Raw genomic sequence first — 72,089 nt, forward strand, 5'->3', positions numbered from 1 at the left:
CTGGTGATGCGCACGTGAGGTACTCTCTCACCTAAACAGTACTTTGTTTCAAAGAAAGAAGGAGGTGCACTCAATAATTATTTCAGGAGAGCCAGTAACGTCCAAAGGATCTTCTTTATTCAAAAACATTTTTTTATACAGATTGAATCACAGCCAATGCGTTTTGTTCCTGTCTGCCAAGGAAATTCCTCAGGGCCGAAACAATTATATAAAAACATATGTTTGTTATTGTGTAATATAAATGTTACATCTCTATTTATATTATGCTTTTATATAATTGTTTCAGCCCTGAAGAAGTTCCTTGGCAGACAGAAACTAAACACGTTGGCTGTGCTTCACTCTATATAAAAAAAATAATAAAGAAGATCCTTTGGACATTATTATTATTATTAGGAGCATATAAAGCGCACTTATACCCAAGGGCGTCCTGGCGCTGCAAACTGACTCCCTATAGCACATGAAGATCCCTTTCTGAAAGTGGTGAGCTCTGACACATTCCTGAGATGAGTCGGCAGGCTATTACCGGCCTTAGTTGCACCATATGAAAAGCTGTTTCCTCCCCAACTGGCCTTTTTAGGTCGAGCGTAGCGATGGACCTTTTGTTGGCGTGTTAGGAGGAATGTGAGACAGCGTTCAGGCACGAGCCTCTGCTGTCTCAGATTCCTCCTCGAGGGCGCGCACTGCGCTGTGCACATCCCCTGACTCGCATTAGCATCCTCTTTCAATCACACACAGTCACGCATGCGCACACACATTCCCACGCGCACACACTCACCCCCTCCCCCCGGCATACACACAGGCAGGCAGGCACGCACGCACGCACACACACACACGCATCCCCCTCCCCACCACCACTCACGGGGCTCACGCGCACACACACGCGCGCACACACACACACAGACACACATATCCCCCCTCCACTCACCGTGCTCTTTTGTCGAGTCGCCTCGCTGAGCTCCTTTTCTCCACACGCGGGGCACTTCTCTGGATCTTCACGCTACCTCGGGGCTCTACCTCCATGATGGGAGCCCCGCATCAACGCACAACACCGGCCTCTTCCGGCCGCGTCATAGGCCCCGCCCATGTCATGGGCAAGGATGCCTGACTTCCTGGTTTCGCCCCCGCCGGCAACTCTGCTTCATCAAAGCGTGCAGCAACCTACACCGGTAACTTGTTTTAAATAAGTGTCTCGTTTATGGATACCCATGTTGTAATGCCGAGTTTGTCGCCACTGCGTTCAAATGTCACTAACGTAGTGCAGTTAAAGGGCGATTACAGATTAGCAGTCACATATTTCCTAACTACCTCAGATCAATAGGCGAACAACCGGCCCATTACTCCCAGAACTAAACGGTATTAATGAAGAACGTGTCGCCTTGGAACAATTATTGTGCGACGCAGTTTACAGAAAGTGGTGGGCAAAGTTAGAATTTTGATTTTAATCTTTTCAGCCTGTTACTTAATCCTCCTCGGTTGTAGGTGTTTGGGCATTTCAGAGCGGAATTATGCCCTCTGGATTACCTATTGAGACTTTACTATTTAAACTGCGGAACGTGAATACATCTTGCTGGATATTAATTGAAGTTAAATTCGCTTGCAATAGCACTGCTTACCTACTTTAAAGTGTAGATTTGTTTCCTGAATGTGAGGTTAACGCAGAGCTGCGAACTGTAGTGGTGTGCTTTGGAAATTATATAGAAACATTACATTGATTTGGTTTTAAAAAGAATCCCAACTCAACTATTTATTCTGCGAATAAGCACATGCAGATTGGAATAGGAGTTAACAGTTGAGCAGTTTCCTGGTTCCTCATAATCAGTAAACAGTCATCTGAAGTAGAACAGCTTTTGCATTGATCGTAGTGAATCGTAAATATTTTATCTCCTTTATTCTTATTAAAGATCAGTCATTTGTGACCCTTCAAAGAAGACCATGTTTAAATACTTTGGATCCTACCTGTGGGAGTGGCATTGTTAAATCAGTTGCCTAAAACAGGTGTTTGAGATCCACCCATCGATAACTAACTCTGAAATAAAAGAAAATGGCATTTGGGATGCTGTTGCGACTTTGCTTGTTCTGTTCTATTATCTTCATCTATGTTCCATCGTTACCCAGTCTTCACAAGAAATGCAAACTTGTTGCCTTTTTTGCCTTTGTCCAGTGGGGGTGTCTGCATAATTTGAAGATAATATTGCCTATATATCTTGCAAATAAAACACCGCAGAGTCACATCTACTGATAACATGCTGCTAAAAAGGGTGGTGGTGTGGGGGGAGAGGGGGAGTGGGGGGTCCATAACTCGTGAAACTGCTCTGACTGAACGTCATTTGCCCCTTAACCAGGGGCAAGTACTTTGTGTTTCTATCTTTGGTGTTGGTGCTAGTGCTGGTTTACCTTTGGGACGAGTGCAGGAGCTCACATCACTGACACACTCAGGACAGGGACAATCGGACCTCTAGCAGTGTTTGTTATAGTGTTTAACATTAAGCTTCCTTACATTCAGAGATGGGACGCTGTGGTTTATATAAGCTTGAGATTAGGGGCTGAAACCTTTGAGTAGTTCCAAGTTTGTGCACTTTGCAAAGAGTTTAGTGTTCCTCGGTTTTCCTTATTACCCTTTTTTTACCTCTATGTAGCAAGGTAATTTTCACTCTAACACCTAACCAAATATTATCCTACTTGAATCTTTCTGCTATGCTTCCATACAATAAAATGAATGCTGCATTTTCCCCACACGTCATCCCTCGCCCCACACTCCATCCCTCGCCCCACACTCCATCCCTTGCCCTCCCTCTCTCTCTCGCCCTCCTCGCCCCACACTCCATCCCTCGCCCTCCCTCTCTCTCACCCTCCCTCTCTCTCTCGCCCTCCCTCTCTCTCTCGCCCTACTCGCCCCAAACTCCATCCCTCGCCCTCTCTCTCTCTCGCCCTCCCTCTCTCTCTCGCCCTCCCTCTCTCTCTCGCCCTCCCTCTCTCTCTCTCGCCCTCCCTCTCTCTCTCGCGCCCTCCCTCTCTCTCTCACGCCCTCCCTCTCTCTCTCTCGCGCCCTCCCTCTCTTTCTCGCGCCCTCCCTCTCTCTCTCGCGCCCTCCCTCTCTCTCTCTCTCGCCCTCCCTCTCTCTCTCGCGCCCTCCCTCTCTCTCTCGCCCTCCCTCTCTCTCTCACGCCCTCCCTCTCACTCTCGCGCCCTCCCTCTCTCTCTCTCGCCCTCCCTCTCTCGCCCTCCCTCTATCTATTGCCGTGACTATCTATCGCATCACCACAGCATCACTCAGCACCACAACATCACTATGCGCTACCAAAATGCTTATAACTACAACAGTAACTTACAATATTATTATAATATAATATTATTGCCTACATTGCTTAATATTTTTCAACAACTATCATCTTGCAAATCATCTTTATACAACAATACAGACTTTGCTAAAAATTTAATGCAACACATTGTCATATACAATGCCAATAACTCAAACTTTAATGCTGCGAGACCTATTGCATTGCAAATGCTTGTTTATTCGTGGCACCACAACTAGTCTGCCTCCCTGGCATGTACCATTTGAAACACCTACTCAAAAACTCTGGGCCACTGCCCATCAGAGCTTAAAAGACAATGCACTGCACTTTAAATTGTTGTGGTCTTATTACCGGCAGCCAATGCAAACATTACTGGCTCTACTGAAAAAATTATTGAGTGCACCTCCTTCTTACTTTGGAACTCTTTGTATTAGTGGCACCTATCTTCGGCAGGTGCTGGGAGTAGTAGCACCTAATTTTTATACATTTGGATTAAAATTGCTTAACCTTGGTTAGCCGTTGTGTTCTTTCATGTAAAACAATTCTTTGTTTGTTTACATATGCTTTTCTATTAAGGGGTATGTCTATAGAGCGGGAACTGATAAACAATTGTTTTTAAGAATGTTCCTGGTGCAGTTTTTGGTAACCAGCAGAGGGTTGGAGGATATAGAAATTGTGTATCTTCCCTGTCCGTTGTCATAAAGGAAGCTATATAGATTGTGTGCCCTTTTTAGGTCGAGCCTTGCTCGACTTTTAGTAAGTGGGATTTCAAAGTGCTACCCACCGCAGGCCTAAAGCTTGCGTTCACGCAGGCGTAAATGTGCACAGCTGCCAGATTTCAGCGTGATTACTTTAACTATTGGCGCTGCTGCGCGCACACCACTCCGGTGTTTGCCGACGCGTGTACGCATGCACTCCCCCACCCCTCCCACCTGTTTACTTTACTTCTTGCGACTTCCAACTTAACCTTAAACCAAGACTCAACCCCAGCAGTTTCCGGTACTCGCTTGCTCTCTGAACGCTCCTACCTTCAGTGCTTGATATATTGAATAAAAGTCTCCCTCTGAAGCAAGCTGACTCTCGCTTGCTCTATGAACTCTCCTCCACCCCTCCCCCGCCGTGTCTCGCAATTGACGCGCTCAAGTCACTTTCGCCGCACACCAAACAGAGCCTTCATGTCTTTAGTGACTCGCTCAGGCTTTCGACCGGCTTGGTGTGCTGCAAACAACATCTCCCAGATCTGCACTCTACCCTCATCTTTCACCATGCAATACTTTTGATTTTATGTGTTCACAGAGCCGACTCATTAAAAATATATATTCTTGCTTTTACGTGATACCTTCAGTGCTTGAGATATTGAATATAAAAGTCTCCCTCTGAAGCAAGCTGATTGCTCTTCCATTCCCACTGAAGAAGCGTTTTCAAAATTACTTTAATAATCGCCAGTGTGCTTTTCTTGAATAATTACACACAATTGCAATATGAATACCCAAAGGAGAAACACATAATTACACATTTTATAAATTACACTCACCGAAAATTATTGCAATCTAATAAATATGGATTTGTACTCATTCCCTACATGGGTCATTAATAACGTTCTGCTTCTAAAAGTGGCTGTTGGGCGTTGCTAAAAACAGGATACACACAACTTGAGACAGAGGATGAAATGCGGGGCTCTGCAGATGTATGTCTTTTTCAGTGTTTTCCTCTGTTGCCAGCTAGAGGGTGGGCACAGAAAAACTGAAAGGACTGAACCCGGGCAACGGCAACGTGAAGCTTTTTTAGATCACATATCATTGTTTGCTTTGCACCAAAATTACTAGTTTTTCCCTGGCATTTTCTGTCGACCATGGGGTTTTTTTCAACATGGCTGTCCGTTTTTTTGTTTGTTATATGCAAGACTTTGACAGCTATTACGTTCTAGTAGAACGGAACAAAGCAGACCGGCTGAGAAAGACTTATCTTTTTGTTTGCAAGCATTTCAAAATATATTTCGAGTAATGCATTTTTGTATTGTTATCATAATATGAAAGGCACAAAGGAAACCAGTAATAGAAAGATTAATTCTTTTGTGTCTGCAGCTGGGAATTTAATGGAAATAAATATCTTACAGTAATGCATTCTTGTCAGAGGCATAACAAAGGGGATTTCGGTTCAGACAGTGGACATGTTTGTTTTGCATACTTCCTTCCTCAACCTCTCTACCGCTCTACCTTTCTTTCTACTAATCTCTCTACCTCTCTCTCTGTCTCTCTACCACTCTCTACCTCTATATCTCTCTCTACCTCTACACACCTGTCTACTCCTCTCTCTCTACAACACTTCCTCTACACACACACCTCTCGCTCTCTCTCTACACACACCTCTCTCTCTCTACACACACTTCTCTATCTCTCTCTCTCTCTCTCTCCACACACCTCTCTCTCTCTCTCCCTACACACCTCTCTCTCTCTACCTCTAAGTGGCAGTTGGAGCCTAATAGCACTGCTTGTCCTTAAAAAAAGCAACAAAAATAAAGCATTGGCATAGCCAATAGGTCTCGACTTCGGGGCCTTATAAGTGTTTAACCATGCAACAGTTCAAGTTGTTGCACCAATGATATTGTGCTGCATAATTAAATACTTATAATGTCCCAAAAGCGAGACCTATTAGCTATGCCAATGCTTGTTTGTCAGGTCTTTGTGGGTATTGTACCTTGAAAGCTGGCCAGTTATAAAGAATCGGGTAATTCCTGCTATGAGAGGTATAGATCAATTTGCTGCCTCCCCACCAAGGTATGATAGTACAAACGCTACGTTTGCAGAATCTGTGCAAAAAGATTGTGGTTTACATATAAAGTGCAGCTGACGCTGACTAAGGAATATAGCAAACTTTTAACGATCACCCAGAAAACGTTCAGGCATGGATAGGGGTACTGAGGTGGACATAGTTACAGTTACCTGTACTTCTTTAGCAGGATGACTACTAGGTGGGGAGGGAACATGCTTGCACGTGTATTAAAATCAAATGATGCCTTCTCTATTTCTGGAAGTGGAATATCCCATGGTTTTCCTCTGGGTTTATATTGTATCAATTCTCTACATAATTCCTAATTTTCTGCACATAATTTGCGCATTTCTAATTGCAGTGACTGCAGCATATGAGCTACGTCTTGATTAGCTGATAAATCAGCTGCTAAAGCTGGGGCTATATCCTAAATATTAATATTTTCGAATTCATGGTCTATACCTCCAGAAGGGAAGAGTTTTTGTGGCATGGCCTTCTATCAAGAACAGTTACCTGAAAATCCAATTTTTCCATTCAGGGGATGCTAGAACCCGATACCTTCTAAAACACATTGCAGCTACAATGTTTAGGTAAAGACATTGAGCTGTGGAGTAGCACCAAGGGGAAAGGGGTTGGGATGAAAGAGAAAATAAAAAGAAACACCGGAGTGCTGGAAATCCTCGTAGCAACTAGTTCTGGGGCTGGAAATACCGTGGCATCCCTCTAACTGGACTTAGGGTGGATGACGCTAGGGTGAATGGTTTCTATAAAAAAAATGAAGGAAGTTTTCACCTTATTGTTATCATCACAATAATGTTTTATGACTTATGATGAATGATAAGGACATGCCTTTCAAAGTTTGTGCTTTTTATTTTTGAATAAGCAGGAACAAAGCAGAAGACCACATTCAATGTAGAATATTATATGAATGAATTTGTGGAATCGTTTTAAGGAAACAATAATGCGAAACTATAGCATGAATGCCATTATTAGAACTGTGGGCAATGTATAATTATTCTTATTCTAATACTAACACAACTTAAACAGAAACTTCACATTAGCTTGAATGTACTTGTACAAAAACAGACAAGGTTCAAGGTTTCTTTCAGGATCAAAAGGAAATCAGCAATGATCACAACATTTTTAAGGAGTATTCAGAGAAAATCATCAAATCAAAAGGTAACACCGCAAGGATTAATATGTTCATGTTTAACAAAGTCATCAAATGCAAGGAAGGAGATTCATCGCTCCTGTTTTTCTCAAAGTGTAGTTTTTATAAGAGTGCTCCTTTAAACATGTCCATTGTGCTCATGAACTCCAAACATATGGTGAAATAAAACACAAAAGCAAATACTTTGTCTCTCTTCTTCGAGCACTCAGGAGTGTCTTTAAGTAATAACTCAAGGTTTGTTGATTTTTTTCTTTTCATTGCTTCAAGCTCTGGATCAGGACGAAAAGCTCTGGAACTGGGAGAAGGGAAGCAGAAACTGATCGGGGCACTCTGCGAGGTAAACTGGTAGCTTGCAGTACGATGCTGGATCTCAGGTAAGTGGAGTGAAGATGAGGCCAAGCGCTGCTCTACGAGAGGACAGCTTATTTATAGTCAGCTGTAAGCTGTTCCACATGTTTGCAAAATCACAAAGAGCTATTAGTGCGGTGACAGTTGACTTGTGTTCATACCGACTTATAGCTTATTCACGAGTAATGGGTGTTTCCCTGGGAACCAGCTTGTGCATTTTACAACTGATTTTTACTTGTTGAAACAATTGCACTGAATTTTACTGTTACTTTGTACAATATAATAGAAATTGAAAAAAGAAAACAAAGAAATAACTAACTAACTGAATGTTCTTTCCTCATTCATATGTGTTGTATGATATATATGATATATTCACACCTATTCTGCATTTAGGTCACTCGGGGCTAGGAGTATAGGAGATCATAACAGAAAGGCTTCTGTGTGTGATCGCTGATGAATCCTTAATGTTGACAAGTCACTAAACCTACTTCTATATTCATTTTAATGGTATGGGTTATGCCCTGTGTGCGTCCACTGATATCTTTCTAGTTTTGATAATCAACAAAAACCATTCAAACATTCACTGCACCTGAATGTTTTTACCCATGTGTGTGTTTCTTAATGTATTTGTAGGCCTGATAAGTGACTAAAGTTCGTCACACATTCAGTGCAATTGAATGGCTTTACCCGTGTGTGTTGTTTGATGCTCTTTTAAGTTCTATTAGGTGCGCTGATTGACTAAAGCTCTTCACACATTCACTGGACTTGAATGGTTTTTCTCCTGTGTGTGTTCGCTGATGATTGCTTAATGCTGAAGAGTCACTAAAACTACTGCCATGACAATGGTAGGAATTTTGCCCAGTGTGTGTGCGCTGAAGTTTCTTTAGGGCTGATTGGTGACTAAAGCTCTTCACACATTCACTGCATCTAAATGGCTTTTCCTGTGTGTGTGTGTGTTCGCTGATGGACTTTTAGGTGTCCTAGGTAAATAAAGCTCTTCATACATTCACTGCACTTGAATGGTTTTTCCCCTGCATGTTTTCGCTGATGAATCCTTAATGATGAAAAGTCAATAAAAGGTTTGCCACATTCACTGTAATAATATGGTTTTCCCCCTGTGTGTGTTTGCTTATGTTTTTGTAGGTGTGATAACTGAATAAAGCTCTTTGCACATTCACTGCACTTAAATGGTTTTTCCCCTGTGTGTGTTTGCTGATGTCTTTGTAGGTTTGGTAAGTGACTAAAGTTCTTCATACATTCACTGCACTTAAATGGCTTCTCCCCTGTGTGTGTTCGCTGATGTTTCCTTAATGATGAAAAATCAATAAAAGCACTGCCACATTCACTGCAATGGTACGGCTTCTCCCCCGTGTGTGTTTGCTGATGTTTTTGTAGGTGTGATAACTGACTAAAACTCTTTGTACATTCACTGCACATGAATGGTTTTTCCCCTGTGTGTGTTCTCTGATGTATTTGTAGATGCGATGACCGTCTAAAGTACTTTGCACATTCAGAGCACTTGAATGGTTTTTCCCCTGTGTGTGTTCGCTGATGATTTCTTAATGTTGAGGAACAACTAAAACTACTTCCACATTCATTGCAATTGTATGGTTTTTCCCCATTATGTGTTTGATAATGTACTTGTAGGTTTCCTAATCGACTAAAGCTCTTCAAACATTCACTGCACTTAAATGGCTTTTCCCCTGTGTGTGTTCGCTGATGAATCCTTAATGATGAAGAGTCAATAAAAGCTTTGCCACATTCACTGCAATGGTAGGGCTTTTCCCCCGTGTGTGTTTGCTGATGTCTTTGTAGGTTGGATAATTGACTAAAGGTCTTTACACATTCACTGCACTTAAATGGCATTTCCCCTGTGTGTGTTCGTTGATGAATCCTTAATGATGAAGAGTAAACAAAAGCACCGCCACATTCACTGCAATGGTAGGGCTTTTCTCCGGTGTGTGTTTGCTGATGTTGTTGTAGGTGTGATAACTGACTAAAACTCTTTGTACATTCACTGCACGTGAATGGTTTTTCCCCTGTATGTGTTCGCTGATGTATTTGTAGCTGCGATAACTGTCTAAAGTACTTTGCGCATTCAGGGCACTTGAATGGTTTTTCCCCTGTGTGTGTTCGTTGATGAATCCTTAATGTTGAGGAATGACTAAAACTTCTTCCACATTCATTGCAATTGTATGGTTTTTCCCCATTATGTGTTTGATGATGTACTTGTAGGTTTCCTAATCGACTAAAGGTCTTCACACACTCACTGCACTTAAATGGCTTTTCTTCTGTGTGTGTTCGCTGATGACTTTGTAGGTTTGATGAATATCCTAAGCTACTTTCACATTCACTGCACTTGAATGGTTTTCCCCCTGTGTGGATTCGCTGAAGGCTTTGGAGCTGTGATGACTGACTAAAGAACTTTGCACATTCACTGCACTTGAATGATTTTTCTTTCTTTTCTCTGTGTGTTTGATGATGAAGCTTTAATAGTGATGACAAACTAAAGCTCTTGTTGCATGTGTGTGATTCTTCTTTCTTGGTTTCTGTCTGTGGGTAGGGTATATATTTGTCTTTATCCCAGGACTGTGTTTCCTGAACGGCCAACATGGCTGATAAAGCAATTGTGTAATTCTCAGACTCCCTGTATGTATGTGGTATTTTGTACAATTGTTTTCCGACTCAACAATAACGTGCCATAGCCACCAAATACTTACCACACTCATAATATCAATACTTTTCTTTCAGTGATTGTGCCATTAGATTGGACTATGGTTATGCACGCTTGCATGTAAAGATTTATCTTTATTCTGGCCAGTGAAAATTGGGACAGTCCGTTGTATTGTAGATAGCATAACCCCTCTTATCTGTACCCTTCAGTTGTCTGACTACACTCTGTTGTGCTTTGCTCTGGTTGCTGTGGGTTAGCCAGAAAGAGTTAACAATACAACTAGAGCACTGAATGATGATCTGTTATTGCTTTAGAAAGCAGATTACTGTGGTAACCACATCATACCAATCCCATGATCATGGCTGGTGTTGGACACCAGTTTTACAGGAGGTGGTTTGACGGTTTTCTTATCTAAATATTCTAGAGGTGATTTCTTCGTCTTGTGGTCTGGAGGTGCGCAGCTCAGACTGTTACATCCAATAAACTGCCCTTGACTGCTTTTTCATGGATCTGTCAGTTTATGTGTAGGTTCCTCTGTCGCCGACTGCATCGATGTTTTCCTGAATACTGGAGCTCATTATTTCTGCAATGTTTGCAGAGTTACAGCCTTAGCTTCATTGTTCATAATCTTTTCAAGCATTCAAGGCTTTTCTGTTGGATGTAAAGATATTCAGAATTATTAAACGTAAAGATTTTGGGATATGAATTCATAATGTTTAACTGATTGTAAAAGACATCTCTTCTTTACCCTCTTTGAAACGTAGCAAGGAATATTTCAACATACATAGATAGTTCTGTTGATCACATCACATCAACTACTGAAAAGGAGGTGCATACCAGTGTTCACAGAGAAACTTGGTTTAAAAGGGTGCTCACATAGCACCCACATGATACAGGTACAGCTTTAGGTAGATACACATGGACAAGATTTCATTTATACAAAAACTGATTGTGGAAAAAAAAGGGACCAGGATGGCCTACTGTTAATTCAGTAACTCTTCAGGAAGTATATAACAAAGGTAACTCTTCAGAAAGTATACAACAAAGGTAACTTTTCAGCAAGTATATAACGAAAGTAACTCCATTCAAACACTTTTTCTTGATGCTTTGCTGTTCCCACAGGATCAGCTCAAATGACAACTCGTGTCTTTACCTGGCTGTTCAATAAGTCATCTTTGACACTTGCAACAACTCCCCTGGTTCAAGCATTTCTGGTTTCTTCTAACCTTGAGGATTGGAGCCTTATTGTGAGTTGAGGTGGGTTTGCTTTCGCAACAACATCTGTCTATCTCCCTAAAACTAATGCAGCGTACAGAGCCTTGTTCTGGCCCTAAAATATAACTTAAAAAAGCAAGTCTAGTTCTTCATAAAGTACATAAAAGTCTGTATGATGCAGCTCCTTCTAGGGCTTTTTTGTGAAACAGAAAGATAGGTTCATTGTAATGCCCATCCATTACATACTACATGCAGATAAGGCAAACAAACATTGATTCATATCATGTAATATTCAACAATATCAGTCATTTAGTCCTTATAGAGAATCCATCACAACCACTAATTTACCCGACATATCCCTACAACAGATGTGTGTATATTAATCTTTTTTTTCCCCTTTTTCTACCTTTACATGGTATCTGACAATGTTGTCCGTTTGGGTCCCAGGATGCTACTTTGTGACTGAATGGATATTTAGTAGAGTAGGAGGAGGTGTTTGTTGTCCCCAGGTGATGCACCATTTCCACCTTGCCATATTTCTTATATGGAACTTTACCTCATTTCCTATGAGATGCCATGGTTCTCGTTCCTACAACACTTGTTGCAGACAAAGAGCCTGGTTTAGAGTTTGCTGGACAAGTTATTGCCTCAAACCAAGACAGATGTCTCGTCTGCCTTGTTACTGTCATGCCTTGAGCCTCCTACAACACTGTCCCTTTAAATTTAGCGCTATTTAGGACACCATGACCCATGGAGCGACGCTTCACGTTCTTGCGTCTAGCTCCGTCTGGTTCCGTGTCCGTCTTGTTCCGGATTGCCTGACTTCCGCTTTGTGGACTTCCTGCTTTGTTGTATCGAAGTGGGCTTCCCCGGCCCCCGCGTTCCTCTGCGGGCTCCGGGTGTCTTTCCCTTCCAACTTCTGCCAGCTCTCTGTGGGCGTTCGCTCATTGTCGCCTATTTGTGCGAGTGCTGTTCGTTTGCGGGATCTCCCGTGAACGTTAAACCCCGCCCTTGAGTCCCGCCCGGCGGCAGGGTTATTCCCCGTCATCCGGCTGGGCTCTGCCCCGTACTTCATTCTTCCTGTATTTTGCTCCGCCTGACAGCCGGGCTCGTTCTCCGCTGTCCGGCCGGGCTTCTTTCTGGCACCTCCTCCCTTGGGTTGCTCCACCCGGCAGCCGGGCTTGTTCTCCGCTGCCCGGTCGGGTTTTCCTTTTATTTCTTTAGATAGTTAGTTAGTTCTTTTGTCCCCTTCCCCTCTTGTTGCTCATCCCCTTGATTTGGATTCTTGAACGGGGATTATCGCCTCGTATTTGTTGGATAACTTGCGTGGACTAGAGTGGGTGCAGCTTCATCTACACTACGTGGAATCACGATAACAGCGCTTTTTGCGCTGCACAAACTACTATCTAAAGGGTTCTGTTATCACACATATCTGATTACATGTCTTGTTCTTTATAGAGGATCATACAGACTACAGTGGTGTTGGCAATAGATGCATTGTATTCCATTAAACAAGTGGATATTTCCTCAAGCCTTCTACAACATTCAAAGTGAGAAGTGGAACAAGTCAGAGTACATGGCACTTTATTGTAGAGAAGTAACAGTTACTCACTGATATGTTATGTCATCTTTGCCACAGCTCCAGACAAGATTCTTTACCTAAGATCCTACATATCACTTCTGCGACATTTCAGAAAACCCTTTGGTATGTAATGTTAATATGCATAAAGGAGTCAATGGGATTGTATGTTTAATATTTTCATTAGATAAGGTTGCTCACTTGCCTTTTTCTTACAGCCTACCTGTTGTCCAGTTCCCCCATTGGAGTTACCACGCATCCATTCAGAAGACCACATCAAGCCCATTTTTCCCCCAACCTTTCCTTGTTTTGTCTCCCTGTTTTCCCCTGGCGTGTCTCTCGTAATCTAGTGTTTGATAGAGTCGGAAGGCCGTAGGGGAAGGCTGTGGAATAGTCTTCGGACTTTTATTAGGGTGGTCAGGATATCTGTCACTTTTGTGACGGAATAAACCAATTCGATGAAATCTAAAATCAGTCCTATGGTGTACACTGTGTCCAGTGTGGCCTGCTGGACTTGAAAGATCTTGTGGTTTGTGGGTCTCTCATTGCTTTAAGGCCACCGCCATGAGGGACTTCTGTTTGCTGTGGCTTGTGCAAATCTCCCTTCCAGGCAGGACTTCTGTCAACTGTGCCTTGTGCAGATTTTTCTTCAAGGCACGGGCTTCTGTACTCAATGATCAGTTCAAAGGTAGGGTGAGGCAGAACTGGTCTAGGGTGTCTTCTTTGTTGGAATTCAACTGATAAAGCCACAGAGCTCAAGCTGTGAGATGAAGGGGAATCTGGATTTTCTGAGCTCTGTGGAATATTGAGACAGTACTACCACATCCACCATTTACTACAAGACTCAAGGAGTTGGTGCTAAAAGTACTGCTCCAAGGTACAATTCAACTACTGCATCTGAATAGATCCTGTGAAATGGCAACTTGAGAATAAAGGTCCTGCTTGTAACAGCACATTGCAGAAAGCTTTTCAAGAACTTCGAGGTAAATGGACTCTCTCTACCTGTCGTACCTGAGGACAGTAATCCCTGCTAACATCTATCCTCTTTGGACAAGCTGCTCCCTTTTGCAATCAGAATCCAGCCCAGATGCACACCATCATATCGTGTTGCATGATGTTGGGCAGTTCTCACATAAAAAGGTCGAGAGGAGAGATTGGGTTTGGATGGGAGTCAGGAACAAATCGCCCTCAGCGGGTACCTGGTGTGTGGGTAATCTTCACAGATGGAGTAGCTACAGTGCAAACAGGTCAGGGGAACAAACCCAGCAGAAAACAGCCCCTGCCAGAATAGAGAACGAGTTCCCTACCAAACAAATGCAAAGAGTGTCCTGTGCACACGTATATGTATAATGTCGTTCTCAAGTGAGAACTCAAAGAGTGTTTGTGGAAGTTCAAAATATGAGGTCGGAGTCCAGAATCGCAAAGTGTACAAATTTTAAAATTTCAGTGTTGATCAGTACAAACAAGAATAATTAGCCGACACGTGTTTTGTCACACTGTGTGAGGGCTGTGACTCTTCAGGGCTGTGATATAGAAGATAAGAAGCTTGGAAAGTGACGGCGCGCCAATGTAGTGTAAAACAGTCTGGCAGCGTGGATGGAAAAGCAGGCTGGTAAGCCTGTACGTAGCGGTGAATAGAGCCTCAGGACAGGTAGGTGTGCTGCACGGGTAGGTGCACGGAGCTTAGGTCCTCATCCAGATAGCAGATGGCCATCCGCCATCTGGATGAGGACCTAAGCATCGTGCACCTATCTGTGCAGCACACCTACTCGCACAGAACGCCATTACGAACACACCCGTCCTGAGGCCCCATTCACTGCTAAGTGTCGGCTAATTATTCTCGTTTGTACTGATCAACGCTGAAATATTAAAATGTGTACACTTTGCGATGCTGGACTCAGACCTCATATTTTGAACTTCCACCAACACTCTTTGAGTTCTCACTTGAGAACGACATTATACATATACGTGTGCACAGGACACTCTTTGCTCACATCAAAAGGGCCCTCTACAAATTGCTGACATTTTCTTAAACCCCTGGACAGCCGTGCCAAAATACAGACCAACTACACACCCTTCACAGATTTACCAAATTCTGTAAAATAGATTGGTATCCAACCCAGACTTCAATATTTCAAACCATCTACCAGCCTCCAAACTCAAATCTTTCAATTTCTTAAATTACCATCCTTGGAATTGCCAGTGTCTGAGATTTGTGGAAGGTCCACACTCAGTGAGCTCAACGTCACCTTGCAAAACCGCCCCAGGAGACTGGAAGAAAAGAATAATTAATGACATACACTGAACAAAACTGTATATAAATCTACCATGTTATCATTCCACGTACCATTGTCTTACTGCTGTTGTTTCAATATCGATGTTTTGCTGTTTATCACAGTAGTATCGTCATTTAAAACCGTATTCAAGTTTATTTCCATCATACCTACTTAGCTATGTATTGTTGCTCACCTTACACATCTCTGTTAGACATGTTGTGATGTCTGTTACTACATAAATAGGTAGTTATAGTTATTGGCTTATATAGCTGAATCACCCATGAGGGTATCTCGGCGCTCAGGCTGTGAAACCCTTCCTGGCTCTCCCTGTGAGAGGCGGAGCCAGGCATCCCAGCGCTGGTGGGGCCGGTGTGGAGATTAAGCAAGCTATTGCCCAGAGTTGCAGCGTGGGCCCATGATTAGAGAAGGCGCCGAAGAGAGAATTATCGAGTCAGCGGACATTGATCCTAAACCATGCCGCATCGGGAATTGAACCCTGGTCCCGGGCCTGATCTTTGCTTCAGGGTCTGCCACCTCTAACCAGTGAGCCACACTTCTCCAATAGACTACTAATGCAAGAACTGTGCAGTATCCTTGCAGTAAGATGCACATTATTAGTATTAAAGGTAGCATGTTTGTTAGAAAAACTGCACCTACTAGAATTATAGCATAATGAATGCAGAGCACACAATGCAATAACACAGGCCAGGTATTAGGAGAATCTGATGCAAACAGTGCAATAACACAGGTCAGGTAAACATACGCAAACAATGTAATATAAAGTGCAGAGGCTAGCTCTGTATATTAAAAGGTACATAATGGATTCACACTAAGTCATGGTATATTTACATAGTTTAAGACAACAAGTTTCTGCTACTCTAGACTGTTGGTCTTAAGGACTCTATTGTGATGGGTGTGATGTGAGACTGGGCATTAGTTCACTGGGCAGAAATATAATGCACAGGCAAAAAAGGATGCCATTGCTCAAGGCCCAAATGGGTTCTTTGGATACCAAACACTGAAATTCCTGATCTGAGCTCTTCTGTGCAAATATGTCTGTCACACCCTCGTCAATCGTCACCTCAGTGAAACAAGCAGGATTCTGCAATATGCTAAACCAGAAGACCTTTCTTGAATAGGTCTTTCAACCAGTCTCCAATCAGCAATGCAGTTTTTTTTGTAATAAGGAGCAGTCACAAACAAGAAAAGAGAATATTTGTGGTTCATCTCTGCCAGGTTTTCTGCTCTGATGTGGAGATAAATAGGATGGAGCAGGCTACAGGAGACATCTAGTAAACAACAACGGGGTTCCTCGGGTATGCTCCCAGGGGTTGCTTTCTGAAGCAGGCCATATATACAAGGATTCACCCTCATGTAGGGACTAATTCAATGTCCTCTTCCTCTCATGTATTTGCTAGAGAAACAAGGTTCTGGGTGACACCGATCGAAGCAATCAGCACCCATGGTTCTGTAAACCTTTGGTAGGATTATAGTGAAAGAGCCTGGTGTTATATAAGAGAAATATACAAAGGAATTTCCAGAAGCTAGGAGTTTGATTATGGGGAGATGTAGGTCTGTGTAACAGAAAGACTGGATAGTGGAACAAATCAATATCATGTTCTAACTTCTCTTCCACTGTCACAGTAAAAAGCAGTGCCAGGTGGAAAGATGACTTCTGCAAGTGCCACCTCAAACTAAAGCACAGTAAAGAGTAGTGCAGAGTAGAAAGTTTGTCTTCTGTTACCACTACTTGCACAGTAAAAAGTAGTGCCGAGTAGAAATGTTGTCTTCTCTTAGCACAACTTAGTGAGTAAAATGCAATGCAATGTGCACAGATTTTTGTTTAAATAAGACCCCTCATAGTGTCAGTAATTATTGGTGCAATTCTTAAAGGATTCCACAGTAAGTTCTCCTTGTGTTGAGGGTAAAAAGAAGTGTACAGATACTCTCTACTCTAAACACTTCTCATAGTGGGAGTAAACATCATTACTACCGGTAACAGTACAGGTAAAAGCAGTGCAGGGTTTACAGGTACTCTCTATAAAGGCACTTCATAGTTTCAGGAAACAGCAGTGCAGATTGTACAGATGTACTCTTTTTGTATACACCCCTCATGTTGTAGTAAAATAGATTTCTACCTGTAGATTTAAAAGCTGCTTAAAGTTAAGTTAAAAGTAGCTAGGTACATATTTCATCTTCTGTAAATGCCTCTTGTAATGTAGTATTCAGCAGTGCAAAGTACACAGATTAACGCTTTTCTAACCACCCCTCATTCTGCTATGAAATAGGTTTCCTCCTGTAGATGCAAACACTGCTTCTAGTGCAGTTAAAAAAATAGTGCAATGGACAGATTTAAATTTCCTGCAAACGCCCCTTGTGATGTCGAAAAAAAAATGCATATGTGAACAGAAAATCTCTTCTGAAAATACCACACATTGTCATATAGTGTAGTAAAAAGCAGTGCAGTATGGACGGATTTTTCACAGTGAAGATTAAAAAGCAGTGCATGCACAATTTCTCTTTTTTAATAACCCCACGAAGTGTAGTAAAAAGTAATTCAGGATACACACTACATATGTACTCTAAGCACCTTTGTTAGAATAGTCAAAGGTAGACGAGTCTACACAAATTTCATCTTTTATTTAAAATCCCCCTCATGATGTAGTAGAAATCAATGCAGTGTGCACACATATCCTTTCATGTCAACAGCCATCATAGATTAGGAAAAACCAATGCAATACACAGATTTCTCTGAATAACGGTTCACAGAGATTAGCAGGCTCTAGTACTTTCCAGGCTAGATTATGGCTACGGAACAGTCTGTGGGCTACCCAGCTACAAGTTGGCTCTGCTCAGGGCTTCCCTGAATTCAGCGGCAAGGCTCATCACAGATTCACATCACAGAAATAGTCACTTCACACTGGTACTGAAATCCTTAAACTGGCTGCCTTTGGAGGCTAGGATTCATCTTAAAATTGTGTGTATGACTAACAAGGCCCTTCACTTTAACACCCCATTTTACCTAGCCCAAACATTGGAGCTCTCTGGTGGGAGCCGATCTTCTAGCAGTTCCAGCACTCTGCTACTGAACCTCAAACATTCCAGAAAAAGAAAACGTATAATCGTGCGTTCTCTGGTATTGCCCCAAGAAACTGGAACTCCCTGCCTCCGCACATCAGACTGACTCCCTCTATAGCATCTTTCAAACAAGCATTTGCATAGCCAATAGGTCTCGCTTTTGGGACCTTATAAGTATTTAGTTATGCAGCGCAATATCCTTGGTGCAACAACATCAACGTTGCTTGGCTAAACACTTATAAGGTCCCAAAGGCGAGACATATTGGCTATGCCAATGCTTGTTGGCTATACTGTGTGTTTGACTGAGTTTACAGGCAGCGATTATTGCCATTAATAGACGTTTGACAGCATTTCCTCCTTCCAGTGATTGGTATAGAGATATAGCTCTTCTGGATTGTTTTTGCTCTAATGAGATTGATCTAGGTGGTTATTGTACCGCTGCCTTTGTTAAATATTGTGTAGACATACAGAGTCAAACAAACAGACAAAGTTAGACAGAGTCAGATAGACAGACAGAGTTAGACAGAGTCAGACAGGCAGACAGTGTCAGACAGACAGTGTCAGACTGGCAAAGTTAGACAGACAGTGTCAGACGGTGAGTGTCAGACAGACAGTGTCAGACAGATAGATAGAGTCAGACAGTCAGTCAGACAGTCAGTCAGACAGACAGTCAGACAGTCAGTCAGTCAGACAGACAGTCAGACAGACAGACAGGCATACAGACAGACAGAGTCAGTCAGACAGAGTGACAGGCCGAGTCAGACAGACAGAGTGACAGACAGAGTCAGCCAGACAGAGTGACAGACAGAGTCAGCCAGACAGAGAGAGTCAGCCAGACAGAGTGACAGACAGAGTCAGCCAGACAGAGTGACAGACAGAGTCAGTCAGACAGAGTGACAGACAGAGTCAGCCAGACAGAGTGACAGACAGAGTCAGTCAGACAGAGTGACAGACAGAGTCAGTCAGACAGAGTGACAGACAGAGTCAGTCAGACAGAGTGACAGAGTCAGTCACACAGAGTGATAGACAGAGTCAGTCAGACAGAGTGACAGACAGAGTCATTCAGACAGTGACAGACAGAGTCAGTCAGACAGAGTGACAGACAGAGTCAGTCAGACAGAGTGACAGACAGAGTCAGTCAGACAGAGTGACAGAGTCAGTCACACAGAGTGATAGACAGAGTCAGTCACACAGAGTGACAGACAGAGTCATTCAGACAGAGTGACAGACAGAGTCAGCCAGACAGAGTGACAGACAGAGTCAGTCAGACAGAGTGACAGACAGAGTCAGTCAGACAGAGTGACAGACAGAGTCAGTCAGACAGAGTGACAGACAGAGTCAGTCAGACAGAGTGACAGACAGAGTCAGTCAGACAGAATGACAGAGTCAGTCACACAGAGTGATAGACAGAGTCAGTCACACAGAGTGACAGACAGAGTCATTCAGACAGAGTGACAGACAGAGTCAGTAAGACAGAGTGACAGACAGAGTGGCGGACAGAGTGACAGACAATCAGTCAGACAGAGTGACAGACAGTCAGTCAGACAGAGTGACAGACAGTCAGTCAGACAGAGTGACAGACAGTCAGTCAGACAGAGTGACAGACAGTCAGTCAGACAGAGTGACATACAGTCAGTCAGACAGAGTGACAGACAGTCAGTCAGACAGAGTGACAGAGTCAATCAGACAGAGTGACAGAGTCAGTCAGACAGAGTGACAGACAGTCAGTCAGACAGAGTGACAGACAGTCAGTCAGACAGAGTGACAGACAGTCAGTCAGACAGAGACAGAGACAGTCAGACATACAGAGTCGGACAGACAGAGTCAGACAGAGATAGACAGACAGACATAGACAGAGTCAGACAGATAGACAGTGTCAGACACACAGGCAGAGCCAGACAGAAAGAGTCAGACAGACACATACAGAGTCAGACAGATAGACAGAGTCAGACAGATAGACAGAGTCATACAGACAGACAGAGACAGATATAGACAGAGTCATACAGGCAGACAGAGCCAGACAGAGTCATACAGACAGACAGAGCCAGACAGTGACAGAGTCAGTCAGACAGAGTGACAGACAGAGTGACAGAGTCAGTCAGACAGAGTGACATAGTCAGTCAGACAGAGTGACAGAGCCAGTCAGACAGAGTGACAGAGTCAGTGGACGACAGTCAGTCAGATAGAGTGACAGACAGAGTCAGACAGACAGAGTCAGACAGATACAGTGCCATCACACAGACAGAGTCAGACAGATAAAGTCAGACAGACACAGACAGATAGACAGACACATACAGAGTCAGACAGATAGAGTCAGACAGATAGACAGTGTCAGACACACAGACAGAGTCAGACAGATAGAGTCAGACAGACACATACAGAGTCAGACAGATAGACAGAGTCAGACAGACACATACAGAGTCAGACAGACACATACAGAGTCAGACAGATAGACAGAATCATACAGACAGAGTCAGACAGTCATACAGACAGACAGAGCCTGACAGAGTGACAGAGTCAGTCAGACAGACTGACAGACAGAGTGACAGAGTCAGTCAGACAGAGTGACAGAGTCAGTCAGACAGAGTGGCAGAGTCAGTCAGACAGAGTGACAGACAGAGTGACAGACAGCGTCAGACAGACAGCGTCAGACAGACAGCGTCAGTCAGACAGTGACAGAGTCAGACAGACAGAGTGACAGACAATCAGTCAGTCAGACAGAGTGACAGTCAGTCAGACAGAGTGACAGTCAGTCAGACAGAGTGACAGTCAGTCAGACAGAGTGACAGTCAGTCAGACAGAGTGACAGAGTCAGTCAGAGAGTAAGAGTCAGTCAGAGAGTGAGAGTCAGTCAGAGAGTGAGAGTCAGTCAGAGAGTGAGAGTTAGTCGACGACAGAGTCAGTCAGACAGAGTGACAGACAGAGTAAGACAGAGTGACAGATTGTCAGACAGAGAGACAGACAGAGTCAGACAGAGTCAGCCAGACAGAGTGACAGAGTGACAGACAGAGTCAGAGTGACAGACAGACTCAGTCAGACAGTGACAGAGTCAGCCAGACAGAGTCAGACAGAGTGACAGACAGAGTCAGACAGAGTCAGACAGAGTGACAGAGTCAGTCAGACAGAGTGACAGACAGTCAGTCAGACAGAGTGACAGACAGTCAGTCAGACAGAGTGACATACAGTCAGTCAGACAGAGACAGAGTCAGACAGAGACAGTCAGACAGACATAGACAGAGTCAGACAGATAGACAGTGTCAGACACACAGACAGAGTCAGACAGATAGAGTCAGACAGACACAGACAGATAGACAGACACATACAGAGTCAGACAGATAGACAGAGTCAGACAGATAGACAGAGTAATACAGACAGAGTCATACAGACAGACATAGCCAGACAGTGACAGAGTCAGTCAGACAGAGTGACAGAGTCAGTCAGACAGAGTGACAGAGCCAGTCAGACAGAGTGACAGAGCCAGTGGACGACAGAGTCAGTCAGATAGAGTGACAGACGGAGTCAGACAGAGTCAGACAGAGTCAGACAGACAGAGTCAGACATATAGACAGTGTCAGACACACAGACAGAGTCAGACAGATAGAGTCAGACAGACACATACAGAGTCAGACAGACAGACAGAGTCAGACAGATAGACAGAGTCATACAGACAGACAGAGACAGATATAGACAGAGTCATAAAGACAGACAGAGCCAGACAGTCATACAGACAGACAGAGCCAGACAGACCGAGTCAGACAGATACAGTGCCATCACACAGACAGACAGAGTCAGACAGATAAAGTCGGACAGACACAGACGGATAGACAGACACATACAGAGTCAGACAGAAAGACAGAGTCATACAGACAGACAGAGCCTGACAGAGTGATAGTCAGTCAGACAGACTGACAGACAGAGTGACAGAGTCAGTCAGACAGAGTGGCAGAGTCAGTCAGACAGAGTGGCAGAGTCAGTCAGACAGAGTGACAGAGTCAGTCAGACAGAGTGACAGAGCCAGTCAGACAGAGTGACAGTCAGTGGACGACAGAATCAGTCAGATAGAGTGCCAGACAGTCAGACAGAGTGACAGACAGCGTCAGACAGTCAGACTGAGTCAGTCAGACAGTGACAGAGTCAGACAGACAGAGTGACAGACAGTCAGTCAGACAGAGTGACAGACAGTCAGTCAGACAGAGTGACAGACAGTCAGACAGGGTGACAGTCAGTCACACAGAGTGACGGAGTCAGTCAGAGAGTGCGAGTCAGTCGACGACAGAGTCAGTCAGACAGAGTGACAGACAGAGTCAGACAGAGTGACAGAGTCAGACAGAGTGACAGACAGAGTCAGACAGAGTGACAGACAGAGTCAGACAGAGTGACAGACAGAGTCAGACAGAGTGACAGATAGTCAGACAGAGTGACAGACAGAGTCAGAGTGACAGACAGAGTCAGACAGAGTGACAGACAGAGTCAGACAGAGTGACAGAGTCAGCCAGACAGAGTGACAGAGTCAGCCAGACAGAGTGACAGACAGAGCCAGACAAAGTGACAGACCGAGTCAGACAGAGTGACAGACAGACAGAGTCAGTCAGACAGAGTGACAGACAGTCAGTCAGACAGAGTGACAGACAGTCAGTCAGACAGAGTGACAGAGTCAGACAGAGTGACAGACAGTCAGTCAGACAGAGTGACAGAGTCAGTCAGACAGAGTGACAGAGTCAGTCAGACAGAGTGACAGACAGTCAGTCAGACAGAGACAGAGTCAGACAGAGACAGTCAGACATACAGAGTCAGACAGACAGAGTCAGACAGAGATAGACAGACATAGACAGCGTCAGACAGATAGACAGTGTCAGACACATAGACAGAGTCATACAGACAGATAGAGACAGACAGAGTCATACAGACAGACATAGCCAGACAGTGACAGAGTCAGTCAGACAGAGTGACAGACAGAGTGACAGACAGAGTGACAGAGTCAGTCAGACAGAGTGACAGAGTCAGTCAGACAGAGTGACAGAGTCAGTCAGACAGAGTGACAGAGTCAGAGGACGAAAGAGTCAGTCAGACAGAGTGACAGAGTCAGAGGACGAAAGAGTCAGACAGAGATAGACAGACATAGACAGAGTCAGACAGATAGAGTCAGACAGACACAGACAGAGTCATACAGACAGAGCCAGATACAGACAGAGTCATACAGACAGAGTCAGAAGAGTCATACAGACAGACAGAGCCAGCATAGTGACAGAGTCAGTCAGACAGAGTGACAGAGCCAGTCAGACAGAGTGACAGAGTCAGTGGACGACAGAGTCAGTCAGATAGAGTGACAGACAGCGTCAGACAGAGTGACAGACAGTCAGTCAGAGTAACAGACAGTCAGTCAGAAAGAGTGACAGTCAGTCAGAAAGAGTGACAGACAGTCAGTCAGAAAGAGTGACAGACAGTCAGTCAGACAGAGTGACAGACAGTCAGTCAGACAGAGTGACAGACAGTCAGTCAGACAAAGTGACAGACAGTCAGTCAGACAAAGTGACAGACAGTCAGTCAGACAGAGTGACAGACAGTCAGAGTTAAACAGAGTCAGAATCAGACAGACAGAGTCAGACAGAGACAGTCAGACAGATTGAGTCAGACAGACATACAAGGTCAGACAGACATACAGAGCCAGACATACAGAGTCAGTCAGACAGTGACAGAATCAGACAGACAGAGTGACAGACAATCAGTCAGACAGAGTGACAGTCAGTCGGACAGAGTGACAGACAGTCAGTCAGACAGAGTGACAGACAGTCAGTCAGACAGAGTGACAGACAGTCAGTCAGACAGAGTGACAGACAGTCAGTCAGAGTGACAGACAGTCAGTGAGAAAGAGTGACAGACAGTGAGTCAGACAGAGTGACAGACAGTCAGTCAGACAGAGTGAAAGACAGTCAGTCAGACAGAGTGACAGACAGTCAGTCAGACAGAGTGACAGTCAGTCAGTCAGACAGAGTGACATACAGTCAGACAGAGTGACATACAGTCAGACAGAGTGACATACAGTCAGTCAGAGTGACAGACAGTCAGACAGAGTGACAGACAGTCAGAGAGTGACAGACAGTCAGTCAGACAGAGTGACAGACAGTCAGTCAGTCAGACAGAGTGACAGTCAGTCAGACAGAGTGACAGTCAGTCAGACAGAGTGACAGTCAGTCAGACAGGGTGACATACAGTCAGACAGAGTGACATACAGTCAGACAGAGTGACATACAGTCAGTCAGAATGACAGACAGTCAGTCAGACAGAGTGACAGACAGTCAGTCAGAGAGTGACAGACAGTCAGTCAGACAGAGTGACAGACAGTCAGTCAGACAGAGTGACAGACAGACAGTCAGTCAGACAGAGTGACAGACAGTCAGTCAGACAGAGTGACAGACAGTCAGTCAGAGAGTGACAGACAGTCAGACAGAGTGACAGACAGTCAGACAGAGTGACAGACAGTCAGACAGAGTGACAGACAGTCAGTCAGGCAGAGTGACAGAGTCAGTCAGACAGAGTGACAGACAGTCAGACAGAGTGACTGTTGGACCCAGCCTCGTGGCGTGGTCCCACTCCTCCCGCATGGCAGGCCCTGGACTACCTCGACCCCTGTCCTCCGGCAGAGGGCAGCACCATCCACCCTACACGAGAGCCGCCCCTCCGGGCAACCGCTGGCTCTCCCCCTTTGGAACTCGGCAACCCCTCCTCGACACACTCGGCTGGTCCGAACCCTATCCCAGACCACCATCTCAAATCCAGACTCCATCTTGGACCCTCCACGACCAGGCCCGGTGGCCTCGGCCCGACCCCGGCCGCAGACCCAGCGAAGCCCCCACATCGAGGCACCACGATCCGACCAGGAGGTAAAGAGGCCACTTGACGGATCAATGAGGGGAAGAGTTTCGATGGTCCTCCAACCGTCCCCCGACGCCTGGTTTTGATCGCCTCCGGCCTCCCTGGGCGCTGGCTCCACCCCCCTGCTGGGTGTCTGGACACGCTCATCTCGGCCCCTCCGACCCCGAAGTGCGAAGGTACGGACATGAAAGGACGCCAGACCTATATCTGGGTCAGCTCTGGAGCAGGTCGGCAGTTGTATCCTGGAGTCGAGAGACACCGAGACGAACTCATCCGCGTGGAACCCGTAACCACCTTTGGAGCCCTGCTGGCACTGCCGCGGCTCATCTTCGCCGAAACCATCCTTGGAGCCCTGCTGGCGCTACCGCGGCCCATCTTCGTTGAAACCATCTTTGGAGCCCTGCTGGTGCTGCCCAGCTTTGTTGAAACCATCTCTGGAGCCCTGCTGGCGCTGCCGCGGCCCATCTTCGTTGAATCCATCCTTGGAGCCCTGCTGGTACTGCCGCGGCCCAACTTCGTTGAAACCATCTCTGGAGCCCTGCTGGCGCTGGCGCTGCCGCGGCCCATCTTCGTTGAAACCATCTCTGGAGCCCTGCTGGCGCTGCCGCGGCCCATCTTCATTGAATCCATCCTTGGAGCCCTGCTGGCGCTGCCGCGGCCCAACCCTGAGGAACCCCCCAGCTCGAGGATTGAGAGCTGAGCGTAGGGTATCCCTGTACCAGGCTGGTACCAAGACTGTCCCGCTACCCCCTTCCCTCAGTGACTAAAACCTGAAAGGATCCCTGGATCCAGTTGCACCTGTATCGCTACGATTACCTGCCTTAAAGTATTGATAAAAACGTTGAGAACCTATCTTTGTGTGGTGTCCATCTGTAGGGGGGTGATTGCTCATCTGTACGATCCTAGGGGAGGAACCTCGCCAGGAGGCCTCTCGACATCGCTCGGCCCAGTCTAAGATCCCCTTTCCAACATTGGTGGCAGGCGGTGCGATCCGAGCCGACACAGATTGTACAGAGCGTAACTCGCCCCACTACGAACAGAAACACACGACGACCATGACTACCAAAGAAACCGGACCGACCTCAGAGTTCCAGATGGAACGTTTGGAAGACTATAGCCACAAAGAGTTGAAGCAATTCTGCAAAGACTTGGGTATCGCTACCACAGGACTAAGCACCAAAGACGATCTCAAGCAGGCCCTGCAGACCTGGGTGGGGACAGGAGTGACGCCACCCCAGAACGAAGGCATCACAATCCCCGATCTGCACCCAGAGAACATCGCAACCCCAACGGAGGAGAGAAACACGGGCTTCTCCCACGGGGATGCCCGAGAACGAGAAAGGAGCCGGCTCCACGAATTGGAACTGGCTAGACTCCGCTTAGATGGAGAACTACAACTGGCCGAAAAAAAGATAGCCCTTGAGCAACTACGGCTACAGGGAGACCTGGAAGAGAAAAGAAGGCAGAGGGATTTAGAGGAGAAGAAGCTCGCGTACGAGCACGAGCACGAGCGCAGTTTAAAAGAACTGGAGATTAAGGCGAAAAATGGGGACACCGGCGTCTCTGGGAGCCGGAGCCCCCCTCCTTCTATAGACGCAAAGGTCCACATCCCAAAAGATGTCGTCCGAGAGTACTATAAAAACGACGACATCCAGCAATGGTTTAAGGCCTACGAGGTAGCCATGACCTCACACCGAGTACCACAAAAAGACTGGGGTGCCGGGTTGTGGGGGAGGTTCGTCAATGAGGGGAGAGACGCCCTGCTACAGCTCCCCACCACCTACGAGCAGCTGTTCAACCTCATTGTATGGGAACACCTCTCCAACAACTGTTTCATCGAACTCAGGCAGCATCTCCTCGACAGCAAACTGACCGAGCCACGTAAACTCGCCATCGAAGCCGATCGATGGGAGAGCCCCCGTGTCCCCCGGAACTGGATGGGAGACCAAGGCCGAGCTCACCAGCGATCCCACCATCAGCGAGGAGGAGGAGGAGGAGGCCAGGGACACCGCCGCGGTGCCCCCCGCCAACACTTCCCCTCCCCTGGCCGGAAGAGGAGCCCTCCCAGCACGGCCGGGGCCCCGCTCGAACATTATTTGCCACAAATGCCAGCGACCCGGTCATTACGCCAATGACCCCAACTGTCCCAGAAACCAGCCATCCAACCCCACAGGTCCGCAAAACCGCCAGATCGCCGCCGCCTCCCTGAGGGAGGAGCAGGGCGAAGAAGAAGACTATGACCAAGACCAGACCGAGTGGGAGGCCGCAGCCATGTCCCTGGTATGTCTGGGCGAAAGAGACATGGTCCCCCGGGCCCCAATCCCGGCCAACACTCAGAAGTACAGCCAGTGGGTCACCATTAATGGGCACCGGGTCGAAGCCCTCCGTGACACCGGAGCCAGCGTGACGGCCGTCCGTTGCCACCTGGTGACCCCGGATCAAATCTCCCAATGTACTGTGCTCAGTACGGTCCGCGGATAATTCCGAGAGCCTGTACCAGATGGCCCGCGTCCCCTTGGAGTGGGGGGGGAGTGTCGGGCATTCTGAAAGTGACTGTCCGAGACGATGCCCCCGTAGACTGCCTCCTCGGGAACGACCTCGAGAGCTTCCCCTGTGCTGACGTCGAGCGGAGGGAGCATCTGGGGATGCTAGGCCTCCCTGAGTGGGTCTGTGCGACAACCCGATCCATGGCCGCCCGAGCCATCACCTCAACCGAAGAGCCAGAATGGCCCGAGCCTCCACCGCCCGTCGTCCCCGAAGACACCGACCCTGAACCCGGTCCACCGGGGCCCAACTGTGAAGAAATTGCCCCGCTCAGCGACCTCCCGGAACTGGCCCAATGGCGCCAAGAAGGTGGCCCCACTCGAGAACAGTTCCGTCAAGAGCAGAAAATGTGTCCCTCCCTCGAGGGGATCCGACAGCAAGCCGCAGCCTAGAGCACAGGGGACGCCTCGGGGGCCCACTGGGTCTAATGGGACAATGAGCTCCTCTACAGCGAGCAGAAGATTGCCGAGCTAGGGGCCTGCCCGGTATTGGTGGTCCCCCTCCGATTCAGAGACTTCCTCCTGAACCTGGTACACGATGTGCCCCTCGCTGGGCACCTGGGGCAGGACAAGACATACAGCCGCCTGGTGACCCACTTCTACTGGCCCAAGATGAGGAATGATGTGATTAATCACTGCCGGACTTGCCCCACCTGCCAAGCCAGCAGGAAGAGCAGCTGAAAACTAAAGGTCCCCCTCCAACCTTTCCCAGTCGTCAACACTCCCTTTGAGCGGGTGGGGATCGACATCGTGGGGCCCCTGGAGCCCCGGACATCCCAAGGTCACCGTTTCATCCTCGTCCTGGTGGACCATGCCACCCGCTATCCAGAAGCTATCCCTCTCCGGACCGTGACGGCTCCCGTGGTGGGCCGGGCCCTGATGGGGATCTTCTCCCGGGTGGGCTTCCCCCGAGAAGTCGTCAGTGATCGGGGTACGAACGTCATCTCCGCTACATGAAGTCCCTGTGGCAGCAATGCGGGGTCACGTATAAATTCACAACCCCCTATCACCCCCAAGGGAACGGACTGGTGGAACGCTTCAATCGCACCCTCAAGGGGATGATCATGGGCCTGGAAGAGCCCTTACGACGCCAATGGGACGTGTTGCTGCCCTGCCTCCTCTTCGCCTATCGGGAGGTCCCCCAGAAGTCCCTGGGATTCAGCCCCTTCGAACTATTGTACGGGCACCCCGTCCGGGGTCCCCTAAGCCTGGTCAAAGAAGGCTGGGAGGTGACCGCCCAAGATGCTCCACCTGACGTATACCGGTACCTCCTGATCCTCCGGAACCAGACTCGGCGGTTCCGGGAACTTGCCAAGGCCAACCTCGAAGCCAGTCAAGAAGACATGAAACGTTGGTATGATCAAAACGCCTCTTCTATTGAGTTCGAGCCGGGACAATAGGTCTGGGTCATGTCCCCGGTCGAACCATGTGCCCTCCAGGACAAGTGGACCGGGCGCTTCAAGGTGGTGGAACGCAAGAGCCCCGTCACCTACCTAGTGGACATGGAGTACCCCAGGAACCCCCTCCGGGTCCTCCACGCCAACAGACTCAAGCCCCACTTTGTCCGATCAGAACTTAGCCTCCTAATGGCTACCAACAGTGGGGCTGAAGATGACTCAGAGCCCCTACCAGACCTCCTGAACGCCCTCGAGAAAGATGGCTCCGTGGAGGGAGTCAACCTCTCCTCCACCCTGACCCCAGAACAACGCCGAGATTGCCAAAAGCTATTGGGACAATTTGCAGAGTTATTTTCTCTTACCCCCGGGTTCACCCCGTGGTGCGTACATGATGTCGACACCGGGGATAGCCCGCCTGTACGACACCGGGCCTACCGAGTTCCCGATCGAGTGCGGACCTGCATTCAGTCAGAAGTGTCCAAAATGCTGGCTCTGGGGGTGGTGGAGCCCTCCGACAGTCCATGGGCCAGTCCGGTTGTCCTGGTCCCCAAGGCCGCCGCCCCTAGCGCCGCCCCCGAACTCAGGTTTTGTGTGGACTACCGGGGTCTGAACGCCGTCACCCGGAGAGATGGTCACCCCATCCCCCGGGCTGATGAACTGATCGACCGCCTGGGGGCGGCCCGTTACTTGAGCACCTTCGACCTGACCTCGGGCTACTTGCAGATCGGACTCACACCAGGCGCCCAGGAGCAATCCGCTTTCTCCACCCCCGAGGGCCACTACCACTTCAGGGTGATGCCCTTCGGAATGAAAAACGCCCCCGCCACGTTCCAGAGACTGGTGAATAAGGTGCTGGAGGGGCTCGAGGACTTCAGCGCCGCCTACCTGGACGATATCGCGGTGTACAGCCTCCACTCGGCTGAGCACCTCCAACACCTCCGGGAGGTCTTGGCAGCCCTCCGCCGGGCCGGATTAACCATAAAAGCCAGATCGGCCAAGGTTCCGTGACCTACCTGGGAAACCAAGCGGGGAGCGGCCAAGTGGCCCCCTTCCAACCCAAGATCGACACCATTATGGCCTGGGAGCCCCCGATCACCCAGACAGAGGTCCGAGCCTTCCTGGGGCTCACTGGGTATTACCGGCGCTTCATAAAAGACTATGGCAGTATTGTGGGCCCCCTCACGGAACTCACTTCCAAAAGACAACCACAGAAGGTGCACTGGACACCCGAGTGTCAGACCGCCATTGAGACCCTAAAGACAGCGATGTGCACCGCCCCGTGCTCCAGGCCCCCGATTACAGCCGGGAGTTCATAGTTCAGACAGATGCCTCCGATCACGGTGTCGGGGCGGTTCTCTCACAAGTCAACACCGAGGGAATTGATCAGCCGGTGGCCTTCATTAGCCGACGTCTGCTGGCCCGAGAACAGCGCTGGAGCACCATTGAACGGGAGGCCTTCGCCGTGGTGTGGGCCCTCAAGAAACTCCGGCCCTATCTCTTCGGCACCCACTTCCGAGTACAAACTGACCACCGACCTCTGCGGTGGCTGATGCAGATGCGAGGGGAGAATCCGAAGTTGCTGCGTTAGTCCATCTCCCTACAAGGGATGGACTTCACCGTGGAGCATCGCCCAGGCAACGACCATGCCAACGCAGACGGCCTGTCCCGCTTCTTCCACCTCGGCGAGGAGAATACCCAAGAAGATGGGTGACTCTCCCTGCCTTCAGCTGGGGGGGGACGTGTGTTGGACCCGGTCTCGTGGCGTGGTCCCACTCCTCCCGCATGGCAGGCCCTGGACTACCTCGACCCCTGTCCTCCGGCGGAGGGCGGCACCATCCACCCTACATGAGAGCCGCCCCTCCGGGCAACCGCCGGCTCTCCCCCTTTGGAACTCGGCAACCCCTCCTCGACACACTCGGCTGGTCCGAACCCTATCCCGGACCACCATCTCAAACCCAGACTCCATCTTGGACCCTCCACGACCAAGCCCCGTGGCCTCGGCCCGACCCCGGCCGCAGACCCAGCGAAGCCCCGACATCGAGGCACCACGATCCGACCAGGAGGTAAAGAGGCCACTTGACGGATCAATGAGGGGAAGAGTTTCGATGGTCTCCGGCCACCCTGGGCGCTGGCTCGACCCCCTGCTGGGTGTCTGGACACGCTCATCCCGGCCCCACCGACCCCCAGGTGCGAGGGTCCGGACATCAAAGGACGCCAGACCTATATCTGGGGCAGCTCTGGAGCAGGTCGGCAGTTGTATCCTGGAGTCGAGAGACACCGAGACGAACTCATCCGGGTAGAACCCGTAACCACCTTTGGAGCCCTGCTGGCGCTGCCACGGCTCATCTTCGCCGAAACCATCCTTGGAGCCCTGCTGGCGCTGCCGCGGCCCATCTTCGTTGAAACCATCTCTGGAGCCCTGCTGGCGCTGCCGCGGCCCATCTTCGTTGAAACCATCTCTGGAGCCCTACTGGCGCTGCCGCGGCCCATCTTCGTTGAATCCATCCTTGGAGCCCTGCTGGCGCTGCCGCGGCCCTTCTTCATTTAAACCATCCTTGGAGCCCTGCTGGCGCTGCCGCGGCCCAACCCTGGGGAACCCCCCAGCTCGAGGATTGAGAGCTGAGCGTAGGGTATCCCTGTACCAGGCTGGTACCAAGACTGTCCCGCTACCCCCTTCCCTCAGTGACTAAAACCTGAAAGGATCCCTGGATCCAGTTGCACCTGTATCGTTACGATAACCTGCCTTAAAGTATTGATAAAAACGTTGAGAACCTATCTTTGTGTGGTGTCCATCTGTAGGGGGGTGATTGCTCATCTGTACGATCCTAGGGGAGGAACCTCGCCAGGAGGCCTCTCGACATCGCTCGGCCCAGTCTAAGATCCCCTTTCCAACAGTGACAGACAGTCAGAGTTAAACAGAGTCAGAATCAGACAGAGACAGAGTCAGACAGAGACAGTCAGACAGACATACAGAGCCAGACAGACATACAGAGCCAGACAGACATACAGAGCCAGACAGACATACAGAGTCAGACAGACATACAGAGTCCAGACAGACATACAGAGTCCAGACAGACATACAGAGTCCAGACAGACATACAGAGTCAGACAGAGATAGACAGACAGACATAGACAGAGTCAGCCAGACAGAGTCAGCCAGTGTCAGACACACAGACAGACAGTCAGACAGATAGAGTCAGACAGATAGACAGACACATACAGAGTCAGACAGATACAGACAGAGTCATACAGACAGACAGAGCCAGACCGACATTCATGCACACTTACAAAGTGTGCTCACCACTCATCCTGCTCCTGTGTCACAGCAGCCCTCCATGCAATGCTGCCGCATTAGGACAAAATTAAATCATGATAACCTCAACTTATTATCATTTACATTTTCCTTTATTTCACTACTGCACAGGAGTGGAACAACGCCCCTTCTCCTTAGCGGAGGAGCCACCACTGGATTTAAGTGTGATATGAAGAGCTATAAATAAAAATAAAAAATATTATTTACTACTGCTCTCTACATAACAGTTCAATATTACAAAAGGCAAAAAGAATAGCTTAAATGAAGAAAACTGACACCATGGCTCCAAGCGGCCTTTATATGCTTTACTGAGCATGCATTTTAATAGCTACAACACAACAAATATTTACCAATACATTAGCAGAGTCTTTTACTTTATAGCAGCAACTGCTGCATAGGCAGAGACATTGGGACGCGTAGGCTGTTAGGTTTATGCACATAGGAATAACCTGCCAGTGATTTTGACAGTCAGTATATTTCTCTATAAAGTTATCTCGATAATACTATCCAGTAGCAAAATGCAATTAGTAGGGTGAGGTAACCTACTTACATGGCTGGTATACAGAGTGCTTAAAGCAAGTAATGTTCATGAAACATGCGGACAGGTCAAACACCCGCTGTTTTCCCCTGGCTGGCTACTGACTGAAGTATGTTACCCGATTATCAGAAAAGTAGTCAATGGCACCACATTTTAATCAGAACATCTGGTTGTCACTGCAGACCAAGTATTACTCAATATTTCAATGCAAGGACAAAAGGAATACTGCACAGGTGGCAGAAATATCACTGCATCTTAATACATCTGTACAACTGGAAAATCAGAATTCCATTAAATGAGTGGCTCAGCCACTAGTTCAAGCCTGAATTTGAGGAGTACCTGCACTTATTTTTTCCCACTTAAAGAGCTGAATACAAAGTAGTGTAATGTCCAATAGTCAGTTCTCTTAAAATGAGAAGGAGTTATGGTTTGTTATTGCAGGTCATGCAAAATTACTAGACCCAAAGGACTCTTAGCTACCTTTCAACAAACGGTTCCTATAGAGTCACTGAGTCATGTGCTGATTTAAAATTAAAAAAATACAGCTCCGATTGGCCGTGGGAACTTTTAGATGTTCTTAAGACTCTAGAAATTTGGACTGGATGCCTTCAGGGCAGTGGCAAGTGTCCCCATACAAGGCTTGGTGTACTCAGTGAGCAGGCAAGCTTGGTCTGAAATACCTAAACCCAAGCTCTCAAATTAAAGAGGCGAGGAGTTTGGCTGAGGCTTATGCAAACGCACGTAGTGCCAGAGTTGTGAGGTGTGGCACCTCTATGCAAGCTCTGGAGTCCCTGCTTCCAGGATTAAACACAAGGACGAGAGCATTTCGCTGAGCCGAGACCGCCGCCAGGCTGAGGAGACGGTGACAGGATTCATGAGCCCGGGAACATGACGCAGGTCTGTGAGTGGGAAATCAATCTGTGAGCGCTGCGTGGTTCCCGTCTAGGCAAATCTTCAGCAGTAACGCAGCAAGGACGCCAACCATGGGCCCAATGCGAGACGCGGCGGGGAAGGAGTGGAGGACAGGGAGAGGGGAGTGCGAGCAAACCAGCATGAGTCTCAGCAATTATTTTTTTAAAGCGGACCAGAAGGGCGGGGGCCAAAAGAGGAGGTAATGCAAGCAGAGGTATCGAGAAGGGCGGGGGGGATAAGGGAGGGGATAGTGCAAGCAAAGGAGCCTCAATAAAAGTGACGAGAAGGGAGGGGGTAATGCAAACAAAGGAGCCTGATTAAAGCCCACGAGAAGGGAGGGGGAGATGGGAGGGGGGGAATGTGAGCAAAACCCAGATGGCAGCTGTGCACGTGCACGCAATCGTGAGCGCAAGCATTAGGCCAGAAAAACCCTGTGGGTAGCACTTTCAAAAACCTACTTACTAAATGTCTCGCAGAGTAACGCATGCGCTGGCTCAGGCAAGACCTAAAAAGAAGTGAAAGCTTTATGGATGAACGCCTTTGTTTGACGGCACCTACCACCATCAGGTACCTCTTATGGTTGGTTTTGCTACTTGCGGGCTTTTCTCCTTCTATTAACGCTTTTTTTTCCGCTGGGGGTTCTATGCATCGGACTATGTCTGTGATTTGGTTTGTGCTCAACCCCTCTATATGTCTGTTGCACTTATATGCTGTTCTATTTTCTTTTGAGTTGGCATATTTTATTGCTCCTCTATCTTTTCCAGTATCTTGCTTCTCACTATTGTTGTTTTTTACCTGTAACTCTGTTTGTACCTCAATCATCTGTAAAGCGCACTGATACCCTTCGGGTCACGTCTGTGCTATATAAAACTTTATATAAATTAATAAATAGTAGAAAGCAGTGCACACATTTCTCACAAAGCAATGCCATTTTCACAGACTTCCACCTCTGTCAATGTCCCACAAAGTGTAGTAAAAAAGCAGCAGGTTGTACTGATTTCAAGCAGTGCAGTGTGCACAGATTCCTCAGTGCAGTGGCACAGAACTCTTATACTGTAGTAAGATGCAGTGCATAGACTCCTCATAGTGCAGTAAGATACAGTGCAGTGTGCAGATTCCTCATAGTACAGTAAGATGCAGTGCACATATTCCTAATAGTGTAGTAAGACTCAGGGCAGCGGGTACAGATTTCTCTTAGTGCAGTAAGCTGCAGTGCATTGTGCACACATTTCTCCTAGTGTAGTAAACAGCAGTGTGCACACATTTCTCAAAGTGCAGAAAGTGGCACATATTGTAAATAGTGTAGTACGATGCAGTGCATGTGCACAGATTCCTCAAAGTGCAGTAATTTGTAGTGTAGTGGATAGATACCTACCTTACAGTACAATAAGATGCAATGCAGTGGACAGATTCCTCATGGTGCAGTAAGATGCAGTGCAGAGGACACTGATTCCTCAAATGCAGTCAAATGCAGTTTAGTGCCACAGATTCCTCACAGTGCAAAAGGTTGCAATGCAGTGGGCAGATTCCTCATAGTGCAGTAAAACGAAGTGCTCACAGATCACCCAATTGATAATCACAAACACCTCCAGGGCCGGCACGACCCTCCTCCCACCCCCAGAGGTCCCCGGGTGGAAGACCTCAGTTCGGCCCGGCTCCTCGCAGGGATTTCCTCCAGGATTATTCACTCTATTTCCCCCAAAAAATACAGCGTATGGTGCTGACTATCTCCTACCTGAGCCGAAACCTGTGCAGAAACGTCCAGGCTCTCTCCTCCCCCTGGGGCTTGGGTGGGGCAGGTGCAGATTTGGGGCCTTCTGCAGCGCAGGGGGGAGGGAGGTGAGGAGGGAGAAGGGTGCGGGCCGGCTGCGAGGGCCTGAAGATGAAGATAACTGCACAGGCAAACAGGGATCTTTCCTCGGGCTGGACGCAGTAAGATGCCGGAAGTGATGTCAGCATCCACTGCTGGTGCTGTCTCTGCCGCCGCTGACCCGGAGGAGGAAACTCTTTTCCCGTTTTTAAAATGTGCTCAGGATTTCAGCAGTATGAGAGGAGCGCCCTCTTGTGGCTGCTGATAGAACTTCTGTATCCAGTCTCCAGCAGTCAATAGTTTCACACCAAAAAACGCATTTTGTGGCAGGAAAGATGTCGCAGATATGGTTGCTTTTAAGAATCACACAGTCCTAGTATATCGGTTGTCGGTTCTTCCTGGTGTCAAACAATTACCAACAATCCTAAATCGTGCATTCTTCTAACTTCACACAATGAACAACCCAAACTGCTCCTCAAGGCCCATTTTGCAGCTTTGAGGATTTCCATTCCTTTTTGTTGATTGTCCTGCCCTGCCTGGTGTGTGGTTGCTGCTGTATTATCATCTTCACTTCATACGAGCATCTTCTAAACACTGGTGTGAAGGACTGTTGTGTATTTATAAAAAGGTGACAACTGGAAGTGACGGTTTGTATGTCATTAAATACACGTCATATCTAGTAAATACATCTGACATCCTACTCTCATTCTTCACCGCCATGTTGTGTCGCAGACATAATGCTGCAAACTGGAGATGTGGAATGAACAGGACTTACTGCATGTGTTGTGTTCCTCGACGTCTTTCTAACTTTTACTTAGCCATGGCCAATCCATTGGCCATATTCAGGTCAGGCAACCAGGAGCTAGACATGCGCTAAATGCGCAGGCTCCTGGTTGCCTGAGCTGAACTTTGCTGGGCTGAGGATGTCACAGCTCTTGTGGGTGTGACCTCCTCAGCTCAGCAAACAACCTCGAGGCCCTTCCCCTCGTGACGAGAGGAAACAGCACTGATGGCCTTGCTCCTGGGTGCTTCAGTTTTAAGTCCTGAAGCCCCCAGGGTCGAGTTAATCAGTGACACTGTGGGGTGGGGTCAGCCGTCTCACCGACCCCATCCCATCACTGTGGTGATGTTGGCACTGCTGACTTACCTTCCCAAGCCTCCTGGAACCTCAGAGGCAGAGCTGCAGGTAAGTGTGATTTTTCTTTTTTTAATTAATGTTTGGTGGGTGGTTGCATGTATGTATGAATATTTGGTAATGAGTGTTGTCAATGGATGTGTGTGTGTATGCAGGGCTGTGAGTGTGTATGTGTGCGTGTGTCCCTTCTGCCCCCTCCCTACTAAATTTACCGTCCGCCACTGCTTTTACTTTAAGTTTGTCTTAAGTTTGTCTTAAGACAGACTTAAGACAGAATCCTAACTTAAGTCTGTCTTAAGTCTGTCTTAAGACAAAATCCTAACTTCTGTGTATACCAAAAGTAGTAAGTTTTGGATTTTGTCTTAAGTTAGTTCTGTGAATCGGGCCCACAGTTCAAACAAAAGGATGAATGGAATAGCACTGATCACGTGCATCGTACTTAATCTGGATTGTATGAATATTTAGTGTGACATGAAAGGACGAACTGGTAATGGGAACTGCCTTTCCTAATTATCATCGTATTCAATGCCCATAAATCTAAGCATGTGTGGGTAAAGTCTGGTAAGTGTGGGGTGATACTAGTGCTACAAACTTCCAGCCTTAGTGTTTTAATCATATCTCACCGCGCCTTATGTTTAAAAGACAAGAAAGCGTGGGTGTTCTTTGGCGCATAAAGTGAAAAAGAACCCTCAAAAAAGTTTCAAAAAGCTTTCTATTTTATAGGCGCACGATATTGCTCCATGAGTAGTACTCCCTAGAGCGAGGAATCCCCCATCAATATAATAACGAAAGTCAACAGGTTTAAAATGGTATTGTAATTTAAAAGTTTGGAGAACACATTTTTGAGACCACAAGAACTAACCAATACCGCAATGGAACGATGGGTTGAAGAGGCTCAGATCAACGTTTCAAGACAGAACCCCAAGGAATATTATCGTTAAGTCCCGTTAGCTGGGTAGATAATCGATAAATCCACCTTTGTTCTTTTTTAAAAAGAGATTGTTGGGAAGTTGATCCAGTTGGTAAATGCTCAATCACTGTCCAGTGCAGATAATTGGTGGTATGGGTCAGTTGGAGAAAATGATCCGTCAATTTCGTACTGTTTTTCCAACATCGAATATTGCTCCGATGTTCACATATTCGTTGCTTAATTTTCCTAGTGGTCATGACCACATATCTGAGCCTGGATGGGCAGGTAATCAAGTAAATCACATTAGTAGAGTTGCAGTTTGTGTGGGATTTTTGCAGTTATTGCTGTCCTTGTTCCAGATCAAGATGTTTTGACGTGGTTGTCAAATGACAGACGCTGCATGAGCCACAAGGGAAGTGACCTACCACCGATGGGAGCCCCCACGCATTCAGAATAGTTGTGTCCTGGTCTTTAGTTTCTGTCCTAGGTCAAGTATGGACTAGAGTGTCCTTGAGACTTCTTGCCCGCTTGTATGAGAAGAGAGGTCTGTCCCAGTGGTGATTGTTGCTCTCCAGAATTCTCCAATGTTTGCGGATTGATTTGCTAACAGCATTTGATGCTGCATTGAAGGTAATCACACACATTAACGGCGGGGGTTCTGAACCTCTGGTACTATTCTCTTCCAAAAGAGCTTCCCTATTTTGATTGCGAGCTCTTTTACAACTCTTCTTGAGAATCCTACCAGGATAGCCTCGATTCTGGAGTTTCACAGTTAGTTCATCAGCTTGGCTTCTGAAAACTGAAACCTCACTTCAATTTCTTCTGAGCCGTAGATACTGCCCAAAAGGGAGATTTTCCCTTAAGGGGCGTGGGTGATAGCTAGTGAAAAGCAACAAATTATTTTTTGCCATTGGCTTATGATGTATCCTGGTTTGTAGTCTATTACCAACTTTGGAGATCACCACATCAAGAAATACAATTTCATCCTTGTTATATGAATGAGTGAATTTCAAAATGGCATCACATGTGTTAATCCAAGTATAAAACTCAAGGAGGATACTCTCAGGGCCTTACCATACGATAAGCACATCATCTATGTACCTTTGCCAAAAGGATACACAGGAAAGATATGGATTGAGACCAGACAGTGTATGTCGGCATTCAAAATCGTGCACATACATCCCGGCCACACTTGGGGCAATAGTACTGCCCATTGAAGTGCCAGTTAATTGAAGGTACAGTTCGCCTCGATATTAAAAAAAAAATTATTTCAATGCCAGAGTGGCACAATCAACGACAAACTTCCTGGGCGTGATGTAATCCCAAATGCTGTTTTCCAAGGTGGCCTCAATCACTCTGATGGTAGAATCCTGTGGGATACAGGTATAGAGACTCTCTATATCTAGTGTCACCAGGTAAGTAGGATCTTCTGTAGTCTCAATATCTTGGAGTAGAGCAAGCAAACTTTTTGTGTCTCTCAGATAGGTGCTTGTGGCTTGGATCAGGGGTTTCAAGAAAAAATCCCAATATTGCGACAATGGTTCCGACAGGGAGCCCATACCTGACACTATGTGTCTCCCTGGTGGTGGCATCCTATTCTTATGAGTTTTTGGCAAGGTGTAGAAATACGGTATAATGCCCTTGCTGGTGGTGAGAAACTCAGCCACATGTTTGGTGATGTGTCCAAGACCTTCTGCCTCGTTCACTAGGGATAGGATTGTGTTCCGGAGTGCTGGCGTTGGATCCACAAAAAGACGGGTGTAGCTGACTTGATCAGACAAGAGACGTCTGCATTCCACATCGTAGGCCTCCGCATCTTATACCACTATGCCTCCGCCTTTGTCGGCAGACTTTATGACAATATTCGGGTTGTTTTTTAATGAGTGTAAAGCCTGGAACTCACAGGCCTTCATTTTTTTTACACAGCTGTATCCTCAAAGGCTTCCACGTCATTGAAAACAGCCTGCTCGGGGGCGTGGCCGAGCGCGAAGCGAGATGGCCGCCTAGTTTGTGAGCTCCGCTCGCCACGGCAAACATCCTTCACACATCCTGCTTTCCCCCGCCTGCACAGGCTCGGGGTCGACCTGCTGCGACTTCTGAAGAGGCGAGGACCGATTTAATGCAACTCCCAAGTCTAGAGGTGCTCGGCAACCCTCCTTTCTGATCCTCTCCGCCCGGACCGGGACTGAGCTCGTTTGCAGTCCGAGGAGCCGGAGACTGCGGCCGGTGACGGAGTTCACTAGAGGGCGGTGCTCTACGGGTCGGGACTCCCGACGCTTGGAATCACGAGGGGCAGCATTTCATCTGCTTGGGCGGCTGTGCCAGATTAGCGCTGCCGAGGAAGCGGCCGCATTTGAAGGTTTACCACCATCGGTCAGTAAGACTTTTCCTTTGTCCTGGGGCTGCTTGTTTGTATCAGCTGGACGGGCGGAGGGGCGCCATTTTGGACCGGGTGCAACTCTATACGGACTTGTGGACATGGCGCAGACCTGCCTTTCTTTGTGAGTCCGAGCGCTATAGAGATCAGCAATATGATGTGCTACCGGCGGAACTACCGATGTTGATGTGCCTTATGCAGCCCAGCGTGGCCACTACATGCTCTCCCTACCAGTCGCCCTCGACAGAAGTGCTTTCTACTGCCACTGCGGAATGGCCGGTCGCAACCGCTTGCTCTGTGCTGTGGCCACCCGTTTGCCACTTCCACAGCTCACCTTGTGATCGGAGGCGACTGTGTGTGCTGCTGGCGCTGGATGGGGCAGACAATTCACTGAGTGCAGGCGAGTTTGTGCTAGATGAGCGCTATGGAACCCACGGTTCGAGATCTTATTGTTGCTTTGGGTTCCCTGCGCCTTGCCTGGGGAAGGGAGTCCAGGAAACTCGGGCGTAAACTGGACGCCATGTTAGCCTCCTCTATTGCTGGGGACTTGGATGGTCCGAGGGAGATGGCTGCCGCAAGTGTTTCCCCACCGGCTGTACCTGTTGCGTGCCTACAGAAGGGTCCGTGGGAGGACCTGCCCATTGTAGAGGACGTGGCACAGTGGATTGACTGTATGCAGGAGACATTGGGGCCTGACGACGGCGAGCATCTGGATCGCCATTTCTACGCTGCTCCTTTGCCCACCCACCTTAAGCAGCTTGCACGGTGTTGTGGCTTGAAAGATTGGCCCGGTGCCTTCCCGCAGCGCCTCTGCTTTTGGACTTGCAGTCCTCTTGGTCCCCAGATGATGGAGTTTCCCAGGCCGTTGGATCTGACTGGTTCGCATGCCTACTCTGGTTTTTTGGGGTTGTACTGTGCTGCGGCATATTTGAGTCCACGTATTGATGGCAGGGTTAAGACGGGCCAGGGGTGAACTTCTTTTTCTTGGTTTGCAGGATGGATATCAGGGTTGCAACTGTGCTGTGGACGTTTTCTGATCTGTGCTATGCCGCCTTTGCTGTTTGGTGATTTATGGGTCTTTTGTACTCGAGCCTGAGCCAGAAGGTGTAGGTGGGGGGGGTGGGATTTGGTATCCATGACTTTCCCCCCGGGGTTTTTTTCCCTTTCATTGGGACTTTTGGGGTGATAGGCACGTTAGTAGGGGGGTGGGCCGTAGCCTCTTCAACGTGCAGGGTGGGGCGGGTTATTTTCTCCTTCTGTTCTATGGCCCATTTCTTGACCGAGTCTTTTTCTACATTCCCTCTTGTGGGTTTTCTGGGGTACCAAGCATGCCTATGGGGGGGGGGGGGGCGTGGCCTTCCGCTGCATGCAGGGTGGGGGGTTGGGGTGTAACGTGTTTTTCTGTGTTTCTTTGTCTCTATGGCCCTACTTTTCTTCCTTCTTGTCTTTCTCTTATATCATTTCTCTAGTGGGATTGGGTTTTGCGTGATCTGGAAGGGTGTCCACTGTGTAACATTGCGGACTGGATATATTCGTAGCCATTTGAAGGTGGACCATTGTGTTTTGAGTATCAACTGTGGTTCGCTTTGCTTCCTAATCTGCGCCCTTTCCATGACGATTTCTAACTGTGGCGATAAGTGGTTCTGGTGACATTCTGCATAGCATTCTGTTCAATCCTGTTTGCACGTACTCGGAACCGATGGTTTGTTTTTGCTATCCTGATGCCAACTATCCTTCAGACTTTAAATTTAAAATTAGACCACAATGCTCCTGTCTTTGATCCTGATGGACTTGCCTTATTGGCCTGTATTGTATTTTGGAGCCTTCGGGCTGTGCTTATGCTTGTATGTTCACCTTCTTGTCAATAAAGGTCTTCCAAAAAAAAAAAAAAAAAAAAAAAAAAACAGCCTGCTCAAATGCTGTAATCTTGGGAGGGATAGTGTGAGGTGGGGGTACAAAGGTGGATTTTACCCGGAAGCCTGTGTTACCCCGATTGCCTTGGGTTCCTTCTGCTTCTTGTTTCTCGAAAAAACTCTTGAGCTTCAATTTGCGGAAAAATTCTTACGAGTTCGCAATGCAATTTGAAGTGATCCAAGCGTGCAGTCGGTATAAAGCCCAACCCCTTCTCGAGTTCAGCTTATTCATCTGGCGTCAAAGTGATGGATGAAATATTGGTAACTAGGCTTTCGTGTTGCTGGGGCCTGCATGTTGCTCCAGTGCTTTGCTCCTGGTGTTGTCTCCCACTGCTTCCTCTTGCTCCCAATGCACTTAATTGATACCTCGCCTTCAGCCCCGTCCCCTCCTGCCCCTCTCTAAAAAAGGAGGGCAGTACATATGCTTCTGAAATTGTGGATGAGGCAAGAAAGCAGGATTCCACCCCATCATTTGGTGGAATTGTGGTGGTTGGAAAGCGTTGGGATAACTAACCCCCTCAGGTTGAGGGAAGGGTGGCCATGCTTGTTGGTACTGTGGTTGTCTCCTGTTACTGCCCCTTCCACGTTGGCGGGACCGATAGCTGTCCCCACTGGAGCCACTGGCGGAGGAATCATCATCAGACCCATCCGTACTCTGATCATTCCTGGCAGGTGGACACACTAATAATGTCATTGATGTAAGGAATGTCCAACTCTGCATAACAAAAAATGTGAACAACTTACGGGAAGACCAACCACTTTTTTCCAAAAAGTGTCCTCTATAGTCTGAAGAGCTGAAGAGTTCGAAAATCCGCAAATGCCTGCCCCATAGATTGCTAAAGAAACCAATTTGGCAATATACACTTTTTTGACCATTTCAAGGGGTTTTGCGCCCAATTTCTTTATAAATGAATGTAGGGCACAAATACTTTTATCCAGCAATAAACCCCTATTAGTGATCATATTGGACCAGGTCAATTGACTGTCAAAAGTTATTCCCAGATAAGAAAAAGTATCAGTATGTGCTACTTTCACACATTATTGATTCTTGGGACATCCTGTACTAAGTTCAACAGGGGTATTTCCACCCCATAAGTATAGATGGAAAAAAGTAATGGGGCGAGTACACAACCCTGGCGAACTCCCCTGTTAATTGGGAATGACCTAGTACAGTCCCCCTGCTTCCCGTAGGGGACACAGGCCGAGACTGAGGAATAAAGTTGCCTGATAAAAAAGATAATAGCCTCATCTATGCCCAATTCTTCCATTATCCTTCACAAATGGTGATGGGAAATGTAGTAGAATGCTGCAGATACGTTTATAAATGGCAAGTATAGCTTACCTTGCATTACTTGAGTATACTTAGCAATTAATAGACTTAGGTTGAGGCATAGATCCTGGGTGCCTTTCCCCTTTTTAAAACCATATTGTACCGGATTTAAAACATTATTACAGGTGGCCTACTCCTTTAATCTATTTAATAAAACTAGACCCATAAGTTTTGAGTGAAAGTGGCCTCAGATTTGTCTCCTTTTTTGTAGATTGGGTGTAGAATGGATTGCAGTCATGAATCTGGTGGGCCCACAATGGTAGCTGCATTAAAACATTTGTCAGCACTGGTCCCCATAAGTCAGACTGTTCTATAAAAAAGTCTATTGGGGTAACATCCGGGCCAGGAGGTCTATTACAGGAACATCTCTCTGATTTCATGGATTTGAGATTTCTTCACAATAGAACACACGCTGGTTTTCTTTGGAGAGAAGGTAACCCATGATGATAAGTGGGCGTGATGGTGAGTACCAGCCAGCAGCCCCCTTGGTGTTACAACCGTGAGGTGCTTTCTCTCCTTTCCCACACTTGTTTTCAGATTTTGGGTGGGACTATGATGGTATTTTAATTTCATTGTGACACACCACAACACTTGGACTATTGTTAGTAAATATGTATGAGAGGGAGTTACAAAGTAAAGAAACCCCTTCAAGGTGTTGGAATTACAGCATTAGGTGTTGTCCTGTTTGGTCAGACTCTGTGGTGGTTAATAGTGCGTTGAGTGGGGTGCGGCCTGCCCTTTCTTTCCCCCTGTAGCTCCTGTTGTATTGACAATGGTGGATACAACCCAGTGGGCTGATGACGCACCAATATGCGCAAGGGCTAGGTGCAAGGGCTGGCGGGAATCAAAGTCCCCCGGTGGAGCCTTTCATCAGCAGGCTCACCTTCCCCACCATCTTGCCAGGTACGAAGGATGCCCAGTCAATTACTAAAGCGATGTGGGGCTGGAAAGGAGGATGGTGGATCCAATAGTGTAGAAAATGGGCTTGAGCACACAGGGCCCTTTATCGGCATATCAAGAGATCCCAAATCCCCCTGTGCAAGCGGTAAGGTGAGGAGATGCCATGACACCTGTGGTTGTTTACCTGCCCAAATTAGGGGAACCAGGGCAGTCTTTAAGCGTCTGACAAACTGCACTATGAGATGAATAGAGGTATGTTGAGATAGAAGATCTTCGCTATAGCTATGCATCCCGCTAGGGACAGGGGCAGCTTGGTCCACACTGTAAGTCTATCTTTAAACTATGCAACTGCCCGGCCGTAATTGGCAAATCAGAGTTCTTCAGAATCCTGGCTGAGCCAAATGCCTAGGTACCTCCTCCGGGTCAGTCACCCATTTGAGAGGGAATGCAGAGGGAAATTGTGTTGAAGCTTCCGTAAGAGGAATCGCGACTGATTTGGACCAATTAATCTGTATACCAGGATAACTGCTAAAACACACCACTTCGCGCGTTAGGGAGTCAACGTTCATCTGAGGATCGCAGATGTAGAGAGTGATATCATCCAGGTAAAGCGAGACTACCAGGCCTTCAGCTGTAAAGCTACTACCTTGATTTGCATGATATTGCCTGAGTCTTGTCACCAGAGGCTCCATTGCAATCCTGAAAAGGGTGGTCAATGGCAGGCAACCTGTTGTGTACCTAATGAGATCAGAGAAGGGTCTTACAGCAGCCAGTTCCGACGAATTCGCTCGGTCGAAAGAGTGTAGAGGAGCTTAATGTGGCAAATGAAACGCTAACTGAGTCCAAGGCGGGCAAGCAATGGAAAAAAGGTGTGAATGCTCCATGGTATCGAATGTCTGTGGCACCAAGCAGGGCAGCTAATGTCCCAACTTGGGGGTCGAGGTGGTGCATGTCCACGAAGATGGTGTGGAGGTTGTGGGACTTTGAACGGGCTGGGATGAAGCCAGAAGGGTCAGGCCAAACTATGTGGGGCAGAAGTGGCAGTTGTCTATTCACCTGAATTTTAGCAAAGATTTTAGTAACCACATCAAGGAAAGAAGTCTATAGGAATCACACTGTGTACCCGACTTATCTGGTTTGAGAAGCGTTACAATGTCTGCCTCTCTGAGCGAAGGGGGCCAGGAGAAGGTCTCCAGGGAGTCCCCAAACATTGGCCAAAGATGCAGCGCTAGCATAGGGGCAACCTCCTTGTAAAAGGCGGTAGAAATGCTGTCTAACCTCAGAGACTTGTCTACGGAAAGGCTGTGAATAACTTGGGCTATCTCTTCAATGGTTATGGGGGAGTCCAAGTAGACTCAGTCCAGCCATAGCAACTGCAGATTGTCCAGATACGTGGACAGCTCGGACAGGCCAAGGACAGGGGTGGCGGAGGATAATTTGGAAAAGAAAGAGGACATCACATGAAAAGTTTGGAGGGGGAGAAAAAAAGGTTGTATTCTTCATCCAGCAGTTCCATCACGTAGGATGACGCCTGCGGCGAGCGGAGCAGGCCCGTAAGCTTCCTGCCCATGTGATAACCCTGGCCATAGTCACGGGCCTGCACATCACGGTGAAGGAAGGAGCTCTCCCTGTTAGCCTCCTCCATAAATTTGGTTACCGTGCTCCGAACAGAGACCAACACGGCCTCATCATGAGAGTGGAAGTGTACGGTTTCCAGAGCCCGAATGTCGCTTTCAAGCTGTGGCTGCCTCCCTTGGATTGCTTTAAGCACACCCGATTGCTTTGTGCCGCACACCCTGCTTAAAGCTACCTTGAAAGCCTCTCAGAGCATGGAGGCTGACCAGAACAAGCTCTCATTGTATGAAAAGTAATCCACTATTTCCCTGAGGATTTCCTCAGAGATTGCCTGTAGGAAGCTGGCTCTGTATATACTATACCAAAGTGAGGTATAGTGTGTACAGAGTCCAGTGGAACCCCAACGGTACGCAGAGGTAAAAGTAGATAGCACCTTACTATTTGTGGTAGTGTGGTCGAGCTGTAAGGGTGTGTCTGAGGGTATTGCTAAGCATTTGTTGTACACAATCAATCAGCAAATAATATCACACACTCAAAGACTGAATTCAGACCAATGGGTTTTGTATAAACATTTTCTTTTAGTTATTTTATTTTTCTAGAACCAAGCAAGCCTGGCACAGGTAAGCAATAAATACTTTACAGTAGTAATGCAGTTTGTCAACAGTTTGAATTGCAATTGTATGTGCACTTTGATTTGATTACAGATGAGTTACTGGTAATGCAATGCTTTTGATATATTGTAGATATTCTTTGTATAGGCTTTTTAGTAGAATGTCAAGCAGAATACTTTACAGATTACTTTTCTTACCCAGTGCAGTACACCTGGATACTGCACTGGGACATTTCCTGATAACAGGTAAGTAAAAGCGTTTTGGTTATTTAGTTACGGTTTTAAATGTTTTCATAGATTTCACACTTTGAGAGGTCCGAAGTGAGCATGCTCTTGGTGACAGATGATGGGGTGGAAGAGGAGAGTGAACCTCTCCCTGATCTCCTGTCTACCAAGGAGCATGATGGGTCAGTGGAAGGTGTGATACTCTCCCTACACTGATCCCGGAGCAGCAGGGTGACTGTCACCAGTTGTTGGAACAGTTGGCCACAGGTGTTACTCACTGGTGTACCCATGATGAGGACAATGGTGACAGCCTTCCTGTAAAAACACAAGATTTACAGTTTGACTGACCGAGTCAGAACCAGCATCAAAGAGGAGGTCTCTAAGATGTTGGCATTAGGGGTAATAGAGCCCTCCAACAGTCCTTGAGCCAGCCCAGTGGTCTTGGTCCCAAAGGCTGCTGCACCCACGGATGTACGTTGTTACAACGCATGCTTTTACCACGCATGCTATTACAACACAAGTTTTACAACGCAAGCCATTACAACGCATTGCTTTGGGGGGTGCTGGATAGTGAATAGTTTAATTTACTATTCCAACTCCAGTCCCCGTGCATAGTAGGGAAGGTGTTGGATAGTAAATTAAACTATTACTTATCCTAGAGTGCCGCCCAGTGCAATGCGTTGTAATGGTTTTCGTAGTAAAACCTGCGTTGTAAAAGCACTGCGTGGTAAAAGTTGCGTGGTAAAGGATGTTTCCTGCACCCAGTGCCACTCCCGAACTGCGGTTTTGTGTGGACTACTGTGTGCTCAATGCCGTCACCAGGACTGACGCACACCCCATCCCCAGAGCTGATGAGCTCATTTATCGGTTGGGGGCTGCCAAGTTCCTCAGCAAGTTTGATTTGATGTCTGGGTACTAGCAGATTGCCTTAACTGATGAGGCTCAAGGAGAGGTCAGCATTCTCAACCCCAGAAGGATATTACCAGTTCCAGGTGAAGACCTTTGGATTGAAGAATGCCCCTACCACCTTTTAGAGATTGGTCAACCAGGTGTTGGCTGGACTGGAGGATTTCAGTGCTGCATACCTGGATGACATTGCAGTGTTCCGTTCCAGCTGGGAAGAACACTTGCAGCACCCATGGGAAGGTTTGAAGGCTCTGCAGAGGGCAGGCCTCATGCTCAAGGCCAGTAAGTGCCAGATCGGGCAGGGTTCTGTGGTGTACTTGAGACACCAGGTAGGAAGTGGCCAGATGGCACCCCCACAGCCCAAGATTGACACCATTCTGGCTTGAGAACCCCCCAAGACCCAGACAGAGGTGAGAGCCTTTTTAGGTCTCACCGGTTACTACAGGAGATGTGTTAAGGGCTATGGCACCAGTGTTGCTCCCTTAACAGAGCTGACTTCCAGGAAGCAGCCAAAGAAGGTGATCTGGACTAGGTCCTCCCAGAAAGCTTTGATGCCTTGAAGGCAGCCTTGTGCATGGCGTCTGTGCTTAAGGCACCCGACTTCTCCAATGAATATTTCGTGCAGACTGACGCTTCAGAGCATGGTGTGGGAGCGGTACTCTCACAACTGCATGAAGAGGGCCTAGATCAGCCGGTAGTCTTCCATAGCAGGAGATTACTCCCAGGGAACAGATGTGGAGTGGTATAGAAAGAAAAGCTTTTGCTGTGGTCTGGGCATTGAAGTCGCTAAGACACTACCTGTTTTGGACTCACTTCTGAGTTCAGACAGACCACAGGCCTCTGAGATGTTTGATGCACATGATGGGTGAGAATTCAAAACTGTTGAGGTGGTCCATCTCCCTACATGAATGGACTTTACAGTGGAACACCGCCCTGGCACAGAACATGCCAACGCAGATGGTCTGTCCAGGTTCTTCCGCCTTAGTGAAGAGAAATCCCTGGAGGTTGGGTAGGTCTCCCTACTTTCAGCGGGAGGCGAGATGTGTTAGACTTGGCATCTTTTGCCATGTTTCCCCATTCGTTTTGCTTTCTGACCTTCCGGTTTTAACTCTGTTTTTGTTGGTTTAGTGTCTCTGCGCACTTTCTCACTGCTTTTCAGTGTTAAAGTGCAAGTGCTCCTGTTGTAAATTGTTGTTATGAATTGCTGAGTTCATGATTGGGTATTTGATTTACTACTCAGTCCCTAGTAGAGTGCACTGTGGGTGCCCAAGGGCCAGTAAATCAAATGCTGCTAGTAGGTTTGCAGCACTGGTTGTGCCACCCGCCCAAGCAGCTCTTCAAAGATAACTCAGATCTGCCACCACAGTATCTGTGGGCAGTCTAGTACTGCCATGTTAATTTGGCAAGTGCACCCACTTGCCAGGCCCTAACCTTCCCTTTTCTTACACGGGAGACACCCCCAAGGTAGGCGTAAGCTACCCCTGTGGGCAGGGTGCAGTGTATGTGAAAAGTAGGCCATGCCCTGATGTGAGTGGCATGTCCTGATAGTGAAATACTGCCAATTAGTTTTTCACTATTGCAAGGCTACCCGTTCCCATAGGATAGAATGGGGAGTTTGCTTATAACATTTTATAAACATAACTACCCCTGGGAACAAGGTAGGAAAATAAAGTTTAGTATGCCGGGACTCAGAATGTTAAAATGCATCTTTAAGTGAGGGTAATTTTTACATTCTGTGTTTGAAAATACCACTTTTAGAAAGTATGTATTTTCCTGCTTAGCCATCCATTGTGCCTCTCCTGGGTTTGTGGATTGACTGCCTTGGCTCTGGAGTGACAGGGGCTGGGGAGGTGCCATGGCTCCAGAAAGCCCAGATGGGTCAGGACTGGGCTGAATAGACTTGGGCTGCATTTAGAGTAGGGGGAGGAGATTTACTTTCACCTGAATGGGCCTGGTCTGCCTATGACAATGCTTTCTCCACCTCCTGCCAGAAAGCTGCACCAGGGAGGATAAGACTTGTTCTGGCTGGGTACAGACAATCTCTGCCTCCAGAGAAGAAAGAATTTTGGGCTATAAAAAGTGGGGCCCAAACCCCTAAACTTTAGACTTCAAGGGCCCGACTGTCAAGGCTCCGGCATCCACTTCCTCGGGATCGTGCTGATGCTCTATGGGGGCCCACCTCTGAACCACCCCAAGTCTGGAAACAAAAAAGGACTCACAGACTTTTGAGATGATTGAGCGGGGGAAGGAAAGGGTAGGGAAAGCAGGGAAGGAGATCTGTGCAGGAGACAATAAAACACCATACGTTTCTTCACAACACCTGCATTACATCTCAAGTATTTCTTCTATACACCACCCCTGCCTGAAATAAAGAAATAGAGAACTTGTAACATCGGAAGAGAGCAGAGGGTGATGGCCGGATTGTGATTATGTCTATGCAAAGGAAAAAAAAGGACAGAACATACACCATTATAGATTAGACAAAGGAGATAGCTTGCATCACCTCTACTCTGTAACATATATCCTATGATGAATGTCTAACAGACACCTACCAACGCATTCTTTTTATGTTTCCTATAGCCAGGATCAACCCTCTTCGTAAGCACTCTCTCCTGATGACTCTTTGAAGAAAAAAGAAACCCAAAACAACATAAACTGCGCGAAGAGTCTGTTCCAAAACGACTCTTAGAATGCTTTCCAAAATTAGGTCACTTCTGATCATAGTCTTTTAGTAGCATCTCAAAATTATTCTTGTCTTTTGTTAGCAACAATTTGAAATCAAGTAAATGATAAAGTACTATAGATATCCAGATATTCCATTATAACTGCATAGTGCCGACGACTACTTTCCCTGCATGAAAACCGGGAAGATGGATTTCATCCAACAGGGAAATGTAGTAAAAGAAGATCGTCAAGGCATTTCTACTCCCCTGAAAGAGGCGATAAGAAACATACCTCAGCCAACAGGGGAGATAGATCTCATCAATAAACAGAGTACTCACCCCCTCGTTGTGTGGGAAGGAGGTACCGAAGCCGAAGAACCAACACTGGTGGTTCTACAAGCTTCCCTGCACGAGACCGCCAGGAAATGCGCGTCTCATCCAACAGGGAAGCCAAACACTGTTATGATGCAAGCGGCACCGCGGGCGAAGGCAGGAAAAGTCGGGCGGTCCGGATTTACGGAAACCGCCCACTCACCTTCCCTGAACAAAGCAGGATCTCTAGATGCTGAGATGCTGAGATGCTGAGACCGGAGGCTGGAAGACAGAAAGAATAATCTGCAGCATTTCACTAGTCGCAGCTGGTATTATTCTTCTGGGACGCGACGTCAGTATCATGTGATACTTGACTCGCGTGGGATCATGGGAGGTGTAGTTTCAGGTTCGTCGTACGAAATCTGGTTGTACGGAGGGCAGAGAGCGTGCTCCATCGGGATCCTGACACCGACGACTCCGGCACCAACCTCTGGAACCGACGCCTGCAGACACCGGCCTTTCGGGGCTCATCGAGCGGTTGCCGACCCCCTGCATTTCTAAAGGTATCGTTTTGCGGGTCTTTCTGACACCGTAGCTGGCCTGCGATGCCGCAGTCAGCCAGAACTGTTTGGATTTGTTGTTCACGACGCCGTGATAGCCCCTGACGGAGCTATTGACTTTAAAGAACTATATTTCAAGCCTATTTTGATTACTGAAGATTTCTGGGAACTGTATAACGTATTTTTATCGTCTTGGTTCTTGTTTTGGATATATAAAAATAGTGGATGTTTTTCTATATTGGTGTGGTGTCCTTTTGTAGTATCTTCACTGTATTCTGTATACACTGGCTCTAAGATAAGCCTGATGGCTCATGGCAAGCTACCAAGGGGGTGAGCATGGGTTATTTTAGGTGTGTAACTCCTTTATCCTGACTCGGAAAAGGTGCCACCCCTTGCCAACTAGAGACCCCCACTTCTAACAGCCGGAAACCTCTGAATCATCATTGACAACAAGCTCACCATGAAATTACAGACCAATGCTGTCTCATCAGCCTGCTGCATCACTCTGTGCACGTTACGTAAGATCTTCAAATAGCCATGCCTGCACTCGAGAATACTTTATAAACAACAGTGGTCCCAAGGAGTCTGTAGATATAAATTTATCAGATAAAATACAGTCCACAATATTAGCTATATTGGCCACTGTCCAGCCGGACAGGGTATTTTTTATTTTTCAGGCTGTGAAAACATTTTTAACAAGTCGACGTTTCGATCCCTTATGCTCAATATTACGGGATCATCATCAGGACTAACACTGCGTAACCCCCTCTCTCTCTCTCTTGTTTATTCCCTTTTTATTATTATTCTTTTTCTTTTCCTTTTTATTTCTGTACTTATTAGGCGGTTGTGTGTTAAAATGTTTATACCAGGCAAGCAAATGTATGGATTGTTAGTCCTGATGATGATCCCGTAATATTGAGCATAAGGGATCGAAACGTCGACTTGTTAAAAGTGTTTTCACAGCCTAACGATTTTGTTTGATTTATGCTGTGTCTAGCACTTGCTTGGCACTACTTAAAAACCCTACTGAATTACAAGTGGCCAACTATGCTCTCTCTTGCCTAAAAACCCTTTTTGTTTGTTCACAAAACGGTACAGGATTGTGCCTTTGTCCACTCCACTATATATTTCATTGAAAAATAAAAAATACCCTGTCCGGCTGGACAGTGGCCAATATAGCTCCTATTGTGGACTGTATTTTATCTGATAAATTTATATCTACAGACTCCTTGGGACCACTGTTGTTTATAAAGTATAGCTACCCACGGTCCCTGGATAACCGAATGGGTTCCCTTGTTGTTTAAAATAGACTTTTGCACACGAGAATGTGACGGGTTGGGGTCATCCGACAGGAAATTGAGCAAAAGAGTGACTGGTGGTTGGCTGTACCGTTTTCCCCAACTCTTGTTCCCTTTCAGCAGGAGGAATGGATGCCGGAGAATAGTACTTTATTGCACCACATATACAACGAACAAGAGGACGGCTCCTTTAACTGGGGATTCATGGCAAACGAGACTCCTCCCCCTGATGGCGTCAGCACGCGCACGGCGTTAAGTGCAGAGACTTCCTGGATTTCAGGGTGCACAGCCACCGGAGGAGAGATGGAGTCGAGTGCGAGGGTGAATACAGTGATGAAAGGAGCCCAAGGAGAAAGTGAGGAAGAGCGGAGAACTGGTCCCGCCGTAGCCGTGATTGAGCCAGGAGGCCAACGACACAGCGAGCTGCCGTGCCATGCTACCTGAGGAGCTTGGCTTGAACAGGTACGGGGCAATTTCTCGGGGGTGTGTGGGAAGGAAGTAGCGTAACCCAACTATCGAGAAACTGACAACCCCCACCAGTTTATAAAACCTTTTTCTATTCACCCGCACAAGCACAAGTCCAAACCCTTTTTGTTTTGTGTCACATAGTGCACTGTGTGTGTGTGGTGTTTTCCCTCACTTCCTGGTCAATTGCAAATACGGGCTTAAAAGGACAAGTGTCCTGATATCTCTTTTTTATTTCCTTTATTGCACGCAACACTCCTCGGCCTGACGGGACATCCGAGACCCAGGATCCAGGATCCAGACGCTTGGAGCTCCTACAACTCGACCCTAACCAGCTTCAGGGAAGCACAGAACCACTTCTACGACGGATCCCGCCGCATTTGCCAAACAGAGACTTACAAGCAATGTTCCCTCTAATATTTTTCCTCTGTGTGCGGCAGCCGTGGCTATGTGTGCCAGGAACCACACCGCGCGTGTGTGCAGCGCCAAATACAACTAAAAACGTTTGCTTAAAACCCTTGCAGCCCAGCTCTGGTAAGAAAAGATATTTTATTCCTCTGCCTGATGTAACATATCCTATACATTGATTTACAGTCTATGGGCCCGATTCACAGAACTAACTTAAGACAAAATCCTAAACTTACTATTTTTGTGTGAGAAGTTGGCCTGATATGTGATGTTTCCAATTCTGGAACCACCTTGTATCAGTCCAAACAATCCCTTATGGTGTCTGGTTGTAAGTCAACCTTGTTAGACAAGCTATCCTAGGGGTAGCATGGACTAAGCAGCCTTAAAGGCTTAACTTAAGAGGTCGTGTTAAGCGAGCTGTTTTGCCACATACAATCCTGTAATACCAAATGAAAGGACACCACACAAGTATATATTTATAAAAATATATGTGTTTATTTCTAAAATAATCCCCAGTACTCTTTATGAGCAAAGGGGCACAAGCATTAAATCAAAAGCACAGTATAACATACAAAGTTGCACAATTATGGATGAGGGCGGGTGGCCACTAAAACCATATATTAAAAAAGTGGTATAAGAGATACCAATCGAACAGTGGTTAGGCCTAGGGCCTAGGGAATCGCTGGGGGCAGTCTGGACTAGCAATGCTGAAGTCGGGTGAAGCCCGCAGGATTCGGGTGCAGCACGTAAAGTGCGACTTGCACCAATGCAATGTCAATGGTGCGTAAAAGTTACACAAATAGAGTTTAAAGATACTTCCGCTGAACCTAGAGGAACAAAACTTAAGACACAGACCCTAGAGGTGTGTACCAGTGTGGGAACACCGGCGTTGCAATGTTACCTCACCCACAGGAAGCGGGTGCATAGGGTCGAAGTGGCGTCGGGTTTTGACACGCAGGCTCTTGGTGCTTGGAGCTGAAGATGCTGCAGGCGATGGGAAGCAGAAGTGTCCGGTGTGATCCAAGGGTGGATTGGAGTCAAAAAGTATCTGAAAGCAGAGGGGACAGAGTCTTGGTCACTCAGCAGTGACCAGGGTGGAACCAGGACGGAACCAGGCAATGTCGGGCGCAATCAGATGGTTGTTGAGGAGCTTCTCTCCACTGTCACGTGGGCTCTGGGGCATCTGCGACGTCCAGGAGCATGTCACAATCTGTCCCACGCAGGCTCTCGCCGTCAGCGCCATTGGCTTCAAGATTAGAGCAAACAACACTTGGCAAAAGCAATCCACGTGGAACTGGGAGATTGCTTCTCACTTGGACCAGGAGGGTCAGAGCGGGGGCTCCTTTTCACAGGATCTGGTGCAAATCTGGAGCAACCAGAAAAGCAAGTCGGTTTAAGGTTTTTGTTGGCACAGGGGCCACAAGCCAGCTGGCAAGTGACCGGGCCAATGCGTCGAGCCAACACAAGCAGAAGGGCCCCACGCAGCACTCGTCAAGTGTGGAGAGGTGAGCTTCGGTGCAAGAGTAGCTCAGGGTTGGGGCTTCTCAAACCCCGGTGTACAGCTTCAAGGGTCACTCATGGGCTGCACGGTCAACGTCTCATGGCCTTTTCAAGATGGCGTGCCCCACCCTTCCGGTCGCCTCCACGGGTCTCAGCTCTGCAGGGACTGTGGATCGGGCTGGAGGAAGGCAGGCAAGCTTGATCTTGTCAATCTCTGTCGCTCAAGTTCCGGCGGGAACTGCAACGAAGCAAGGGTCGAGGTGCTGGATGGTACCTGTTTGCACAGGGTGGTCACTCCTTGACCAAAAGGGAGATTCTTCAGTCTTCTACGTTGAGTAGGATGTCGAAGGGTCCAGAGTTTCATTTCTTATGTTTCTTCAGGATAATCTGCGTGCTTTGGCACTGCTCCCATTCTTATACCAATCTTGGGGGCTGGACATCCTGCTAGGTCCCCTCCTATGGGTGGGACCCAGGAAGGGGGTGGTTACACCCCTTTCCCTTTGTCCAGGTTGCACTGGAGCTGGGGCTGGTGTGCCCCAGAACCGGTTTGACCGGATTATGCAAGGGGAAGCCTTGTGCTCCCCAGGCACCGTCTGGTTTCTTTCAAACCTCCCTGCTACAATCCACTATCTCCTGTCTGGGGTGGTGTGACACCTCCCTGCGACAGGAAAGCCTTTGTCCAGGCCTCCTCTGCTGAGTTTCGGTCAGCAGCAGGAGGTCAGACATGTGTCTGTGGCAGAAGCATCCATTTTGTGGATCTGAGGCTCTTTTAAAAATCAACCGCGTTTCAGCAAAGTAACATGTCTTCTCCCTCTAGAGGGGTGGAATGCTACCCCCGTCGCCAGAACTGGCGAGGGGGTAGTATTCCAATTCGTATGACACCTTACACGACATGTTTTGATAAAGCCAAACCAAAGTTGCTATATAACCGCAAGGATTATAAGGCACTTAAGAGTATATGGTATGGCATTATCCCGGAACAGCTTAGGGAGTGGTTCCCGACAGCTGCAGACAGGTTCAGCTCATGCCAGAGCTCCATCTCACATTAAACCACACACTCTGCCTCCAGGATTGATAAGGCCTTCCATAGGAGTGACTCACACGTTTATATGTGTCCAAATAGGTTTAGATATAGGCATACTATATCTAAGCAAGGGGTGATTATACCACCTTGCCCCAGCTGAGTGATCAGCCAGTTGTGTCAATTTTGGATAGCCAGCTAGGGGTGGCAAAAGATATGCTGCAGCCCCTGGTAGGCCTTGGGTGGCACCTATGCCCTGGGCACCTATAGTGCACTATACAGGGGCTGATAAGGTGATCCAAGCCAATTTAGTTATGCACTTAGGGTACATGGAATCCATTTTACAGAGAGAGCAGATAGCCTGGATCCGTGATTAGCAGGGAACCAGGCCAACTAACTCGAAAACCAGCTAAACACAGGCACAAAAAATCTGGGGTAACCATAGTCAGGTAGCCACCTTCCGACATTTTGGTATTCACAGAAGTTAGGATTTTTTCTTAAGTCTGTCTTAAGTCTGTCTTAAGACAAAATCCTAACTTCTGTGAATACCAAAAGTAGTAAGTTTAGGATTTTGTCTTAAGTTAGTTCTGTGAATTGGGCCCTTCGATTCAGTGTCTCTGTGTAATTTGTATGTGATGTAAAGTGCTTAACACCTTACACTGGTATGAGTGGTGCTATTAAACAATATAAAAATGAAAGAGAGAGGGGTTTTGGAGTCTTGAGGGTCACTGTTAAAGGTTGGTAATGAGAGTGTCCGTGGCCGAGGTGGTCATTGGGGCGCCAACAAACACGGTCACAGCAGGCGCCACCAGCACTAAAGCCGGCCCTGTTCAAATGGCACTAATAATTACAGTGAAATTATGAAAACATCCCACATTGCAAATTGAAACCTTGGCAGCTATGTTGCTGCATTTCTTTTCATAATAGGGTTGGGCTGCGGGGTGATTGTGTGCATTTGTTAAGGTTTTCGTGTTAATTGCAGCTCATGATGGGTGCTGCGATTAAAATGAAAACTTTAACAAATGCACAGGGACATCTTAAGGATTTTGAGTGTCAGGGCCAAACTTATATCCAGGGCCCCTGATTTGAACAGCTTTGGATTTATGATCCAATTTCAGCTTTTTCATGTCTATTTTGGCCAAGTCCCAGACACTGCAGAGGCACACTGGTCCAAATTCTAAATGTGCTTCCATGTAATATTTAGAGATAGGTTGATGTAAGTAAGTAAGTAAGTAAACTGTGCTTATAAAGCGCATGGTTACACTGACCAGTGTGTCCCCATGCTGTAGTACCCCCCTAGCACAGCTTCCCTTGCCATCAAATATCCCATTCCCCCGGACAAACCTCTCTGGCCTACCCCATAGGGAATAAGTAGGTTTTCAGCTCTTTACGAAAAGCCAGCTCGGAGGTTTCCAACAGAAGCGTCAGAGGTAATCTGTTCCATTGTTGTGCTGTCAGAGAGCAAAACGAGCGCCCTCCTATTCTCGCTCTTCTGATCTTAGGGACCTTAACCTGTCCCGTTCTGCTAGATCTCAATTGCTGGGTCAGATTGTATAGGGTTAGCAGGTTCTGGAGATAACGGGGCCCTTTCCTCTGTGTGATCCGATGACACACATAGGGCTTTGAACTGCACCCGTTCTTTCACTGGCAGCCAGTGTAGCGTCTCCAGAGCTTTCTTGGAGGGAGCTCTCTTTGGCAGCATCAACACCAAACGAGCTGCCGCATTCTGTGTGCGCTGAAGCCTCTGGATGCACCTCACATTTGCTCCCAAATAAAGGGCATTACCATAGTCCAGCCTCGAAGTGACCAAGGCATGGACTAAGGGTTTCCTAGCTGTTGATCCAAAGTCTTCCTGAGGCCCAGCAAGATGCCAAAACAGGTGCCTTACGTAAATTACAGGAGACAGAACACCAAGTTGTTTTCACGTTCTTTCACAACAGGTTGCTCAACAGGCAGTGGAAGGAGCAGAAACAATTAACAAGTGGAACTGAGTGTACTAGGCAAATGTATAACTGTCAATGGAACTTGAGGCAAATCTGACTATCAGCATTAATAAGAAAATATAACTTGGACCTCTTCCCAGCCCTTTGTTCTTAACAAATAAAATTTCTGCAAGTACATGGTGAGAAAATTGTAAACGAAAGAATGCGGCTTGTTGGTAACCTGTGCAAATCATTAACTGGATTTCTTCTCTGGGAAGCATGATGCACAAGATTAATAAAGGCACTGATCTGTGGCCCATTAATTGGTGCTTAGCACCGGTCCATGATATCTGAGAGAAAAGCCAAGAGCCAAACTTGGTAAGAAAGCAGCACCGATAGGCTGGTCTTTGCTGGTATGCTGTCCTGTGAGCCCATATGTGCATGATGTTACTTGTTGTATCATATATCTGGATGCAATGACAGAAACAGTAAAATACGAGTAGGGCGGCACAGAAAGGTGTAAATCACCCCTCAGCTACGCTCTATTAAGTAGACAAATTCAGCAGGTCTACCAACATGACGTGTGCTTTTCACGTCGTGTTTGTAGAGTTGCTGCATTTCTTTTCTTAACAGAGCTGGGCTGCGGGGTGATTGTGGGGCTTTGTTAAAGATTTCAGGTTAATCACAGTGCCCGTCTGGGGTTTAAGATTGTGGGCATTCCCAAACTTCTAGTGCAAACCAGGCTTTATAATAGCATTAGAACTGGCTGTTGTGCCACGCTTTAAGCGGAGTAGGGCAGGAGGGCGTTCGTTTCAAGTTCGCATGGAACTCTCTACCCCCGGCGATTCGTGCTGAGAGGGATCTGCTCTCCTTTCGCCGTGCGGTGAAAACTTTTTTATTTCCTTAGTTCTTAACACTGTTTGATTACTTTTTGATTATTGTTTAGTTGTGTTGTGCTGCTGCCTTGTCGGGCGCCAGGACGCTCCTTAGCTGGAGCATCTGTGCGCCAAATAAAAACGCATAACATAACATAACATAACATACGTCTGCCTAGAATCTCTTTGTCAATTCCTCGCAGGTGTAAGTAAAGCATTTTCAGCTGACGCTTGCAGCTTAAAATACCTTAATGATTAGGCTGCAGTGAGTGCTCAGTCTAGTCAGATATCATGGGCGTCTGCAAGGGAGGGAGCTTATCCTCCCCCCAACCCAACGGATCGTGGATTTTTCACTTGCCCATTAACAAAATTTCAGGATCGCGCAGGCGGTATAATACCGACAGCACAAGTTTGATCATATTTAATTATGCTACCCCTGAAAATATTTCTGCAGACGCCCATGTGAGGTATTTAACAAATTTAAGGGCTTATTTACAAGGCCCTTGCGCCACTCGTATGCCACTTTTCCCCATATTTTAAAATGATGCGCCGGCGACGCAAGAATGCAAAAATGACTTGGTATAAGAAGTGGCTTTTGAAATTCTAATAAACTGAATGGTAATCATTTTACCCACCTCACCATTGTAATGCACTAAAAAAGGAAATATTCAAATAATATATTTTGTGTGTTTTTTCTGTCTGAGGGTTCGTTACAAGTTGAAGCCCACCGAGGTCTGATGCAGAGTTGCTGTAGGACGACGCGCCGGTACGGAAGGCATGCCTGTGTTTAGAGCCCTGGTGGCTTCCTCGAGAAGGTCATTAACGTGAAGGTCAAGATGCTTCCTCCTTCTCACAAGGGCACGTTCTGTGTGTACCCGGGTCTCCATGGCTGGTGTGGAACGTGCAGTGGACGCACAACTGACATAGTTTAAATACCATCTGCTAATACACTTCACCTCCAGACACTTGTGTGAACCGTTCTGGTTTCATGCGAAAATATTGGAACTTAGAGAACCTGAAGCCTGGCTTGATGCCTGGGTAAAAACACCAGGGACACCCTTGAAAGTTAACAAGAAGGCAGTGTAGTGAATGATCGACCCCTTTGTAATGCGAACGACATTGTACTTACCTTCGACATAATCGCTGTGTAATATATTCTTCCTCCCTTAGACAAATCAGTACTCCCTAGTTGACGTTGAACACCAACTGATCCCCAACATTTGCCCCAGTTTCTCTGTGTTGTATGCCTTTATTTACTTCTTGGATCCATCAGCCATTTTGTAGGCATAACATGCCCATTGACTCATATTTACTTCATGGTCCCTCATTACCCAGGACCTACAGGTCTTTCAGCAAGGCCGTCTGTCCACACCGCAAAACTGGGTGAACTTTAAAGTGTGGTGGGTCATAATATTCGAATTGGAGAAAGAAAGCCCGATTTCATCAAGGTAAAAAAAATGATCGAAATGGCTCAGTCTTATAGGTCATGAAACATGGCACTTCAGCATTACATTTTTAGACAATTTCCCTAAAATTATCTGAAAAGATATGAATATTATAGGCAGTTCAAACACATCTTCGTGGGATGCAATTATAGAAATGGTAAAATACGAGTAGGGTGGCACACTATGCCAAGCACAGAAAGGTGTATATCACCCCTCAGCTGCGCTCTATTAAGTAGAGAAATTCAGCAGGTCTACAAACACGACGCGTGCTTTTCACGTCGTGTTTGTAGAGTTGCTGCATTTCTTTTCTTAACAGAGCTGGGCTGCAGGGTGATTGTGGGGCTTTAAAGTTTTCAGGTTAATCACAGTGCCCGTCTGGGGCTGTTATTAACCTGAAATCTTTAACAAAGCCCCACAATCACCCCGCAGCCCAGCTCTGTTAAGAAAAGAAATTAAGCAACTCAACAAACATGACGTGTGCTTTTCACGCCGTGTTTGTAGAGTTGCTGCATTTCGTTTCATAATAGAGCGCAGCTCCAGGGTGATGGGCACATTGTTTGATATTGATTAAAGTGTTCATGTTAATTGCAGCTTGTGACGGCGCTGCAACTAACATGAGTACTTTAAACAAAAGCACACATTAAAGAAACACCCGGTTTCGCGCCGCTCGCTGCCTTCCTATACACTGAACATCTGAAGATGCCCTATTTCTATGCCTTGCCCAAGGTCTATTAAGAACAGCGGCCACCCCCGGGCCGCCCTATTATCTCAGGCATAGGGTCGGCTCTGGAACCATTGTCTACCTTCGTGGACCATTTTTTACGACCTATGGTGCAAGTAATGCCCACGTATCTCAAAGATACTACGGACTTGCTACGTTTGCTACCCGACATTGAATTTGATATCACCACAGATCTCTTGGTCTCCTTCGATGTCGAGGCTCTTTATACCTCCATCCCCCAGGATGAGACCTTGGAAGTTATCCATTCTCTGTTGGACTCCAACAATCTGAATAGTATTACACCGGTTCACTTTATCATGGCCTGTGCCACCTTGGCCATGAAGCAGAATTTCTTTCAATTTGAGGATAACATCTACCTGCAGGTGTCTGGCACTAGCATGGGGGGCGTTTACGCCCCAGTCTAGCAAATTTATAAATTCACTCCTTTGAGTAGAAACACATCTTCAGCGATCTTAATCCCTACATCGATAACTTGAAAACCTGGAAAAGGTATATCGATGACGTTCTGGTGACCTGGCGAGGCACAAAGGAAGGATGTCTTGAATTCCTTGAATGGTTGAACACCAGGAATTCCTTTTTGAAATTTACCATCGAGATAGGGGGTCATGAACTTGCCTTCCTTGATCTATTGATTGTGGCCAAACCTGATGGTCTGCAATCAGAATTATATAGAAAACCCACCTCAAGGAATTCACTCTTGTTGTTTGACAGCCATCACCCCAGATCTTTAAGGGAAAATCTTCCCTTCGGATAATTTTTGCGGGTCCAAAGGAATTGTTCCATGACTGCAGCCTATAAGAAACACTCCAGTACTTTGTGTAACCAGCTGGTTGCACGTAAGTATCCACCCAAGCTGGTACGACAATCTATGAAACGGGCCATGAATAACAATCGTTCAGCCTTGCTGGAACCCACTACACCTAAAGCTCCTTTGGAACGACTCACTTTTGTGCATACGTTTGGGGCCCTTTCCAATAGAATCCAGAAAATGGTCAAGAAACACTGGCCAATTCTTAATTCTGGACGTTTGACCCTGCAACATCCGTTGTTCTCATTCAAGAGAGGTTCCAACTTAAAAGACAGGCTGGTACATACAAGACCCTTGAAGAGCAACCTAGGGCCCTTGGGTCATTATGGAACCTTCCTCCAGTCACAGGACACCACCCTTGTGGTACATGCCAAGCTTGCCCACAAACTAAAAAAACAACGGAGGTAGACATAGTAACATCAAGACCTTGGAGACAAGTGAAATTCACTAACTGTAACAGTGATCGACTAGTTTACCTCATTACATGTCCATGTGGGTTCAAGTATGTGGGCATGACCACACGTAAAATACGCATCGGGATATCGGAACATAAGAGCACGATCCGTTGCAGAAGACAGGCAACCAAGCTTACTACACACTTTTTAGAAGCAAATCATTTGTCAACTGATTTTCAATGGACTGTGTTGGAGCAACCCTTTATCCCGTCCCACACTGCGGATGTAGCAAAATATGTCTTGGTCAAGGAACAGAAATGGGTCCTTAAGTTTAACACCCACCATAATGGATTCAACGACGAGATTCCATGGTCTACTCTGTAATCAGATCACAAACTGTAGTATTATTGTCTAGAACAGCCCTGTTATTCAGACTCTATAATTGGTTTTTTGAAACTTGCTATGCAACCCTCTGTGCTGGGATAATACAACCATTCAACACCTTGTGTACACATTATCTCTCATGCGCATTGGCCCTGTCATATTGCATCTTGTTAAAACATCCCGCAATAAAGCCGCCTCACATCTCTCATGCGCATTGGCCGTGTCATATTGCATCTTGTTAAAACATCCCCGCAATAAAGCTGCCTCACATTAGCCTTTAGGGTCTTTCTCGCGCTCGTGATCCTGTTGATGAAGAGCTTTTGTGGGTTCTTTCAGGTCCCTAATAATGCTGTGAATGCACTAGCATCCCGTATACTGTTAGACAACTAATGCGGGCTGAAATCTACCTCTTGCGAACGATCGGTTTGCCCGCGGTGTTTACAAACAGTCGTCACCTTGGCTACGCTATACCACCAATAGCGAGCGTTGAAACTTCTTTACCTGTAAGCGAGCCTATCACATTGCGGAATGAGTGTGTAACGTGTGCTTCAAACCAATCAGCACTTTCCTTATAACGCAACACACTCCGACCGTTCGGTGCCTCCCCAGTCGGTTCAGAAGCCGGCAAAGGAGTACCGACGGTTAGGTAAGACTGCTTCCCTTTCTTTCCGCAGCGCTTTAGACACAAAGTAATAGTCTGTAGATTCACTAACTAGCGCGCATTTCGCCAGGGATTTACGAACTTTTTTCCTATATGGCTGGCAAGGTTAAATCTGTAAACACTTTTGCTGGGTTCATGAGACTGAAATGGGGTTATTAATAGCTCTGCATACTCTGTTTCTTTAAATCCTTTGCACACCTTCAGTCTATGGAAGGTCCTTTTTGTATGAAGGTTTTTGCACACTTTGATAAACATGTTGTCATTCACCTTTACGTGTTCTATAGAGCGGTGCTTCACTCTACTCCTGAGCCACTGCCAGGTCTTCACGTCTTACAGACTATGGTAAGATGCTATTTTTATACATATTTGGCATATAAATTATATATCCAGATAGTGGACATTTAATTACACTATTGTTATGAGTGTCTAGAGTCAGCACTATTAGTTTGACCCGGTCTAAGGTCTATACTGATTGGACCTAGTTTTTATGTGAGTTGGTGTGTGTAGTTAGTCAGTCTGACATTTGACCCCCTTTTTTGTCCTGACCTTTCAGTGAATGACACTAGCTGTAAGCTTAAGACAAGACTCTTCACTTGGAGACTGCAGGTGATTTTTGTACTTGTCTGTCTTATACTGTTTCTTAGTTGTCACTTATTGTCTATTTTACAATTTGCAGTAGCATTCATTTGTTATGAGGTCCTGAAGAAAGCAAGGACTACTATGTCCATACATTGCTGAAACATGTTGACCTGGTTCCATCTCTAGACAGCGCATTTTTCAAACTGTCTTTAACAAATTTTTAATATTGGCGAAGCGAGCATCATCCGAATAAAATTTGTTCTATGCTCCCTTATCCAATTTTATAAACACTTTTCTACTTTTACTTTTTCACGTTTAAGTTTTGTTTCTGCACTGCACTCCCTCAGTCACACCACGCTTCACCACTCATCAGTCTTAAAGAGTGGTAGACCATACTATCGTTGGTGCAGCGGAGGAGATCTATCTACTAACTGGTCTCCTTACTTCTGTATAATACATACTTGCATGGATGGTCTTGACAAATCCCAAATGATGAAGGGCGGTTCCGAGTGGTGACTGATGGGTATCTCTGACCATCTATTGAGTTGTCAATTCCACTGGCTCCCCATGCAGAAGAGATGCCAATTCAAACTGCTGATTCATGTATGCAGGGCTCTACACAACCAAGGGCCTGCCTACATTATCCAATGCCTGAACTTTCACCAACCGTCAAGAAGACTACGCTCCGCCTCCCTCTCACTTGCCCTTACTCCCGCAGATTTGAAGCTGAAGTGGAGGACGCCCTTTCATCCACATTTCAGCAAAGACCTGGAGCAGCCTCCCCACGCAGCTGCTGACCATCACTTCACTTCCTGAATTCTGAAGGGCCCTCAACACGGCGAAGAGAACTAGTTTGAATGAGCCTTCCGGGAACTGCAAGCCCCTGGATACCTGATTGGGTATTAGCAGTGCTATCTAAATCCTGATTGATTGCTTGATTAAAAGGTAGGAGTTAACAGTATAAAGAAAACAGTCCCCACATATCTCCTTATATTCTGTGTATTTAGCTTGATACTCCTCCGTCGTGTCTTTGGGTAAAAGGTCTACGCGAGGTTGGCCTCTCTCTCAGTTTAGCAGTCCCCGAGTATTCTGCAAGATGGCTGCCGTCATTACAGCTCAGGGAAGGGGTGCCGTGGAGGAAAGGCTGGTCAGGAAGCCTTAAACTATAAACTGCTTTCTGTCTGAGACATCCTGCCTGCTATGTCTGGCGGGTGATGCCTCAGGGATGGTTGAAATACCCCAAAAGAAGATCAATCAGGGAGTCTAAGTCCAGAGCTCATCCATCAGACATCTTTCATGTCCAAGACAACTTGGCTACCTTTTTTTAACTTTTTGTGAAATTTTGTGAACTTGAAATTTTGTCTTAAATGTCAATACATTGTGATTGTTTTTAAATGTAGAATTATTGAGTATATACTGTATTTTGATGCTGACAAAGCTTTTAATAAATTTGATTTTAAATATAATTATGTTCTTTGAGAGATAATTGTGGAACAAATCTTGTGTACATATCATTGAGATCAGAAATGTTGTAGGTGTCTTAGCATTTAAAAAGTAAACTGTTCTTCAGATACAAGAACCACAGAAAGGAACCAATTTTTTATTGTCTTGTTACCTTTCCCAGTCCTTTCTGGGTGTGTAAGGGAAAACTCTCTCTTTTGTTAATCTTTCATGTCCAAGCCTAGGCCGCCGGCCTACAGCTTTCTAAGGAATTCCAGTAGGATCCTGTAAGGGATAATTTGGTACACGTAAAGAGTTTAGACAGGGTGATCATTTTGAACACTGCAGACTAGCATAGTATAGCCGGTGAAGGGCCCTCCAGTGCCTAACCTCATTCTTGAAGCTGTCCAAAATGGGGTAGAGAGTTTTTGATAGGGAAACTTCCTTATTATCTGTTACATATACCCCTATATTCAAATTCAAAAACACTTTATTTCGGTTTTACAAAAAACATAAAAGTACATATGCATTAAAAAAATTAAAACACATACATTGTAAACACATTTCATAAAGTGCCATAAGTTAAAAAGTACCCCTATATATTTAGAACCCCCCAGAACTATTGATATCGTTTCTTTGTACCTCATCGCACAGGGCCAACCTGTTGATGGATGGAATAGGGATTTTCCCCAGTTGATGGTTTATCCCGAGACTGTGCAGAAAATTTGAGGGAGCCTGGAAATGGTGTCATTAGAGGGAGCCTGGAAATTGTGTCATTAGACACGTACAAGAGGATATCATGGGCGTATAGTGAGATTCTGTCCTCCCAGTCTTCCTCTCCTTCCAGTCCTCAAGCCTTCCGGTCTTCCCTGATCCATCAAGCATGGGGTTCTGGAAAACAACAAATAGCATTGGGGACAGCGGTCATCCCTGCCTCGTATCCCTCTCCAACCTGAAAGGGGCACAATATAATACCATTTACTTTTACCCTCGCCAATAGTTGACTATAGAAGAACTTTATCCACCGTCAGAAGCAGGGGCCTATGCACAGTCTTTGCAACACTCGATTCAGGTATGTGCACCTTAGAGTGTTGGAGGCTTTCGTAGAGTCAAGGGATAGTACAACCGTATGATCTCTCAGACTACACTGGCAGCCGTAGAGGCATCTGATATTCAGCGTAGTTTTCCTATGATGTCCAACTGGTCAGGATGACCCAGCTTAGGAATTTTGTTTTTTAAACATTATTTTATTGATTCTTACATATATATTAAGCCATACTTTCAATATGTTGGTTTCATTACTTCCCTATCAATAATTCTCCCAGGGTTCAACTTTTACTCCCTCAACTGTCCCAACCTTCAACCCAAACCACATCATACAACATCAGTGTCCCGTCAACCACAGCAGATCATGGTCTGCAAGCCATGTCTCACCTACATTCATAGTCCCATATTGTTAGATAGCTTATTTTAACAATTTGTGTTGAGCAGTTATAAGCGATATCCTTCCTTTAACTCCCATCCCTTTCCTGTATTCCCATGTGATGCCATTATCGATGGAGGGTTCGGCTACCTCATACAGTCCACCAAAGCCTCCCACCTTCGTGCTTCCTCGAAGGAGCTACAGCCTCATTTAGCCTCTAAGAACAGCACTCAACTTTCATATCCTGCCCATCTCTCAAGCTCACTGTGCCAGGCCTCTACCCTGTGCCCTTTAGCTTCCTTCCAATTCCAGGTGATTTCCTGCTTTGCCAGTATTAGAGCCAGGTCTAGAAATCTACTTGTACCCTTAGTTTTAGCCGTGTCAGGGAACCAGCTTAGCAAGCAGAGACCCGGTGAACAATGGACCTCCACCTGCGCAATATCCGCCACAGTAGTCATGACCTCTACCCAGTATTCCACTAGGGCTAGACAGGATTACACCATATGATCTATCTCTGACCCCACTGTTCCCCATCTGGGCCACGCAGCTCCCGCTGCCTGAAATAAACTTTAATGTAAACAGAAACATCCACCTAAAGCATATTTGCCTTCTACGCAGCTCAGTAATCACTGAAGATAGCATGCTTCATTTGTTCAAGGTCACTTGTGAAAGATCCTGGAAGTGATCTTAGAAAATTAGCTGATCTAATTTTCTGGTTTGTAGCATAATCATGTCCTTTAGGTTGGAGGTCCCTATCTTGACTGTAATATCACAGGGGCGGGCACCTAGCGCTTTCTGTGGTGGTCCCACTCAATGTGCCCAGATTTTGGGAATCTCATTCATTGTGCCCTCCTTTTTTTTTTTTTTTTGGTGTAAGACATTTATTTTGTAATAAAGAGACAAAAGATGTACACTGCGTCACGCCAACAACCCGGAGGCAGGCCGCTATCAGGTATACAATACACAAGGGTCAGTAAAACAGTTCGGGGGCTATAGTCCAGCCAGATCTAGTACTCCCAGATATATATAGAAAACAGCAGTAACATGGTTGTGAGCAGTGCAACATCAGCGCATAAGTGGTCTTACTTTTCTCTCAGTGTCGCAGACACGCAAATGTATCAGGAAGCAACCAGGTCGCCTTGGAGCGAACAGCGGTCACCAACCCGCCGCGGCGGCCAGTTGAAAGGATACGTCCAACAGCACTGTTTTCTCCCAACGTACCCCCCCAACAAACAGAAAAACGAAAACAGCAAACTGCGATGCAAGTACATAGAATTGCTATGCAACATATCATCCATCCATAGGGCTGCGCGGACCTGTGCTGGAGTGTCATGAGCAAAGGCGAGTCACGGTAAGGGTGAGGGTGTGGCGACTGCCACACTCTCCACGTGTAGGCGAAAAAAGAAGGGGGGGGGGAGTGGGGGGGGAGAGGAGGAGGATTAGTGGGGCCATCCACCGAGGTCTGGGGCCGCAGGAGGGTCTGCGGGGATAGGGTCAGCGGCATACACAGGACCAGTGGGGCCGCATGTTCAGGACGTGTGACAATACAGGGCAGGTCCGCACTACCTCAGGGTCATCAAGCAACAAGCACTCAACCATGTAATGAACACAGTCAGCCCATATCATCTGAAACACCTGTATCCGGTGACCTCCCCAGAGTGTCTGAGCCCTCACGTTCTCTAGCCCACTGTATGAATGGGTCCCAGATATCAATAGGTCTGGAAGCGGTGGGCATAGTCTCCCAGTAGTGTGTCAGTTGTGTATGGCCATATGTTACATCCCTAATCCACCCCGTAAATGAGGGGAGAGCCCTCCTACCCCAATGTAGCGCGATCTGTTGTTTGGCATAAAGAAGGAGTAGGGCATGCAGCTTCCTGTCGCAGGGTTCAGTGTCTTTAACATAGCCTAGCAATCCCAGGAGAGGAGTCGGTGTATCATTCCTATGTGTGATTTGATTGATGGCCGTAAAAAACCTCCGACCAGTATGCATCCAGTTTGGGGCAGCTCCATGCTACGTGGAGAAAGGACGCATCTTCCCCTCCGCATTTCCAGCAGGAGGCATCTGCGCGGATGCCCATTCGGTGTAACAATGTTGGCGTACGGTAATAGCGGTGTAGGAACTTGAAATGTATGAGCCGCAGCCGATAGTTCGGAGACAGTGCCGTGAGTTGCTTACAGCAGTACTCCCAGGTGTCATCCGTTAGCGGGTCAGTCAGGTCCGCGGCCCATGCCTGTCTGGCTGTGGCCACAGTAATCGGGGCCTGCTCCTGCATGCAGTTATACAGTCTCGATACCAGCTTTTTGGGGGAAGGCCGTGAAAGCAGATTCTGGAGGGCATCTAGGGTGCATGGCTCCTCCGGGAATTGGGGCCCTATCTTTTTGCAGGATTCCCGAAGGGAATGGTACAACAACGCGTCCGCGAAAGAGTCAGCAGGACATCCTCGCTCGTGCCCATCTCGACGAAGGTACCATCCGGATACAAATCAGCGAATGTGTGCAGCCTTTTCCCCCGGATCGTGAGGACGTCTCCCCTGGCGGTCAGACAAGGCAGCATCGGGTTACCCCGAAGGGGGATGGCCGGAGCATAAAGCAAAGAGAGACCCGCCCTCTTCTGAAGTTCACGCCAAGCCCAGCGGATCATCTCCACGGTATCCACTTCTCGCGACGGGCAGGAAACCTTACCGTATAAAGCCACACGCAGCGGCAAAGGGGCGACCACGGCCAGTTCAACCGCCACATGCGGTTGATAGGGAGTAGGGAAGGCCCAGAAGTGCAGAAATTGCGCTTGGGCACAGAGGGAGTAAAGCCTCAGATCAGGAGCCCCAAGACCCCCTTGTCGGAGCGGTAGTGTGAGTAGGTCCCAGGAGACTCTCGCTTGCCCACCAGCCCACACCAATTTCAGCAATAGTGAGCGAACACGAGCGTGAAAGTGTGCTGTCATTGGCAGCGGTACGTTCACGAACAAATACAAGAATTTGGGGAGAACCACCATTTTTGCTAAGGCTATCCTTGCGACTAGGGAAAGGGGTAGTTTGTTCCAGACCTCGATTTTCCCTTCCAGCCAGTCTACCGCCCTCCCGAAGTTGAGTGACCACAACTCCTGCACATCCCGACTGACCCAGACTCCCAAATATTTAACAGCGTCCGTCTCCCACCTCAAAGGGTAGTCCGGAGCCGGGCGACTAGTCTCTTCCGTCAAGGGGAATGCAACCGATTTAGACCAGTTGATGGACACTCCCGCTAGGCCCTCAAATCTCACGAATTCCCGGAGTAGTGGATTCATGTTGTCTTTGGGATTGATGATGTATAAGGTGACATCATCCGCATATAACGAGATTAGTAAGCTCCGAGAGCTAAATCCGATGCCCCTTGCAGTGTGGTGCTGCCTTATCCGAGCCGCAAGCGGCTCCATTGCAATGGCAAAGAGGAGGGGGGACAGAGAGACCATTGACACTCACCCTAGCTCTAGGTTCCGTGTACAGTAGTTTAATCAAGGTCATGAAGTTTTGACTAAAGCCCATCCGTCCCAAAACTGTAAACAGATAAGGCCACTCTAAGGAGACAAATGCTTTGGTGGCGTCTAGGAACACCACCGCCGCCTGTACAGATGGATGCAAGTAGTAGAGAACAGAGAAAATGGTTCTGAGGTTATGTGATGTTGCGCGGCCAGGGATAAACCCTGACTGGTCGGGGAGTGCAATCATAGGCAGCATAGGTTGCAATCGATCTGCAATTACTTTTGCGTAGATTTTAGCATCAACGTTTATCAGAGAAAGGGGCCTATAGGAATCCAGGTGTAGCTTGTCTTTATCTGGTTTAAGGAGTGTAATTATTAGGGCTTCCCGCATGGAGTCTGGTAGGGAATTTAATTCAAGGGCCTCAATAAACACGGTATGCAGTTTCGGCGCCAACTCATCCACATAAGTTTTATAGAAGGCTGTTGTCAGGCCATCCGGGCCAGGGGCTTTGTTGGCCGGCATGCTTTTAATCACCTGAGCGATGTCCTGGACAGTGACAGTAAGGTCCATGTATTGTCTGTGGTTATTGTTAAACCATACGAGGGCTATGGAATCCAGAAAGGCTTGCAAAGTGGTCAGTGTCGTGGGCTGCTTGGAGGTGTAGAGGGAGGCATAGAAATCCGCAAAGGCGCCTAGCACTGCCTCCTGGCCTACCGCTAGGTTCCCGGCCTTGTCATATATGGTGTGGATGTAATTGGATTGTGTGCGAGGAGCTATCAATCTAGCTAGGGTTCTGCTCGGCCTGTCCCCCTCCCCATACCTGCGTGCTTCTGCCTGTTTTCCCAGGAACCGTACTTCCCTCTCCGCTTCCTCATTAAAAGCTAGCAGCTTGGTTTTCAGAGCCCCAGCAATCTCCAATGATGGGTCAGCACTAAAGGCAGTGTCTAGGTCTCTCAGTTCCCCCTCCAGTTTAGCTAACGTGTCCCTGATGGCACGCAGGACTCCCGCCTTCCGTGCTATGCACTGGCCTCTGATCACAGCCTTAAAGGCGTCCCATTCGATGATCTCAGATGTGACTGATCCAGCATTTTCGGCAAAATATTGGACTATGTCTTCTCTAATTTCCTCTACAAATACTGGGTCCGTAAGCGCGTGTGGTGGGAGGCGCCATGTGAATGCCCTGTGAATAGTGCTTGGGGGGCGCAACTCCAAAACGCATGGGGCGTGATCCGACAGTGACCTGGCTAGTATTTCAACCTTTGACACCCACGTTGCAACCTCAGGAGACACCAGCCAGAAGTCTAATCTGGACCAGGCAGCTTTGTGGCAAGTATAGCAAGTACCCACTTTGGCATCTGGGTGCCTGGCTCTCCACACATCAGAAAGCATACCCTCATTCATTACATCTAAGACTGCCTGTCGCGCTCTAACGTGTGTCGGCCTGCTTACACCACTTCGGTCCATTTCATCATTCAGTACAATATTGAAATCACCTCCCAACACTACCGACTGACAGTTCAGTAAAGCAATTTCCACCCAAATCCCCCTGAAGTAGTCTGGATCGTCCACATTTGGACCATATACTGCAGCTAGTACAATAGGCCGCCCCTGCAAGGAACCGTGTAGTAAAACATATCTCCCCTCCACATCAAGCACGCGAGAGTGTTCTCGCCAATCTAGCCCCCTGCGTATGAGTACAGCGACACCCCTCGCATAATTTGAGTAAATGGCAGAGTAAACATGAGCCCATCTGGAATTCTTCAATCTGGGCGAAGTGGTCGAGTTAAGATGAGTTTCCTGTAGAAAGCAAATGTCTACATTATGCCTTGACAATATACCGTGCATTAAACGGGCTTTCTTGTAATCCCCGAGGCCTCTAATGTTCCAAGTCCAAAGTTTAATTCCCCCCATCGAGCAGGTGTAGTAGAGTCTGTTCCATCTCCAATCGCCCCCATCCCCCATAGCAAGAAGGTCGCCCATACATCATGACAATCAACACAATGGGCACACAGGTAGTCCAATTTAGCCGTACATTGCACCAGATAATAACTAGAACT

General features: G+C 47.1%; 1 protein-coding gene across 2 annotated transcripts; it reads right to left on the minus strand.

The window, feature by feature from the left end:
* Positions 1-6,915: 6,915 nt before the first annotated feature.
* Positions 6,916-35,930, minus strand: LOC147745355 (uncharacterized). Of its 2 annotated transcripts, XM_086952265.1 has the most exons (3): positions 35,718-35,930; positions 15,238-15,323; positions 6,916-10,909 (listed from the first exon to the last, which is right to left on the minus strand). In XM_086952265.1, the coding sequence occupies exon 3, from the start codon at positions 10,195-10,197 to the stop codon at positions 8,512-8,514; it is 1,686 nt and encodes a 561-aa protein (XP_086808391.1). In that variant the 5' UTR covers positions 10,198-10,909; positions 15,238-15,323; positions 35,718-35,930; the 3' UTR covers positions 6,916-8,511. The 2 variants fall into 2 exon arrangements, with proteins under 2 accessions (XP_086808391.1, XP_086808390.1); XM_086952264.1 differs by lacking the exon at positions 15,238-15,323 and having other exon boundaries at positions 35,718-35,893.
* Positions 35,931-72,089: the final 36,159 nt, after the last annotated feature.

This window comes from Lissotriton vulgaris, chromosome 1_1, assembly GCF_964263255.1.
Source record: "Lissotriton vulgaris chromosome 1_1, aLisVul1.2, whole genome shotgun sequence".
NCBI lineage: Eukaryota > Metazoa > Chordata > Amphibia > Caudata > Salamandridae > Lissotriton > Lissotriton vulgaris.

Excerpts from the sequence above, each read along its gene's own strand:
- LOC147745355 (XM_086952265.1), bottom strand. The coding sequence starts at position 10,197 with ATGTTGGCCGTTCAGGAAACACAGTCCTGGGATAAAGACAAATATATA.